The sequence below is a fragment of the Hippoglossus stenolepis genome, chromosome 2 (assembly GCF_022539355.2).
Source record: "Hippoglossus stenolepis isolate QCI-W04-F060 chromosome 2, HSTE1.2, whole genome shotgun sequence".
In the NCBI taxonomy this organism is placed as follows: Eukaryota; Metazoa; Chordata; class Actinopteri; order Pleuronectiformes; family Pleuronectidae; genus Hippoglossus; species Hippoglossus stenolepis.
In genome coordinates, this window is record NC_061484.1 from 25,229,343 (window position 1) to 25,294,921 (window position 65,579).

Genomic DNA, 65,579 nt, shown 5'->3' on the forward strand with positions numbered 1-65,579 from the left:
GTCCAAACATTAGAAAGAAGGGCGACTCACCAGTGCCCTGATGAGGTGTGGTATTGTAACAAAACAGCACCTGGGACAGACAAGAGGCCCAATCCCGTTTCTGTCATACTGGCAGGGTACGAAGGAGGTTATGAAGAGTTCTATTAAACCGCTCGCATTGGCCATTACCCGCAGGGTGGTATGGGGTAGTACGGGATTTTGTGACACCGTACAACGAGCAGAGCTGGTGAATCAAAGAACTCTCGAAGTTCCTTCCTTGGTCCGAGTGAAGGCGGGCCGGAACACCAAACTTATAAAACCACTCATGAACCAAGACCTGAGCCACAGTGGAGGCTCGTTGATCCCGTGTAGGGACAGCTACGGTAAACTTACTAAACACATCTGTCATTACCAGAACATTTTCAAACCCGTTCCGGGAAGGTTCCAACAGCGTGAAATCGATGGCCACGATCTCATTGGGTCGAGAGGCAAGCAGGTGGCCCATAAAACTATGTGGCACGTGGCCCGAGTCCTTAGCGACCTGGCAGCGCTCACACTCTTGGACCCAAGTCTTTATGTCTGAAGACATTCCTTGCCAATAGCAGCGCTGTCGGACCAATTCTGTAGTCCGCTCGATGCCCTGGTGGCCGTGCTCTTGGTGAAGCTGGTTCAAGGTCTCCTGCTTGAGAACTGCAGGCAAGATTAACTGGAGAGACTCCTCTCCCCCGTCGGAGCGGAAGACTCGGCGGAGAAGAACCCCATCTTTCTCCACTAGGCGGTCCCATTGGCGCAAAATCGCCATGACTGGCTTGGACAATTGTTGCCTTTCAGCCAAGGTAGGCGGCGCTTTCCGTCACCAAAACACAAACACATCTTTTAGAAAGGGATCATCCTGCTGCAAGGAATGAAGCTCAGATGTAGAGTGGGATGGAAGAGCTGAGACAAGGGACTGAGTTGCAGACATCACCGGATCTGGGTGTGGCCCTTGCTGAAAGCCTAGGGGGACTGAAGTGCCAGGCAAGACATGAGCAACTAAATGGGAGCCAGAAACATACTGCCGTGAGAGCGCATCAGCGTTCCTGTTGCTACGACCTGAACGATACTTGATGGCAAAGTCAAAGTCGGCCAACTGAGCAGCCCATCGTTGCTCTGTGGCCCCCAATTTAGCTGATTGGAGATAGCTCAACGGGTTGTTGTCGGTATAGACAAGGCACTTATGCCCCAACAAATACTCCCGGAACTTCTCCGTCATGGCCCACTTGAGTGCCAGGAATTCCAGCTTCATGGAACTATAGTTTGACATGTTGCGCTCGGTGGGCCGAAGGCCTCTGCTTGCATAGGCCACAGGTTTCACGCCATTGTCAGTCTGCTGTGAGAGGACAGCCCCAAGCCCACTATAGCTGGCGTCAATTTCTAAAATGAAAGGCCGCGAAAAGTCGGCATATATTAGCACTGGGGACGAGACCAACTTTGATTTCAAGGCCTCAAAGCTCGCCTCACACTGAGGTGTCCATGCAGCACCCAAAGTTTGGCCTGGCCCCTTCTTGGACTTGGTAACTGCCAGCTCGGCCACTAGTTTATGCAGCGGGCCAGCCAGCTTTGCAAAACCCTCTACAAAGCGTATTGTAGCTGGCGAAACCCAAAAGGAGCGCAGTTCCGATAGGTGACCGGGCGCTGCCAATTAGCCACAGCCTCGATTTTCTTGGGGTCTGTGGAGACTCCTGGCTTGTGATGACATGCCCCAAGTAACCAACCTCCCGTCGAAAGAATGCACACTTTTCGAGCTTTGCTTTTAGGCCTTCCTTTTGGAGCCGACCAAGCACTATTTCCAGCCTCTGCAGATGTTGTTCAACAGAGGAGGAAAAGACAATAATATCATCCAGATAAAGTAGCAAGGACTGACCCTGCTCGTTACCAAACATCCTCTGCATCAGACGCTGGAGAGTGCTGGGGGCATTACACAAGCCAAAAGGCATGCAATTGAACTCGAAAAGGCCAAATGGCGTACAGAATGCAGTTTTGGGTCGGTCCTGTTCTGCCATAGGGACCTGGTTGTAACCACTGGCCAGATCGAGGGTGGAAAACCAGCAAGCCCCAGAGAGTGCATCCAAGCTCTCCTCGATGTGAGGCAGAGGAAATGCATCCTTTCTGGTCTTACTGTTAAGGAGGCGATAATCCACGCACAAGCGCAGGTTCCCATCCTTTTTCCTTACCAATACTATGGGTGATGCATATGGACTACTGCTCTCCCTAATGACCCGGGACTCCAGCAGCTGATTAATGTGAACCTTCACTGCTTCGTACTCTGAGGGAGGGATACGCCGGTACCTCTGCCGGACAGGGACATCATCGAGCAGAGGTATGTCATGGGAGAGGAGGTTGGTGCAGCCCAAGTCGCCTTCATGGGTTGAAAAGACGGATTGATACTTGCGTATTAGAGAGTTTACACTGGCTTGCTCATTCTCAGTCAATTCAGACAGATCTAGTGACTCTAACCTATCTGACACCGAGGGGGCAACTGTATGGGAGGAGACAGTTGCCAAGGTTGACCTCTCCTCAGTTACACCTGCAGGCAGGCTGACAACCTGGGCGGCATTCAAGACGCCCAGAGTAGTCCATGGGTAAAGGAGAACCTCGGTGGTCCCAACATTGACCACTGGGACGTACACTGTACCCCGGACAACCTGTATAAGGCATGGTGAAACTAGCAACCCAGCTGGTAAACCTGACTCAGGGGGCTCAAACAGAGCACTTTGTCTAGTGAACTGTTCTGGACAGGTACTAGCAACCAGTTTCATCACCCTCCAGGTATGCGCACCGCTCGCTTGCCTCGGACTCTCACAATGCCAGTGTGGCCCCCTGGAGCCTGGGCGGCAGACTGATGGCACTGCTGCAAGGCCGCAATAATGGGACCAGGCGCCTGCGACACCGAAGGTGAATCAAAAAGAGAGGGCCCGAATGCGCCGAAGAGCTCTTGATAGCATTTGCGTATCACGTTCATCCCCAAGATGCCAGGGACAGAAGACACAAAACCAGGGGGGTTTTTGACAACAAGAATCCCACAACGGGGCATCACCTTGCCACATAGTTCCACATCAAGCTCCAAGTAGCCTATATATGGAATTGCTAGACCATTCGCTGCTCGCAGCTGTAGCCAATGACAAGACCGAAGGCGATCGTGGCCCCAAGGTTCAAACTGATCCAGAAAGAAGCTTTCAGTAACTGTGGACACCATGGAACCAGTGTCCACCAAGCATAAAGCAGTGACTCCTCCGATCAAGACAGTAATGTTTGGACAAGCAGCAATTAAGTCAGCTGTTACACCTTCCGGTGAGCCTGTAGACTCCCCAACTGTGCTGTGACTCTGCAGCTCAGTGGGCTTCAGTTTTCCGATTGGCGGGAGGAATGGGACGGTACGGTGGTGCGTGGGTTCGACCCAGCTACTGAATTAGCAAGGCGTCGAAACGAAGCCCGCTCACCATCACACTCCCGAGCAAAATGTCCAGGCTGCTGGCACCTTCTACAGATTAAAGGACCACCACGAAAAGTCTGACCTTGGGAGCGAGGGGCCTGCAGAGAGGCTACTGTCTGGGTGAGCTGGTTAAGCTGCTCCTGTTGACACTTCATAAGGTCCATCAACTCACTCAAACCTGGCCCCGGTGGAGTAACATGAGGGGTGGGTTGAAAGCGACCCTGCACTCCATATTGGAGACCATAAGCTGATGGCAAGGAGGAGCTACGCCCCCTATCACCCCCTGGAAGACCTTCCCTCTCCCACCTAATTGCCTCACCACGAAGCTCCAACAAGGTGACAGTAGGCTGGCGTCTGACTAGTTGCTTGAGTTCCCGGCGAAGGGAGCTGTCAAGAACATGCTCAGTGAACTGATCCCTGAGGAGGACATCTGAATTAGGCATCCCATCAGGTGCACACTGCTTAACCCGTGCCATTGAAGCCATGAGAGCTAAGGAAAACTCTTGCAACGTCTCTCCTTCGAGTTGGCGCCGAGAAAAGAAAGCCTGCTGTAAGGTCACATACGACTGAGCACAACCATATAGCTCCTTTAAGATGGCAAGAACCTGGACTGGGTCTCGCCGCTCCGCACTAGGGCGAAACTTAATCTCCTCCTTTGCCTCTCCCTCCAAATGATCAAACATAAAAAGGGCCTGGTCCACAGCAAAAAGATGACGAGCACGCACACATGCCTGTATCTCCTCTATCCACTCAGCTATTCCTATGCCTGCCTTGCCATTGTTGGGCCATGGTTTGTGTGAAACCACACTTCGGCCTACATGTGCCATCAAACCCTGAAGCCGCATGTTCCCCAGGACTCCGTCTCCCAGGGGCCATTAAAAACAAGAGCAAGGAACTCAGTCTCCCAGCAGGCAACAACTTCACACAGAGGGTGGAAAACCCCCAGGGACACAGGTTTCAACTCCCATTGGTCACTCTGGACCCCATGACCTGTGAGGTCACCGGGCCAATATAAGCCAGGTTCTCCAGCTTCTGCCTCGATCTCTTCCGCGCCATCCACGACCCACCGGAGAGAGCGGAACGAAGGAGTGCGAGCCAAACACGGCCGCCTCTAAATACGGGACGCCTGACGCCGCCTAATGACTGGTGCGCCATTAGAACAGGTAGAGCGCCCCGCAGCGGCAGGGAGGAGCGCGATCTGGCCACACAAGGAACAATTACACCCGCCCTCAATAGAGAGTTGAAAAAAAAAAATACCATCGATGGCTTTCTGTTTGCACATTGTCAGATTATGGTGTGATAACCACAGGTTCATTTTAAATTAAACTCACAACAAGGAATACCTCTGAGCTCTAAAATGTTGTTTGTATAATGTAAATATACACGTGCATAGTTGGGCATCTGTATGTGTCTGGTACCAGTTAAACAGTCCTGAATGTGTGAACAACAGATGTAAATCATTTTCTAAACACTTTCAAAAATGGATTACACTGAACCACAGGATCTGATATCTTTTCCCCAAACGTCAGCATTGACACACATATTTTGTATCCACGTCCCAAGTCTTGCCATTCATCATTTTTGTGTTTTGACAGCAAGACATGAGTGTGAACCAGGAACGCCAAAAGGAAAGCATCCTCTGAACATCTGTGAAGGAACTGAGAGGGTGACTTAGTTTTCTCTGGTTCGAAAGAAAATTACAGAAACAGCACATCTATGTTCATTCCAGAACATGCAACTTAATAAGTAATTTTCTTTCACACAACTTTCTTCACAACTTTCTTAAACCATCTTTTTCAAAACATGCATCTCTCCCTTTGTGTTTGAGTGCAGTGCAGTGTAAATCTTCTGATGCATATACATCTTCATACATGTTCTTAGTGACTGAATGTGCCTTATCCACTAGATCAGTGTTGATTGGATGTGACAACAGATGAACAGAGTCATTCATACGCATATAACAGTGAATCAGCATTACACTTAATGCACGTGTGTAAATCTGGTGGTGATCCAGATCAAATGCTCGACCACTATGACTCTTGATGGGGTGAACGTATAGAAATGCCCACAAGACACATTACATCTCTTCCCATCAAATTAATTGGACAACATGAGGATAGCAAAAATGAATACTTGAATTTTTCTCAGTGATGCCTCATATTATATTATATTATAATATCACCTCATTAAGGGAGTCGAATTTTTCAACCACGGTGTTTCCTAAATCCAACACAGATCTAAAACTCATTCGCCATTTTAGATGTGTCAAACATTTTTTGATGACTGAATGTGTTGCTCCTAAAACTACAAGGAATATAATCTCTTTCCTCAGCACTGTGAGTGTGTGCGTTGGCATATTAGCATATACATCTCATTGATATTTAACATATGTTCCTATCAGTAGTTTATCTTTTCTTCTCTAAAAAATATTTTACTTCTGTGATAAGTGTTTGTGTTGGTGTGGTGCATTCACCTCAGAGATGTGTGTGGTTTTCCTCACAGTCTCGCTCTCTGTTCAAAGTTGCTGGTTCCTCCTCTCCTCCATCCCCGCTCCGGGGTTCAATCAGCCTGGTTGCTGTTTCCTTGGACAATTTTTTTGCCCAATGTCCCTTCTCTCCACAGTGAAACAAATGTCCCGATCATCATTCCACACGCTGCCTCTCCTTCCTTGAAATCCTCTTCTTTGCGTCCGCGATGTACCTCTGAACATTGTCAGTGAGGCTTTATGCAGATCAGTCTCTCTTTCTTCTTTCTTCTTCTTCATGTTTAATACTATCTTTCGCATGAACTGCATGTGCTTTTATTAAGCTTCTTCCGAAGTCCCACTTGATGCCTGTAATGCTTTAACAGGCTGGCAACATCAGGTCACTTCCAACTATCGCGATTTGGACTGGATCCTGTCCCAGTCCATATTGCCCGCTTTGTCTGGTGCGAGAAGAGAGGAGTTGTGGGTCTGGAATGTTATTAGCTGAAAAAGGTTGTTGTGGAGCCTGGGCTCTGCCTGTTGAACACATCTTCTGGTGGAGCTTGGTGTTGTTTGGTTGTCGCCTTCGGCAGGGAAGAGTCGAGGTCGGAAACCTGCATTTTGAGACACTGAGACATTTGGTGTTATCTGTCCCTGCCAGTGTGTTGTTGGGACCAGGTTTTTGGGAGACCAAAGCCTGGCTCTATATGTGCAGCCAAAAGCCTGAAAGCCGCATGTCCCTCCAGGACCAGTCTCACAGGGGCCATCAACATCACACAGAGGTGTGAAACCCTCAGGGACAATACAGGTTTCAACTCCCATTGGTCACTCTGGACCCCATGACCTGTGAGGTCATCGGGCCAATATAAGGCCAGGTCTCCCTCTTCTGTCTCTTCTGTCTCTTCTGCCTTCCTACAATCTCTGCACAGGAGGGAAGGCTGTCGAGCCTCCAGCTCACATCTTCTCTCTCCCATCAGGGTGTTATCTTCAAAGTGGCCAGCAGCCATTTGGGAGCACATAGGGGGAAAAGGGTGTTATTCTTTGGCCAGCCGCCATCTTGAAAGCACGCTGACCACACAGACACACACATACCACATACTATCTTTGTTTAGTAAGTACACTGCTAGTAATTTGTGTTTTATAATTTTTATTATATTCATAATAAAATGTTTTTCTTTTTCACAAATGTTTTTTCATTAATGTTGCATAAGTGAATTTTGCCAACCTCTACACTGTCGAACTCCATATCCTTCAACTAGCTAACTATCTATATGGTGATTTTGGTTATAGTTATTAATTTAATTGTTAATAAGAGTTCCAAATTTGTAGTTAGAACCTTATGAGACTTAATCAATAAATTGGCTATCTTTTTTCCTTCCTTGGAAGGGTGGTGCCCGAGGTAACTTTAATCAATTGAAGTTATTATTTAATATTAATAATAAAATATCAATATTTAATATTTTTATTTTGATAACCAAATTTATTGAATGTCGGTGCACCATTTCATGGTATCACGCCTGATGCATTATGGCACAACAGTGTGTTTTCTGCCCTTGATGCAATTCTTCTAACCATTCCACATTCCTTCCTATCTGCCTCCGAAATGTAAGATTTACTTTTTCTGGCCTGACTTACTTTTCTTCTCCTAGCTTCAGTCTCAATATTTTAGCTGCCTTATACTAAAACTCCCCCAGTTGAAACCCACATTCTTTCATTCACACTTGTATCAGACTTAGTGCTGTGTCACCATAGTTCCTCCACATAAAGTTCATGTTAGATTATCAGATCATTCCATTATCCAAATCTTTAAATTGTTCTTTACTGTTACTTATACCCCATATTTGAAAAAATGATATGGTTAGCGGTTGTTCAATCAATCTCAAAACGCCATCGTAAGGAGCAAATAGGGAAACTTAGTAATATAAACATCCTCAAAATATTGTAATATCCCCTATATAATATGTAACCAATAGTAATTTTTACTTACTTGGTCTCTGGTAACTTCTCAATTTATCTCAAGCTTTTCTTTTTTTTTCTTTATTTAATACACATTCAAATATCCTGCCTTTTTTATGAACATGAATCATAGTGCCTTAAAGAAGTTCTCTACAGTTCTCTGCGCTTTTGGAGTCTTGTTTCAACAATGCAAATACAACTCAGTATTATGTCCTTTTCTGTGGTTGTGCTCTTAATAAACTCTTTAAGGTACTCACAGTCTAACTTCCAGGTTTCTCTAAACCTTGTCACAAATTCACGGGCTTTCAAACCGTCTGAGGATCCAAACCTCAGACCAACTCCTCCTTAACACTATGTTTGCTGATAAAAAATAATAAATAAAATACACTTGAAATCTCAGATCCTCACCAGATAGATCGTAGTGCTGAGACGATCCGGGCTTGGGTCTCGGTCCCCGTATCTCAACCACGCATTGGGAGGTTAAGGTTGGAAACTATTTTCCCAAGAAAGCCACTCAACCAGAGACACCGAGTCCAGATGCGCTCCAGACGGCGATCCCGCTTCTGACACCAAATTGTATGAAATCTGGAAATACAAGAGGCTGGAAACACCAAAGTTATCTACGTGTATTTTAATAGCTCTGCAGAAAGGATCAACACAGAGAGTCACAAGGATCTCAGAGTAAAGATGGAGAGCAGTCAAATGCAAGGATCTTATATAGAGGACAAAGCGTTGTCTCTGAACCAATCCAGACTGGTTCTGTAGGCGCAGGAGAGAGAGGAGGGAATCTAAACACAAACAACTGATTTACATGTGTTTCCTAAGGAGATAAGCAGACATACATTCCGTTCTTTTGGAGTGTAAATAAGGGCTAAAGGGAAGTCTGGCAGTTTTCAGGTCATAAACAGTTCTGGGGGACCATAAAACAGCTCAGGTCATAAAAGTCTTCAGACTGGTCTGCCAAAAGGTTACTCTTCAACTATAAAATAGGTTTCAACCACACTTAGTTAATTCTTCCAATACAAGGCTTGTGAAGAAATCAAGATTCACAGCGTGGTCGCTGCCCTTCTCCAATCAATGACGAAATTCCTCTCTCCTTCATAAAACAGAACGATTGGACGGAGAGAGAAGTTAAACGAATCACTGAGCAGATGTCGCCCTTATTGTTTAATAATTGTGTTTCACCTAATCATGAAATGCAACAACAGCACAATGAATGACAGAGTGTGTTACTCATGGAGGGGACTACAGATCTCCGAGAGGAATGATTTCTTTCGTTGATAAAAACTCGATGTCTCCTCTTCCCAGTCGTCCACGTTGCTGTCCAGCTCATCGGTGTCCACGCCTTGTAAAGACAAACATACAAACAGTCAGAGATTTTCCTACTTTAAATTAAGGACTGTAGAGGGAAGTGAAGGGGTGAGGATTATTAAAGTGAGAGGTCTCACCTCTATACACAAAGGATGATTGTACGTGGTAAGAATAATAAAAATCTGTTTTACATAACGGACAAAACGGTTGTTGTTTAGTGTTGCTCTGCTGCTACCTGTTTTGTCAACTGACAAATGCTAATTAAGTAGTTTCCATTGTTGTGTTGTTTTCGGATTTTTTCATTAGTAACGACAGTCAATCTTAAAAGTCGTGATAACGCGTCGATTTGACTGTAGGACGCCGAGTCGAGCTCACAGATCAAATATAATGTCCACAGTTACGTAAACAACGTTATACTCTTGTCAGACTGTGTTGGTATTGTTGTTGTTTTTACAGACAAAATATTTTCTACGTGGAACCACATTCAGCAGTTTGTCCAGTAGGGGGAGCTGTGAGACAGTAGCTGTTCCTGGTGGTGTGAAACTGTCGCTCCACAGGAAACAGAAAGTAACAGCTGCTGCAGTGTTTCTGCTGCTGTTTGATTTTAAAAGGTTTTACATGAAATAAAATAAGGGACAGATGTTGAACACTGCCCTCTAGTGGATTCTGAATTCTCAAATTCACAAATACAGCTTATCAAATGTGATGAGAGCTGCAGAACAAACCCTCAGAGGGACTCGATCAGACACTCTCCAGTGGAACTGCTAGTTCAGATCATGAAAATCAAAAAGGAACAGAAACCTACGCAGCAGATAAATATGCCCGCTCACTAAATATGTAAATACAATGAGGACGAGTGGATCATAATTTACAGAGATGAGCCGTAATAAAACAAACCAGGTATTCCACATTTACAATGTGACCTAACATCCTATAACACTGATGGACTGTAAATCAAACCAAAGTGAAGTCGATCTGTTGACATGTTGGACGCTCTTGAGTTCCTCCTCTCTCCTCCTCCTCTCTCTCTCTCATGCCCCATCAGTAAAGTCTGTTCAATGACTTTTGTTCAGTGAGTTCATGACACACAGTCAGTTTGTTTCACCTCCATCTCACATGTGGAAAAGAAAAGAACCAATAATCAGCTCATTGATGATGATCAGGATCAATACAGGTTATAAACCATCAGGGAACCTTATTTCTACATTGATTTAGAAAACAACAGCAACATTATTTCTTTCAAACACATTCATGTCAGTGTCATTGTAGAATTCTGTCTTTACAAAGTGAGAACTGAATATCTGTGGTGCAGGAAGGTCAGTGTTTGATTGACAGCTGATCTCTGTGCGGAGCAGAAACGTCACGACGACGAACTTTGAGCAACAAACATGGAGACAAAAGAAGTAAATGATAAAACACAGAATCGAAATCAATCAATCATTCAATGACAGAGTAGCCTATATTCACAAATATAATTTAGTCTCTATATAGGGTTTAACAAGGTGTGACACCTCGTTCTTAACCCTCAACAAGAGAAAGGTAACCATTAAAAACATTTTAACAGGTTAAAAGAACATAGAAACTTCAGAGAGCCACATGTGAGGGATCCCTCTCCCAGGACGGGATAGAAGTGCGATAGATGCTCGTAAAGGAGAACATCAGCAAGATAAGATTGATTAGAATAAACACTTTCTAGCATAATGGAAGGTCAATGAATTGATGGATTATTGTCAGTAATGGTCGAAAGTATCTGAGGAGAAATATTATATATCAAGTTCAGCCTTGTTATAATCATAGTCCATGTTCAGCTATTACCTCAATCAGGTCCACCACCACACTACTAGATGCCAACATCGATACAGGATCCGCCATTGATATCAGGATCAGCTAAAGGCTAGGACACACAGGATCTCCAGGTTTAAATCACTGCTTTTAATGACTCAAGTCTATTTGAGTTTACAGAACTCAGCTGTGGCTCCATCACGGCACAAAACCATGCACCCAGCATAGAGAGGCTGAGTGACTGTGGTTTGGACTCTGTGGAGGAGAGTCATGGTGCTGTGAGACGCTGTAGAAGGACAGAACACCTGCACTCTGATCCAGGTACACTCCTACTCTGGAGGACAGAGGACCTGACACTGAGTCCTGATGTTATAATAAAAGTAACAACTTTTTCATAACAATGTAACGAGCAAGATTTATCATTGTATCCAAAACATTCTTTTTGTGAGTACCCTGCTCTGCTGATATTCTTGTATGTGACTGCTTACATAAACTGGTCCTCTCACCTCCACCTCCACCTCTCCCAGTAACAACGTTCCAGTCAGACTCTACTCAGGACCTGCCAACAACCAGTGAATCTGTCTGGGTGATCAGAATAAGACTGTTCTTTACTCATTAATGTTACTTTTCTGTTTCCCTCAGATACAACAGATTCTTATTTACTGTGTTTGATCCAGTGTGATTTCTGTGAATATTTTAAGGAGTCAGCTCTGGTCTTGGGCCTGGTTGAGGCAGTAAAACATCCACTTGAGACACAATCTGTAAAATCTCTGTCTCTGTCTCACTCAGAATGTCCTGTAGTCGCACTTCTGACTCAGACACAGCTGCTGTCACGTCTCAAAGTACCAGAGGATTTGATCCTGACGTTGATGAGGTAGATTCACTGAGTGGTGAGACAGAGGGGTAGTTGTGTAGAAACTGGTTGTGATCCTCTAAAATTGAGAGCCGCTTCAGTTCATGGTCTTTCTCTTCAGCTCAGTGATCTCCTGTTCAGTCTCTCCTGAAGCTCTCTGACCTCGACTCACTTCAGTTTGCTGCTGGGATCTGATCTTGCTGCTTCACATCAGAGCTTCTTTCTTCAGCAGACAGATCAGCTCAGTGAAGATCTTCTCACTGTCCTCACCGTTTTATCAGCAGAGCCATTGACGGCTCCTCCCCTCCTGTTGAAGCAGCTCACATCTTTCTCTCTGTCCTGAGTCCCTGCTGGATTGTTTGTCTCCCCAGCTCCGAGCTTCCTCTGCCTCTCAGTCCTTTCTGCTGCAGCTGTAACTGTGTCGTGGTCTTTATGTTCATCCACAGAGCAGAGATAACAGATACACTGCTGATCAGCGGCAGAACATCTTCTTCATCACCTCATCGGACGAGAGCAGATGCTCTCCCGAGCTTCTTCGAGGGCTCCACCAGCTTGTGCTTCTTAAATGGAGGTGACTGAAAATGAGGCTGGAGGTGTTTTTCACAATAAGAGGCTAAACAAACCAAACAGGACTTGAGAGTTTTCAGTTTTCTCCCAGTGCAGAAATCACAGGCCACATCTTCAGGTCCAGCATAAAGATCAGCAGGGAGCAGCTTGAGTCCAGTCTTCTTCAGCTCCTCCACTAAATCAGCTAACATGGTGCTTTTCACCAGGACAGGCCTCGTGTGAAGGTCTGTCTACACTGAGGCAGCTGTAGCTTCCTCTCCTCCTTGTCCCAGTGGGTGTTATACAGTCAGACAGCAGAGCTGTGTCCACAGCCAGTAGTCACCGTGATCCCTTCAGTAGATCCAGACAGACTAACAGCAGAATCTTTCTCTGTCCAGTTGATTTTGCTGCGCCATTTCAGCTGGTGCCAGTGACTGTAGAATAGATTCACTTCCTCTTAACAGAAACAGATCTCTGCTCCTCCCTCTCTCCTTCATTTCCTGCAGTGACTCATCTCCAACAGTCCACACCTTGTTGTTCACTGGTCCTTACACGTACACACCTGTGAAGGGAGGAGACTCAGACATATTCTGACTGGGAGGAGCTGGTTGTGTTGTGGTTGGTTTTTGAGGATTTACTGCATTTCACAGCGGCCTGTTCATACCTGGTGTTAAGAGCTTTCAGTGAGAGGCAGAGTGTGTTATCCTTCATTCACAACATACAGTAACAATTAAAGTCAAATCAAATAGATGCATTTAATAATAATAAATCACATATTTATTTATAAAGCACATCTCAGAACAAATAAAGAAGAACTTGTAAAATTAACAAATACAAACTCACTCATAGAAGAATGAAAAACTAAAAAAGTAGACAGCTGAGATAACCTGTTCCTCTTTTCTTCACCAATCGTGGCACTGGATTCGATGTAACCATGGGCTTATGGCGGGGTCTATGAGTGGCGTTCATTCTGGGGTCGTTGTTTATGATCCTGCTCCTCCTCGTGTACTGGGACGACGTCAGGGGCTTCAGCCTCCACCCGCTGCAGGACCTCAAACACGGGTCGCCTCAGGCTGCATCTTGTCCTCTGACGACTGCCGGCCCGTCCCTCTCTCCCTCCACCGCCAGAGCCCAGACCAGTTCTTCCTCCACCGTCCCCACCAACGCTTTCAAGACAAAACTCAACCCTGAGAAGATGAGAGACAGACAGCATGGCACACACAGAGACAGACAGAGACATACACACACACAGACACACAAACACACTACTGTGATCGGTTGACTTATATAAAGACTCTATAGATCTCTATATAGGGTCCATGTTTTAAAGCAGGACGTCTGACGCTGGTGTGACAGTTTGTGACTCCCCATTGAACCAAATGGTTGCCATGGTGATGGAGAAGAAGGCGTCCGGCTGCAGTGAGACTGAGACCAGAGCGGCTGTGAGGAAGAAGAGGAAGAAGAGGAAGAAGAGGAAGAAGAGGAAGAAGAGGAAGAAGATGGTGACGAGGCTGACGGCAACTGGGACACGTTCCCTCACCCTGCAGATCAACGATGAACCTGAGAGGTGTGAGTGCACAAAGACCAACTGTTCCCTGTCTGGTGACTTTCTGCAGAACTGCTTTGTTTTCAAACAAAATTTAACTCAGCTTTTTTTTTTATTAAAGCAGAGTAAATGGTTTTTGAGGTAAATTTTAAAATCTATGAGAAAAGTTAAACATAACTTTGATCTTTATGCAGAAGAGAAAAGAGAGAACACTTTCAGAACTTAAACTTCAGAAACAACGACCTCTAGTGGCAGCTCAGTGTTGTGTTGGCAGTGGTGAGAACTTAGTGTGTTTTATGATGTGATTTGTTCTGAATGTGACTGGATCACACACATCCTAGATACAAACGGCATTTTGTCTTTTAAAATCACAGCAGGATCATAAAGTACCTTGGTTACCAGCTCCACATGAACATGAAGATCAGAATGCATCACACAGACGCAAGTTTAAAACTCCAATGAAAATTCCAAAGCCCCTAATCAAACCTAGATGTATTTCAAAGTTCAAATCTTTAAATATATTTCCACCAACGATGGGTGAAATATTTTTTCTTTCCACTCAAAACGCAAATATGCTTCACTCGAATCTAATGACTGTGAACGGTTGATAGAAAACTGTCTTTTAAAGGACTGGGGAATTAATTCCATAATAATAAACCATTCTGATCATAAAGCTGCATAATTACAACATTTTCCATTTCTAACATGAGCAAATGTTAAATCTTAAATTAGTCCAAACCTCCACCCATGTTAAAGAAGAGGAAATAAAATTCCTGGACCTGCTCTAAATCTATGGGTTCTTCACTTGGTCCTCATACCTCATCCCTTCACAAACACTTCATGGAAATCGGTAAAGCAGTTTAATAGTGATCCTGTAATGTAATAAAGAATCAAACACACAGACAGGAGCAGGTAGTAATGACTTTGAATGTTTATTTAAAGTTATTCCCACTGCACAACCTCTCCCTGTTGTCCACTAAGGGGTGCTGTGAGACAGTAGCTGTTCCTGGTGGTGTGAAACTGTCGCCCTCTACAGGAAACAGAAAGTAACAGCTGCTGCAGTGTTTCCGCTGCTGTTTGATTTTAAAGGTTTTACATGAAATAAAATAAGGGACAGATGTTAAACACTGACCTCTAGTGGATTCTGAATTCTCAAATTCACAAATACAGCTTATCAAAATGCGATGAGAGCTGCAGAACAAACCCTCAGAGGGACTCGATCAGACACTCTCCAGTGGAACTGCTAGTTCAGATCATGAAAATCAGCACAGTAACAGAACCCACAGGCAGAGATAAATATGCCCGCTCAATAAATATGTAAATACAATGAGGACGCAGGATCCAAACTTACAAAGATGAGCCGTGATAAAAACAAACCAGGTTCCACATTTACAATGTGACCTAACATCCCATAACACTGATGGACTGTAAATCAAACCAAAGTGAAGCTTCCATCTGTTGGACATAAGCTGACGCTGAGTTCATTTCATCAGTAAAGTTCAAGGTTCAATGACTCTTGTTCAGTGAGTTTCAGGACACACAATCAGTCGAGCCTACACTCTGACATCTCAAGGCGTGGGAAAAGAAGAATAATCAGCCTTATTGATGATGATCAGGATCAATACAGGTTATAAACATCAGGAACCTTTATTTCAATATTGATTTAGAAAACAACAGCAACATTATTTTTCACACACATTCATGTCAGTGTCATTGTAGAATTCTGTCTTTACAAAGTGAGAACTGAATATTGTCAGGGTGCGTAAAATGGCAAACGTGAACCCAAAAGCACTACACCAGAGCAGTCTTAGAATGAGCAAGAGTTCTTGTTTAATGGATAATCAGGGGTCAAAAGCCAGGCAGACAGTCAGAGAATGCAAACAAATCCAGGGAGCAGGCAAAACGGCAATCCAGGGTCCAGAAGGCAGGTCACAGCGGAGAGATCAGGCAGAACAATGAATCAAGGGGGATGAACCTGAAAGCCAAGAAAACACACTAGACGATCTGCCAGAGAACAGAGGAAATGAGCCGTATATACTGCGGATCAATGACTGATGGAAAGCAGGTGAGTTTGGGGTGGGCAGGTAGAGGCTGAATTTGAAATGACATGAGAATTAGCACATGCAAAAATAAGACAAGACAATGAAAATGTTATTAAGAGCTGACTGAAGTTGTGACTGTGGTTCATGGCTGTCAAATATTTCAAATACATAATCTGATGTGCACATAGTTTTACTACCAAAAGGACAAGGAAAAACTATTTTTCTTTATTGATTTAAATGAAGTGTCTGGGTTGAGCTCATTAGTCTTTAACCTTCTTTGATCCCAGTGTGAACGCCAAGAAATAAGGTCTAACACCTCATTGTTTCTTCACTTACAAGCTGCCGCCATGTTTGGATTCACCGAGCAACTCCCGCCTGCACAGTTTGTGACCAATGTTCCTTCAGAGTAACGTCAAGGTCACATGAATCCCACCTGTATCAGTTTTTTTCTGAACGAGCCTGAGTTTGCAGGATTACTCAAAAACATGGGAACATCTTCCTCCTTCTTCTTCTTTCTCCTCCTTCTCCTTCTTTCTCTCTCCTCCTTCTCCTTCTTCTCTCTTCTTCAGTTCGTTCCTCTTCTCCTTTCTCCTTCTTCTCTCTCTCCAGTTGCTCTTTCTTTCCTGCTTCTTCTCCTTCTTCTCCTTCTTAACCTCTTGTACTCATTGGTCTTCAAGGCGAATTCCTGAAAAGACAGAGACAACATAAGTTTCAGCATTTTCTTCTTCAAACTCAACACCTAAACAATTAATCCATATAATCCAAATCTAAAATGATCTGATGTAACGTAATCTGAAGCTCAATGTTCCGCTGAATCAGGAGTTTTACTTCTTCCTCCAGATCTTCCAATTTCCCCTTCCACTCGTTTTCCACTATCACGTTGTCCAGGACCTGGAGCTGAAGATCAACGCTCAGGAGAAGCTTTCTTCCTCCTTCGCTCATTGTCGTCTTTTACATCTTCGAGCTTCTTCTCCAACTTTCCTCTCTGGCTCTTTGCTGTGTCCATTAAGATTCTCAATTTTTAACCAAGTCCCTGGCCTGATACAGCTGAAAGGCAGTAGAGGCTATCTGCTTCCTCGAGTTGCGTTTCAGTAAAGTTAGCTGCTTCTTCAGAGCATTGCTTACTGCAGCTAGACCAGTGTTTCCTGCAGCCAGGTTTTCCAGAGTAGCTTTCACATGTCTTTTATAACTGTGTTTGCAGCATCCAGCTTCTTCTTCAGTACAATGTTTTCAACCAGAGCAACGTTATATACAGCCTGCCTCTTCAGAGCGGTGTTTTCTGCAGCCAGAGCTGCATTCTTAGCATCCAGCTGCCTCTTCAGAAAGATGTTTTCTGCAGCTAGAACAGCTGCTTCTGCCACCTGCTCCATCAGAGCTTTGTTCTTAGCAGCCAGCTTCCTCAGTGACTGAAGGACACAATAACCTATAACAGGTAAAAGGATAAACCAATCCCTAACTTCAGATATATTCAAAGAGACAGAGATTATTGATCAATTTTAGTCATTTACACACGCCTGCTTTTAAAGTCTGTAAAACTACAGTAAGTAAGATTAAGAATAGTGGCAGATAATTAGTTTTTGAAGATAAACTAAAATGTTTAACCTGAAATCTCTCCTGCTTAAAACCAAACTTACTTCTCTTGAGCAGTTGATGCTGTTGATGTTGATGAACGTAGGTGATCCAGTGCAACAAAGTGGTTGTAAAAGTATATTTGCTAGATCGCTTCACTGACGGTTGCTTATCACGGTTTAAGGACGGGTGAGAGAGAAGATTCGCAGCCGCCTCCTTGAAATGTTTTCCCTAAATGGAGTTATTAATTGGCTATGAGATCAAAGCCAATTATGTCTGGCTTTGATCTGACCTGGACGGAAACATCAGCACACTGTTGCTGCTCTGACAGCTGCTTAGTGGGAGATCTTGCCTGCTCATGTCCAGTAACACACACGCCAACAATCTCTACACACACACATACACACACACACACACACACACACACAAAGAAAACCCACACAGAAATAACACGTACATTACTCCAAGATATACACATCAACATGTGTACTGTGCTATGAGCCGAATATGTGTACACGCCTGAGTCACATAGGTTAAACCTGCAATAAAGTGATTTCTGCCACATGGGGGCAGAAACATTTCCTAAATATTTTTTATCTATGTAGACTGTAGAGGGAAGTGAAGGGTGAGGATTATTAAAGTGAGAGGTCTCACCTTCTATACACACAGGATGATTGTATGTGGCAAGAATAATAAAAAAATCTGTTTTTACATAACGTAAAAAACGTTTTTTGTTTAGTGTTGCTCTGCTGCGTTCTTGTTTTGTCAACTAACAAAACAAGTAATTAAGAAGTTTGCATTGTTGTGTTGTTTCTTCATATTTTTCATTAGTAACAACAGTCAATCTTTTAAAGTCGATAACGTGCCGACTTTGACTGTAGGATGTCAAGTCGAGCTAACAGATCAAATATAATGTCCATAGTTACGAAGAACTATATACTCTTGTCAGACTGTGCTGGTATTGTTGTTGTTTTTACAGACAAAATATTTTCTTACGTGAACCACATTCAGCAGTTTGTCCAGTAGGGGAGCTGTGAGACAGTAGCTGCGTTCCTGGTGGTGTGAATCTGTCGCTCTACAGGAAATGCAGTATGCAACAGCTACAGTGTTTCTGCTGCTGTTTGATTTTAAAGGTTTTACATGAAATAAAATAAGGGGACAGATGTTAAACACTGCTCTAGTGGATTCTGAATTCTCAAATTCACAAATACAGCTTATCAAATGCGATGAGAGAGCTGCAGAACAAACCCCTGTAGAGGGACTCGATCAGACACTCTCCAGTGGAACTGCGAACGGGATCATGAAAATCAAAGCAACAGAAACCTACGAGCAGCAGATAAATATGCCCGTCACTAAATATGTAAATACAATGAGGACGAGTGGATCTCACACTTTACAGAGATGAGCCGTGATAAAAACAAACCAGGTTCCACATTTACAATGTGACCTAACATCCTTACAACACTGATGGACTGTAAATCAAACCAGTGAAGTCGATCTGTTGGACATGTTGACGCTCTGAGTTCATTTCATCAGTAAAGTCTGTTCAGTGACTCTTGTTCAGTGAGTTCATGGACACACAGTCAGTTTGTTTCACTCCATCTCACATGTGGAAAAGAAAGAACGAATAATCAGCTCATTGATGATGACTGATCAATACAGGTTATAAAAACATCAGGGAACCTTATTTCTACATTACTCTAGAAAACAGCAACATTATTTCTTTTCAAAAACATTCATGTCAGTGTAATTGTAGAATTCTGTCTTTACAAAGTGAGAACTGAATATCTGTGGTGCAGGAAGGCTGTTTGATTGACAGCTGATCTCAAAAGCGGAGCAGAAACGCCACGCACGACGAACTTGAGCAACAAACATGGAGACAAAAGAAGGAAATGATAAAAACACAGAATCTCAATCAATCAATAAAATTCTTATTTGTATAGCCCATATTCACAAATACAATCTGTCTCATAGGGCTTTAACAAGGTGTGACATCCTCTGTTCTTAACCCTCAACAAGAGAAAGGAAAACGACGAAAAAACATTTAACAGGTTAAAAAGAACATAGAAAACCTCAGAGAGCCACATGAGGGATCCTCCTCCAGGACGGACTGAAGTGCAATAGATGCCTGCAAAGGAGAACATCAGGAAGATAAGATTGATTAGGAATAAACACTTTCTAGCATAATGAAGGTCAATGAGTTGATTGATTATTGTCAGTAATGGTCGAGTATCTGAGGAGAAATATTACATCAAGCAGTCTTGTTGTAATCATAGTCCACGGGCCGCTGTCACCTACATCGTGGTCCACCACCACTATCAGATGCCAACACATACAGATCCAATATTATCTGTGATCAGCCAGCCAGACACAGGATCCTCCAGGTTTAAATCACTGCTGCAGTCGACTCAAGTCTATTTCAGTTCACGAACTCAGCTGTGGATCCAGAATAATAACAAACCCAAACTCCAGCATAGAGAGGCTGAGGAATGTAGTCTTGGACTCTGTGAGAGAGTCATGGTGTCAGTACGCTGTAGAAGGACAGAACACCTGCACTGTGATCCAGGTACACTCCTACTCTGAGGACCAAGGACCTGGGACACCGGAGTCCTGATGCTGCTGTAATAAAAGATATAACTGTTTCTATAACAATGTAACGACCAAGATTTATCATTGAATCCAACACATATTTCAGACTTCTCTGCTCTGCTGATATTCTTGTATGTGACTGCTACACTAATCTGTCCCTTTCTCACCTCCACCTCCACCTCCTGGGTAACAACGCCCAGTCAGACTTTCTCTACTCAGGACCTGACGCCAAACAGTGAATCTGTCTGGGTGATCAGAATAAGACTGTTCTTTACTCACAATGTTACTTTTCTGTTTCCTCAGATAATAACAGAATCTTTTGTTTACTGTGTTTGGATCCAGTGATTTCAGAATATTTTAAGGAGTCAGCTCTGGTCTTGGGCTCTTGCTGTGGCAGTAAAACATCCACTTGAGACACAATCTGTAAAATCTCTGTCTCTGTCTCACTGTTGAATGTCCTGTAGTCGACCTCTGACTCCAGACACAGTTGCTGTCACGCCCTCAAAGTACCTCAGAGGACGGATCCTGATGCTGGATGAGTGTGTAGATCACTGTGTGGACAGTGAGGGGTAGTTGTGTAGAAACTGGTTGTGATCCTCTGTGTCTGAGAGCTGCTTCTCAGTTCATGGTCTTCCTCTTCAGCTCAGTGATCTCCTGCTCCAGTCTCTCCTGAAGCTCTCTGACTCGACCTACTTCAGTTTGCTGCTGGGATCTGATCTGCTGCTTCACATCAGAGTTTTTCTTCAGCAGACAGATCAGCACAGTGAAGATCTCTGATTGTCCTTCACTGCTTTATCAGCAGAGTCATTGACGGCCTCCTCCTCCCGTTGAAGCAGCTTCACATCTTTCTTCTGTCCTGGAGTCCCTGCTGGATTGTTTGTTCCTCAGCCCGAGCTCTCTGCCTCTCAGTCCTTTCTGCTGCAGCTGCACTGTGTCGTGGTCTTTATGTTCATCCACAGAGCAGAGATACCAGATACACTGCTGATCAGCAAGCAGAACATCTTCATCACCTCATCGTGACGAGAGCAGATGTTCTCCTGAGCTTCTCCGAGGGCTCCACCAGCCAGGTTTAAATGGAGGTGACTGCCGAAAATGAGGCTGGAGGTGTTTTTCACAATAAGAGGCTGAAATAACCAAACAGGACTTGAGAGCTTTCAGTTTTCTCCCAGTGCAGAAAATCACAGGCCACATCTTCAGGTCCAGCATAGCAGTGATCAGCAGGAGACAGCTGAGTCCAGTCTTCAGCTCCTCCACTAAATCAATAACATGGTGTTTTCTGCCTCAGGACAGGCCCTCGGTGTGAAGGTCTGTCTACACTGGAGGGCAGCTGTAGCTTCCTCATCCTCTTGTCCCAGTGGGTGTTAATACAGCTCAGACAGTAGCCGTGTCCACAGCCAGTAGTCACCGGATCGCTCAGTGGATCCAGACAGACGAACAGCAGACCTTTCTCTCTCCAGTTGATTTTCTTGCTGCGCCATTTCAGCTGGTGCCAGTGACTGTAGAATAGATTCACTTCTGAACAGAAACAGATTCTGCTCCTCCTCTCCTTCACTCCCTGCAGTGACTCATCTCCAAATAGTCCACACCTTGTTGTTCACTGGTCCTTACACGCACACACCTGTGAAGGAGGAGACTCAGACATATCTGACTGGAGGAGCTGAAGTAGTTGTGGTTATTTTGAGGATTTACTGCATTTCACAGCAGCCTGTTCATACTTTGGAAAAGCTAGAGGAGCTTTCAGTGAGAGGCAGAGTGTGTTATCCTTCATCTTGGCCAACATACAGTAACAATGAAAGTCAAATCAAATAGATGCATTTAATAATAATAAATCATATATTTATTTATAAAGCACATCTCAAAACAAATAAAGAAGAACTAGTAAAATTAACAAATACAAACTCACTCATAGAAGAATGAAAAACTAAAAAAGTAGACAGCAGAGATAACCTCTTCCTCTTTTCTTCACCAATCACGGCGCTGGATTCGATGTAACCATGGGCTTATGGCGGGGTCTATGAGTGGCGTTCATTCTGGGGTCGTTGTTTATGATCCTGCTCCTCCTCGTGTACTGGGACGACGTCAGGGGCTTCAGCCTCCACCCGCTGCAGGACCCTCAAACACGGGTCGCCTCAGGCTGCATCTTGTCCTCTGACGACTGCCGGTCTGTCCCTCTCTCTCCTCCACCGCCAGGAGCTCCAGACCAGCTCCTTCCTCCACAGTCCCTTGCTCAACGCTTTTCAAGACTAAACTCATCCCTGAGAAAGACGAGACAGACAGTAAGGCACACACAGAGACAGACAGAGACACACACACACACACACACACACACATTAATGTGATCGTTGACTTATAGAAAGACTCTATAGATCTCTCATAGGGTCCATGTTTTAAAGCAGGATGTCTGACGCTGGTGTGACAGTTTGTGACTCCCCATTGATGAACCAAATGGTTGCCATGGTGATGGAGAAGAAGGCGTCCGGCTGCAATGAGACTGAGACCAGAGCGGCTGTGAGGGAGAAGAGGAAGAAGATGGTGACGAGGCTGACGGCAACTGGGACACGTTCCCTCACCCTGCAGATCAACGATGAACCTGAGAGGTGTGAGTGCACAAAGACCAACTGTTCCTGTCTGGGGACTTTCAGAACTGCTTTGTTTTCAAACAAAATTTAACTCAGCTTTTTTTTTTTATTGAAACACAGTAAATGGTTTTTGAGTTATATTTTAAAATCTATGAGAAAAGTGAAACATAACTTTGATCTTTATGCAGAAGAGAAAAGAGAGAACACTTTCAGAACTTAAACTTCAGAAACAACGACCTCTAGTGGCAGCTCAGTGTTGTGTTGGCAGTGGTGAGAACTTAGTGTGTTTTATGATGTGATTTGTTCTGAATGTGACTGGATCACACACATCCTAGATACAAAACTATGTATTTTTGTCTTTTAAAATCACAGCAGGATCATAAAGTACCTTGGTTACCAGCTCCACATGAACATGAAGATCAGAATGCATCACACAGACGTGTTTAAAACCCAAATGAAAAAATCTAAAGCCCCTAATCAAACCTAGATGTATTTCAAAGTTCAAATCTTTAAATATATTTCCACCAACGATGGGTGAAATATTTTTTCTTTCCCACTTAAAACGCAAATATGCTTTCACTGATTCTAATGACTGTGAATGGTTGATAGAAAACTGTCTTTTAAAGGACTGGGGAATTAATTCCATAATAATAAACCATTCTGATCATAAAGCTGCATATAATTTATAACATTTTCCATTTTCAACATAAGCAAATGTTAAATCTTAAATTAGTCCAAACCTCCACCCATGTTAAAGAAGAGGAAAATAAAATTCCTGGACCTGCTCTAAATCTATGTATTCTTCACTTATCTCATACCTCATCCTTCACAAACACTTGGCGGAAATCGGTGTGCTGAGTTGATAGTGATCCTGTAATGTAATAAAGAATCAAACACGCAGACAGGAGCAGGTAGTGATGACTTTGAATGTTTATTTAAAGTTATTCCCATTGCACAACCTCTCCCTGTTGTCCACTAGGGGAGCTGTGAGACAGTAGCTGTTCCTGGTGGTGTGAAACTGTCGCCCTCTACAGGAAACAGAAAGTAACAGCTGCTGCAGTGTTTCTGATGCTGTTTGATTTTAAAGGTTTTACATGAAATAAAATATGGGACAGATGTTAAACACTGCTCCCTAGTGGATTCTGAATTAAATTCACAAATACAGTTTATCAAATGTGATGAGAGCTGCAGAACAAACCCTCAGGAGGGACTCGATCAGACACTCTCCAGTGGAACTGCTAGTTCAGATCATGGAAATAAAAAGAACAGAAACTCACGCAGTGGCAGATAAATATGCCCGTTCACCAAATATGTAAATACAATGAGGACGAGTGATTCAAACTAGCAGAGATGAGCCGTGATAAAAACAATCCAGGTTCCACATTTACAATGTGACCTAACATCCCATAACACTGGATGGACTGTAAATCAAACCAAAGTGAAGTCGATTCGTTGACATGTTGACGCTCTCTGAGTTCATTTCATCAGTAAAGTCTGTTCAATGACTCTGTTCAGTGAGTTCATGGACACACAGTCAGTTTGTTTCACTCCATCTCACAAGGGAAAAGAAAAGAGAACTGTAATAATCAGCTCATTGATGATGATCAGGATCAATACAGGTTATAAAATATCAGGGAACCTTATTTTACATTGATTTAGAAACAGCAACATTATTTCTTTCAAACACATTCATGTTTATGTCATTGTAGAATTCTGTCTCTTACAAAGTGAGAACTGAATATCTGAGGTGCAGGAAGGTCAGTGTTTGATTGACAGCTGATCTCTGTAAAGGAGCAGAAATCACACGACGATTTCCAACTTGAGCAACAAACATGGAGACAAAAGGGAGTAAATGATAAAAACACAGAATCTAAATCAATCAATCAATCAAATTTTATTTGTATAGCCCATATTCACAAATACAATCTGTCTCATAGGGTTTAACAAGGTGTGACATCCCCTCTGTTCTTAACCCTCAACAGAGAAAGGAAAACTACTAAAAAAACCTTTAACAGTTTAAAAGAACATAGAAAAACCTCAGAGAGCCACATGTGAGGGATCCCTCTCCCAGGACGGACAGAAGTGCAATAGATGCCTGGGTAAAAGGAGAACATCAGCAAGATAATATTGATTAGAATAAACACGTTGTAGCATAATGGAAGGTCAATGAATTGATGGATTATTGTCAGTAATGGTTTAGTATTTGAGGAGAAATATTGTATATCAAGCAGTCTTGTTGCAATCATAGTCCACAGTCAGCTGTCACCAATCGTGGGTCCACCACCACTATCAGGATGCCAACACGACAAGAAAGATCCGCCACAGCCACAGAGTTCAGCCAGCCGAAGGACACAGATCCAGGTTAAATCTACTGCTTTTGTACGACTCAAGTCTATTTGAGTTTATAGAACTCAGCTGTGGCTCCAGAATAATGATAAACCAAAACCCAGCATAGAGAGGCTGAGGAAGGGTCTGGACTCTGTGGAGGAGAGTCACAGTGTCAGAGACTTGTGAAGGACAGAACAACACTCTGCACTGTGATCCAGGTACACTTACTCTGAGGACAGAGGACCTGACACTGGAGTCCTGATGCTGCTGTATTAAAAGTTATAACTGTTTCCATAACACTGTAACGAATTAAGATTTATCATTGAATCCAACTACAGTCACTCTGAGTTTCCTGCTCTGTTGATATTCTTGTATGTGATCACACTAACTGCTCCTGTCACCCTCCACCTCCCAGTAACAACGTCCAGTCAGACTCTCTCTACTCAGAACCTGAGGCCAATCAGTGAATCTTGTCTAGTGATCAGAATAAGACTGTTCTTTACCTACTATGCTACTTTTCTGTTTCCCCTCAGATAATAACAGATGTTTGTTTGCTGTGTTTGATCCAATGTGATTTCCTGTGAATAGCTTCTAAGAAGTCAGCTCGACGGCTTGGCTGAGACAGTAAAACATCCACTTGAGACACAATCTGTAAAATTCTGTCTCTGTCTCACTCAGAATGTCCTGTAGTCGACCTCTGACCTGTGACACAGTTGCTGTCACGTCCTCAAAGTTCCTCAGAGGACTAGATCCTGATTCTGGATGAGTGTAGATCTTCACTGAGGCAGGACAGTGAGGTAGTTGTGTAGAAACTGGTTGTGATCCTCTGTGTCTGAGAGCTGCTTCAGTTCATGGTCTTTCCTCTCAGCTCAGTGATCTCCTGCTCCAGTCTCTCCTGGAAGCTCTCTGACTCGACTCACTTCAGTTTGCTCGTTGGGATCTGATCTGCTGCTCGGACATCAGAGCTTCTTTCTTCTCTATGGTGAGACGATCAGCTCAGTGAAGATCTTCTCACTGGGAATCCTTCACTGCTTTATCAGCAGAGCCATTGACGGCCTCCTCCTCCTGTTGAAGCAGCTCTTCACAACTTTCTCTCTGTCCTGGGAATCCTGTTGGATTGTTTGTCTCCTCAGCCCGAAGCCTCTGCCTCTCAGTCCTTTCTGCTGCAGCTGACACTGTGTCGGTCTTTATGTTCATCCACAGAGCAGAGATAACAGATACACTGCTGATCAGTGCGGCAGAACACTACCACCTCATTGCACGAGCAGATGTGTTCCTCCTGAGCTTCTCCGAGGGCTCCACCAGCTTGTGCTTCTTAAATGGGAGGTGACTTATAATGAGGCTGGAGGTGTTTTTCACAATAAGAGGCTAAACAAACCAAACAGGACTTGAGAGTTTTCAGTTTTCTCTCCCAGTGCAGAAATCACAGGCCATCTTCAGGTCCAGCATAGCAGTGATCAGCAGGAGCAGCTTGGAGTCCAGTCTTCTTCAGCTCCTCCACTAAATCAGCTAACATGGTGTTTTTCACCAGGACAGGCCTCGGTGTGAAGGTTCTGCCCACACTGAGGGCAGCTGTAGCTTCCTCTCTCTCATCCCCATTGCTCCAGGGAGTTAATACAGCCATACAGTAGCTGTGTCCACAGCCAGTAGTCACTGATCCTTTCAGCGGTTCCAGACAGATCAACAGCAGAATCTTCTCTGTCCAGTTCATTTTCTTGCTGCGCCATTTCTCAGCTGGTGTCAGTGACTGTAGAATAGATTCACTTCCTCTTACTGAGAAACAGATCTCTGATCCCCTCTCTCTCCTTCTCTTACTGCAGTGACTCATCTCCCACAGTCCACACCTGATGGTTCTGCATTGGTCCTACACTCTATACACCTGTGAAGGGAGGAGACAAAGAAATATCCTGACTGGGAGGAGCTGGTTGTGTTGTTGGTTTTTTTGCTCATTGTGGGAACTGTTGGGTTTGATTATTTACTCTGTATCACAATTTTGACCGAGTCATAATGTTTAGTTAATAAAATTTAGTTTCTCTTTATTTTACATGGTAAGTCATGTTTTGACTGAGTATTTCATCACCATGGTCATTTCTACTTCATTCACCACACAGACATTATCTTTATATCTTTTCTAACATTCATTTACCTCAATAAAACAAATGACACTGTTTGTTTCTATCATCATAAAGTGCCGCCTCCGTATGAATGAGTCCAAACATCAAAAATCAAAGTTCAAGTGGGATCATATTTTTTAGTGCAGGGTTGTAACCTTACATTACACTTGGTGTTTTTCTGTCTCTGAGCACTCACTGTATATCTCCTCCTATTCCTCACTTGACTCTGTCATGAAAACCTAAACATCCATCATGGAACCAAGACCCTGGAGCTGCAGCTTAACGAATATATATAACAGCAGTGAGCCGGTGGGGAAACGATGGGGCAGCTGCTGTCTCCACAACAGAAGGACCAGGCAGCTGAAAGTTACAGCCACACCACATTAACACCACCACCCCCCCACAGAGAACCAGGAGAATCTACATGTGAAGAAATGACTGATGTGGTTTATATCTTGTTAAAGTCTAATGTTGCAGGTTCAGATACATTCATGTACATTCTGTACCTTTTCCACTAAGTTGTTTATAGATAAGGATTAGCTGACTGGTGTTTTCTTACACTAGGTGTGTTCAGGTTAATGAGGAAGAAGATCTCTGCAGCCTTTAGTGTCCGACCTCACTTTTCCATTAGTGATCAACTATGAACCTGAGAGGTGTGAGTGCACAAAGACCAACTGTTCCCTGACCGGTCACTTTCTGAAGAACTGCTTCGTTTTCATACAAAATTTAACTCAGCTTTTTTTAATTAAAACAGAGTAAATGGTTTTTGAGTTAGATTTTAAAATCTATGAGAAAAGTGAAACATAACTTTCACCTTTATGCAGAAGAGAAAAGAGAGAACACTTTCAGACCTTAAACTTCAGATACAACGACCTCTAGTGGCAGCTCAGTGTTGTGTTGGCAGTTGTGAGAACTTAATGTGTTTATGAGATGTGATTTGTTCTGAATGTGACTGGATCACACACATCCTAGATATAAAACAATGTATGTGTTTAAAATCACAGCAGAATCATAAAGTACCTTGGTTACCAGCTCCACATGAACATGAAGACCAGAATGCATCACACAGACTTGTTTAAACCCCAAATAAAAAAATCTTAAGCCCCTAATCAAACCTAGATTTATATCAAATTAAAAATTGTGATGGAAATCTGGAAAATACAAGAGGCTGGTAACACCAAAGTTATCTACGTGTATTTTAATAGGGGCTTTCTGCAGAAAGGATCAACACAGAGAGTCACAAGGATCTCAGAGTGAAGATGGAGAACAGTCCAATACAAGGATCTTATATAGGAGGACTAAGTCTGCCTCTCTGAACCAATCCAGACTGGTTCTGTAGGCGAGGAGAGAGAGAGAATCTAAACACAAACAACTGATTTACATGTGTTTCCTAAAGAGATAAGCAGACATGCATTCCGTTCTTTGGAGAGTAAATAAGTGGTTAAAGGGTCTGGCAGTTTCAGTCAGGTCATAAACAGTTCAGACCAAAACAGCTCAGGTCATAAAAGTCTTTAGACAGGTCTGCAAAACTTACACTCAACTACAAAATAGTTTTCAACCACACTTAATTAATTTTTCCAATACATTTCCCTCCTTTTGTCATTTATGACAACACAAGAGAACTACTGTAAAAATCAAATACATCAATTCACAAGGATTCAAAATGCATCATCATCAGCACTGTAGAAGAAAGCAAACTGCTGTGAAAACAACTAATACAGTTGATGGGAGGAAAAGTACAGTTCCTCTAAGGCCACACAGGCCTGGCTGTATTCACTGTGTGTACAGTGGGTGGATGGTCTGGTCCTGGAACTCTCTTGCAGTGCCTGGAATCCACGTTGTCATTTCAGCGCCCTCGTCTGCTGTGTGTGTTGTTAGCATGTTCTGGTACGGTCCTGTAAGTTGGAGTTCCTGTAAGTGAGCCGTGGGGGTGGTTGAGTCGACCTGAAAGAGAATGTGTGAAGCAGGTAGTGGCTGGCGAGCAGTTGCTCTTGCTGTTGCACCCGCTCCGGCATTACCCTGTGATACTGGGTCATTATTAAAAGTGTGAGCATCACATTTACATACTGCAACCTGTTTGGGGAGGAGGATAGCATCAAGCATCAGAGACACTAGAGCATGATATACAATTGGTTTGTCTCTGTTTCCAAATCGTGCAAAATGATGTACTACACCACATGCATATCTACTGTCTATGTAGATATTGACCCTTTTCCCTTCAGTCAATTTGCATGCTTCAATGAGAGCAGTGAGCTCTGCTGCTTGTGCAGACAGAGAAGCAGGGAGTGGTCATGCAATCAATGTATCACGTGCTGTTACCACAGAGAAACCAACTTGATTTGCTCCTTCTTGTCTGAATTGCAGATGCTGATCCATCCACAAACAGTTCAAAGTCTGGATTCTGCAAAGGTGTTTCCTGTAAGTCTGGTCTGGGAAACAAACTTCAGCTATTGTTACTACACAGTTGTGTTGTTCACCATCTCCTTCTGTTAGAAGAAGAGTAGCTGGGTTTAGAACATTACATCTTTTCACAGTGATGTTAAGCATTCCCAACAGAATAGCATGTTATAGATAGCATCATAGACACAGCATTTGGGATCAGCAGGGTGAGTGGGGAGTATCCTACTAAATCCTTGGATACCATGACAGTCTTATCTGAAGCTGCTACAGCTCTAAGACAAGTAAGGAGGCCTGCAGCAACAGGATCAAGTTTTGCTGAGAAAAATGCCACAGGTCTCTGTTTGCCCCCATGGTCTGGGAGTAGCACTGATGTCATGTAGCCCCCCTTCTCATCAACTGCCTGTGTGAAAGGTGGGACAGGGTTCAGTAGTCCTAAGGTCGGGGTCGTTTGTAAGGTCAGTTTCAAGTCAGTGAAAGCTTTCTCTGCGTCATCAGTCCATGTCACCTCACTATATGCTTGTAGGCCTTGCCCGTGTGCGATTGCGCTGAGGGCTCCTCGAGGACAGCATAGTTAGGAATAAATGATCTGCAATAAGAGCACATTCCCAGGAATGACATCACTTGTTTCTTTGTGACAGGTTTTGGAATATTTTGAATTGCTAATACTCTCTTAGGGGAGAGGGATTTGCCCTCTGCTGTGATCACATGCCCTAAAAATGAAACTTGTTCTTTTGCAATTTTTTCAGGTTTGCTTTGTGGCCTTCTGCAGCTAAATGTTAAGAGAGCTAAGAGAGCCACAGTATCATTTTCACATTGTTCTTTAGTTGGAGCACAAATCATTAAATCGTCAACATATCGTAAAAGTGCACTTCCTGGTGTTATCTCTAATGATCTTAAGCTTTCTTTTAGTGCCTGGTTGTAAATGGTCGGTGATTCACAATAGCCCTGACACAGGCGTGTGAATGTATAACTTTCTCTGTTGAACTCAAATGCAAACCAGTATTGGGTGTCTTTATCAATTCGAACGCTGAAAAATGCATTTGCCAGATCAACAACAGGGAACCATTTACTATCCGCGGAACTTGGGAAAGGATTGTATAAGGATTTCGAACAGACAGAGCGCATTGTTGTACTGGCGCGTTGACAACTTACAAATCTTGGATGAATTCGCAAATCATCAGGTTGTGTTTTATCAAAAATATTCTTCCCGGAAAAATTGAAGTGTGCACTAGTGAATCCTTGCGAATGTAGCGGGGTGGGAAAGCGGGGATAGTGATAGGTTGCCACAACGCCACCTGGGAAATTTCACCTCCAGGAAATAACTCAACTATTGTAAGTGCAGCAGCACAGGTTCGTTTAAATCACGGGGCAAGAGACGTGTTTAACTAATAAACAAAGAACTTTAATATAACCAAATAAATGCATAAATCAACAAACAAACTGAAAACAAACAGAACACCAATTAACAGGCAATACAACGCTTGACATGAGCAACACAGGGACAGGGCTGGGACTTACCGCGGCGACGACAACCAAAGAAAAAGGGGAAGGATTAATAAACTCGCCACCCGTGACACAGCAAACCAACAAAACGGGTTGTGAAGAAAACCCCGCCACCAGGAATTGGGTCGCCGCCTCAGGCCCACAGCACCTGACCAACAATAAAAGAATAATTAAAACATGTCCGCGTGGAAACAACAAAACAAAACAGAACAACAAACAACGAAATACCAACCAATATAAACAGTATTTAAAAGGTTGCTAAAAAACTAGGCGTCCCTTTGTGGTGATCACTCCACGCGCCGTGAAGGTGTAGCGTGGAGAGCCACAGTGCACGAGACAATACTCCAAGAACACACAGAATTGGTCCTGAGCCCGGGCAGTCTCCAACTGTGGAGCCGTGCTCCTATCAGCTGCCACAGTTCATTAAAAGTGTGAGTTAGGATAGTGCAATTTCCGGTAAAGCCAAAACAGCAGGTCCGTCTGAGACGTGGTGGCCAATGACGGCAGAAGGAGCAGGGCCTCTAGGAGGGCGAAATAAACAAATTTAATAATTTATGACAACAACTGAATTGGGTGAATAATGGGGCCATACGCACCACCCTGCAAGCCAAGGCACCGTCACAGCAACCCGGAGGGTGGGAGTCTCCCCCAGCCGTAGATGAGTCCAGCTGTTGCATGACATAAACAGTCAGCTTGGGTAAGAGAAGCAAGAAACGGCAGACAACGTTACTTACAAAGCAGACCCGCAACTGCACCCCGAAGGTCCCCCGGCGGAGCGATCCCCCGCCAGCAGTCAGTCACGCTGCGTACGAGGGGAAAATTAGAGGAGGCGCTGGCTGTTGCACAACCACGCCGCGGCTACAGAGGTAGCTCTTCCCGCTATCCACGACCCACCGGAGAGGAGGCGGAAGCGGAAGGAGTGCGAGCCAAACACGGCCGCCTCCTTAAATACAGGACGCCTGACGTCGCCCTAATGACTGGTGCGCCGACTAGAACAGGTAGAGCGCCCGCCCAGCGGCAGAGAGCGCGCATCTGGCTACACAAGGAACAATTACACCTGCCCTCAATAGAGTTGAAAACTGGTGTAATACCATCGATGGCTTTCTGTTTCAGTGGACATTGTCAGATTATGGTGTGATAACCACAGGTTCCAGTATTTTAAATTAAACCCACATCATATGAATACCTCTGAGCCCTTAAAATGTTGTTTTTGTATAATGTAAATACATGTGCATATTGGGCATCTGTATGTGTGTCTGGTACCAGTTAAACAGTCCTGAATGTGTGAACAACAGATGTAAATCATTTTCTAAACACTTTCAAAAATGGATTACACTGAACCACAGGATCTGATATCTTTCCCCAAACGTCCCAGCATTGACATTTTTGTATCCACGGTCCCAAAAGTCTTGCCATTCATCATTTTTGTGTTTTGACAGCAAGACATGTGAGTGTGAACCCAGGAACGTCAAAAGGAAGCATCTCTGAACATCTGTGAAGGAACTGAGAGGTGACTTATTTTTCTGGTTGAGTAAAATTACAGAAGCAAGCACATCTATGTTCATTCCAGAACAATACAACTTAGGCGTTAAATTCTCTTTCACACAACTTTCTTCACAACTTTCTCTAAACCATCTTTTTCAAAACATGCATCTCTCCCTTTGTGTTTGAGTGCAGTGCAGTGTAAATCTTTCTGGATGCATATACATCTTCATACATGTTCTTAGTGTGACTGAATGTACCTTATCCACTAGATCAGTGTTGATTGATGTGACAACAGATGAACAGAGCTTCCATTCATACGCATATAACAGTGAATCAGCATTACACTTAATGCACGTGTAAATCTGTGGTGGATCCAGATCAGCCGTTCGGACCACTATGACTCCTGATGGGGTGGAAACGATAGAAATGCCCACAAGACACATTACATCTCTTCCCATCAAATTAATTGGACAACATGAGGATAGCAAAAATGAATACTTAGATTTTTTCAGTGATGCCTCATATTATATTATATTATAATATCACACTCATATTAAAGGAATTCGTAGATTTTTTTCAACCACGGTGCTTCCCTGGAATCTAACACAGATCTAACAAATCATTCGCTCATTTTGGATGTGTGTCAAACATATCACTCTTGATGACTGAAATGTGTTTAACCTAAAACTACAAAGGAATATAATCTCTTTCCCTAGCACTGTGAGTGTGTATTGCGTTGGCATATTAGCATATACATCTCATTGATATTTAACATATGTTCCTATCAGTAGTTTATCTTTCTTCTCTAAAAAAATATTTTTACTTCTGTGGTAAGTATTTGTGTTGGTGGTGCATTTCACCACTCTAGATGTGTGTAGTTTTCCTCACAGTCTCGTTCTCTGTTCAAAGTTGCTGGTTCCTCCCTCTCCTCATCCGCCTCGGTTCAATCAGCCTGGTTGCTGTTTCCTTGGACAATTTTTTTTTTGCTGTGTCCCTTCTCTCCCGCAGTGAAAACAAATGTCGATCATCATTCCACACGCGTCTCCCCTCCTTCCTTGAAATCCTCTTCTTTGCGTCCGCGATGCACCTCTGAACATTGTCAGTGAAGGGCTTTATGCAGAATCAGTCCTATCTTTTCTTCTTCTTCTTCTTCATGTTTTAATTATCTTCTTCGCATGAACTGCATGTGTGCTTTTATTAAGCTTCTTCCAGTCCCTTGATGCCTGTGCGTTTTAACAGGCCACAGCATCAGGTCATTCAATATAAGTTTAGTCTGGATCTGTCCACGTGCCCATGCCATTGTCTGGATGAGAAGGAAGGATTGTGGGTCCTGGAATGGTATTAGCTGGAAAAAGGTTGTTGTGGAGCCTGGGCTCTGCCTGTTGAACATCTTCTGGTGGAGCTTGGTGTTGTTCTGGTTGTCGTCTTCTCGGCAGGGGAAGAGTCGAGGTGAAAACCTGCATTTTGAGACACTGAGACATTTGGTGTTATCTGTCCCTGCCAGTGTGTTGTTGGGACCAGGTTTTGGAATAGCTCTGCCTATATGTGCAGCCAAAAGCTGAAGCCGCATGTCCCTCAGGACTCAGTCTCACAGGGGCCATCAACATCACACAGAGGTGTGAAACCCCCAGGGACACAGGTTTCAACTCCCATTGGTCACTCTGGACCCCATGACCTGTGAGGTCATCGGGCCAATATAAGGCAGAGTCTCCCCTCTTCTGTCTCTTCTAATACTCTTCTGCCTCTTCCTACAATCCTTCCACAGGAAGGCTGTCGAACCTCAGCTCATCTTCTCTTCCCATCAGGGTGTTATCTTCAAAGTGGCCAGCAGCCATTTGGGAGCACATAGGGGAAAGGTGTTATTTCTTTGGCCAGCCGCCATCGAAGCACGCTGACTCACACAGACACACACATACTCACATACCTATCTTTGTTTAGTAAGTACACCGTTAGTAATTTGTGTTTATACTTTATTATATTCATAATAAATGTTTTCTTTCTAAAATGTTTTTCATTAATGTTGCATAAGTGAATTTTGCCAACCTCTACACTGTCGAGAACTCCATATCCTTCAACTTAGCTAACTATCTATATAGTGATTTTGGTTATAGTTATTAATTTAATTGTTAATAGAGTTCCAAATTTGTAGTTAGAACCTTTATGAGACTTAATCAATAAATTGGCTATCTTTTCCCCTTCCTTTGAAGAGGGTGATGCCCCAGGTAACTTTAATCAATTGAAGTTATTATTTAATATTAATAATAAAATATCAATATTTAATATTTTATATTTTGATAGCAAATTTATTGAATGCCGAAAGGCACACCATTTCATGGTATCACGTCTGATGCATTATGGCATAACAGTGTGTTTCTGTCCCTTTGATGCAATTCTTTAACCACATTCCACATTCCTTCCTATCTGCCTGAGAATGTCAGATTTACTTTTCTGGCCTGACTCTACTTTTCTTTCTCCTCCGCTTCAGTCTCAGCTGTTTTGCTGCCTTATACTAAAACTCCCCCAGTTGGAAACCCACATTCTTTCATTCACACTTGTATCAGACTTAGTGCTGTGTCACCATAGTTCCCTCCACATAAAGTTCATGTGGGATTACTCAGATCAGTTCCATTATCCAAATCTTTAAATTGTTCTTTACTGTTACTTATACCCCCTTATTTTAAAAATGATGTTAAGTTTAGTTATTTTAAGTCTTCAATCAATCTCAACGCTATCGTAAGGAGCCAAATAGAAACTTAGTAATATAAGCATCCTCAAAATGTTGTAATATCCCCTATATAATATAACCAATAGTAATTTCCTTTTACTTACTTGGTCTCTGGTAACTTCTCAATTTATCTCTCGTTTTCTTCTTTTTTTTCTTTATTTAATACGTTAAAATATCACCTTTTTCTGAACATGAATCATAGTGCCTTAAGAAGTTCTCTACAGTTCTCTGCGCTTTTGGAGTCTTGTTTCAACAATGCAAATACAACTCAGTATTATGTCCTTTTCTGTGGATTTATGCTCTTAACAAAACTCTTTAAGGTACCTCGTCAGTCTAACTTCCAGGTTTCTTCTAAACCTTGGTTACAAATTCTACGGGGCTTTCAACCGTCTGGAGGATCAATCCCCTTAGACCAACTTCTCCTTAACACTATGTTTGCTGATAAAAAAATAATAAATAAAAATACACTTAAATCTCAGATCCTCACCAGATAGATCGTAGTGCTGAGACGATCGAGCTTGGGTCTCGGTCCCACCATCTCAACCGTCCTACTGGGGAGGTTAAGGTTGGAAACTATTTTCAAGAAAACACTCAGCAAGCTAGACACGAGTCCAGATCTCGTCCAGGCGTGCTGATCCTTCTGACACCAAATTGTGATGGAAATCTGGAAATACAGAGGCTGGAAACGCAAAGTTATCACATTGTATTTTAATAGGGGCTTTCTGCAGAAAAGGATCAACACAGAGAGTCACAAGGATCTCAGAGTGAAGATGGAGAGCAGTCAAATGCAAGGATCTTATAGGAGGACAAAGGCTGTCTCTCTGAACCAATCCAGACTGGTTCTGTAGATGCAGGAGAGAGGAATCTAAACACAAACAACTGATTTACATGTGTTTCCTAAGGAGATAACCAGACATACATTCCGTTCTTTGGAGTGTAAATAAGTGGCTAAAGGAGTCTGGCAGTTTCAGGTCATAAACAGTTCAGACCATAAAACAGCTCAGGTCATAAAGTCTTCAGACTGGTCATGGATTACTCTTCAACTATAAAATAGGTTTCAAACCACACTTAGTTAATTTTTTTTTCCAATACAAGGCTTGTGAAGAAACCTCAAGATTCTAGCGTGGTCGTCGTCCTTCTCCAATCAATGAAGCGCAGTTCCTCTCTCCTCTTTCCACACAAAAACAGAGCGACTGGGACGGAGAGAAGTTAAATCAATTCACTGAGCAGATGTAAGTCTCTATTGTTTAATAATTGTGTTTCAATGAATCATGAAATGCAACATAGCACAATGAATGACAGAGTGTGTTACCTGCGGAGGGACACAGATCTCCGAGAGAATGATTTCTTCGTTGATAAAAAACTTCGATAGTCTCCTCTTCCCAGTGTCCACGTTACTGTCCAGCTCATCGAGTCCATGTAAAGACAAAAATACAAACAGTCAGAGATTTTCCTACTTTAACTTAAGGACTGTGGGGAAATGAAGGGTAAGGGATTATTAAGTGAGAGGGTCTCACCTTCTATACACACAGGATGATTGTACGTGGCAAGAATAATAAAAAAGAATCAGTTTTACATATGGCTTAAAAACGGTTGTTGTTTAGTGTTGCTCTGCTCGTCTGTTTTGTCCAACTGACAAATGCTAATTACTAGTTGCATTTTTGTGTTGTTTGGGATTTTTCATTAAGTAACAACAGTCAATCTTAAAAGTCGTATAATGTACCGACTTGACTGTAGGGCGTCGAGTCGACTACAAGATCAAATATAATGTCCACAGTAACGTAAAGAACGTTATACTCTTGTCAGACTGTGTTGGTATTGTTGTTGTTTTTACAGACAAAATATTTTCTTACGTGAACCACATTCATTAGTTGTCCAGTAGAGTGGCTGTGAGACAGTAGCTGTTCCTGGTGGTGTGAAACATTGCCCTCCACAGAAACAGAAAGTAACAGCTGCTGCAGTGTTTCTGCTGCTGTTTGATTCCTACAAGGTTTACATGTGAAATAAAATAAGGGACAGATGTTAAACACTGCCCTCTAGTGGATTCTGAATTCTCAAATTCACAAATACAGCTTATCAAATGTGATGAGAGCTGCGGGAGCAAACCCTCAGAGGGACTCGATCAGGACACTCTCCAGTGGAACTGCTAGTTCAGATCATGGAAATAAAAGAACAGAAAAACCACGCAGCAGCAGATAAATATACCCGTTCACTAAATATGTAAATACAATGAGGACAGTGGATTCAAACTTTACAAAGATGAGCCGTGATAAAAACAAACCCCAGGTTCCACATTTACAATGTGACCTAACATCCCATAACACTGATGGACTGTAAATCAAACCAAAGTGAAGTCGATCTGTTGGACATGTTGACGCTCTGAGTTCATTTCATCCCAGTAAAGTCTGTTCAATGACTCTTGTTCAGTGAGTTCATGGACACACAATCAGTTTGTTTCACCTCCATCTCACATGTGGAAAAGAAAAGAACCAATAATCAGCTCATTGATGATGATCAGGATCAATACAGGTTATAAAACATCAGGGAACCTTATTTCTACATTGATTTAGAAAACAACAGCAACATTATTTCTTTCAAACACATTCATGTCAGTGTAATTGTAGAATTCTGTCTTTACAAAGTGAGAACTGAATATCTGTGGTGCAGGAAGGTCAGTGTTTGATTGACAGCTGATCTCTGTGCGGAGCAGAAACGTCACGACGACGAACTTTGAGCAACAAACATGGAGACAAAAAGAAGTAAATGATAAAAACACAGAATCTAAATCATTGCTTTTAATGACTCAGGTCTATTTGAGTTAACAGAACAGGCTGTGTCTCCCAGGGAATAATAACCAACCCAAGCTGCAGCATAGAGGCTGAGTGAATGTGGTCTGGACTCTGTGGAGGAGGAGAGTCATGGTGTCAGGGGCAGCTGTAGAAGGACAGAACACCTGCACTGTGATCCAGGTACACTCCTACTCTGGAGGACCAAGGACCTGACAATGGAGTGTTGATCCTGTTGTAATAAAATATATAACTGTTTCCATAACAATGTAACGACCAAGATTTATTATTGTATCCAAATCTACATTCACCTGAGTTTCCTGCTCTGCTGATATTCTTGTGTCGCTGCTACACAAACTCCTCCTATCACCTGCACCTCCATCCCCACCTCCCAGTAACAACGTCCAGTCAGACTCTCTCTACTCAGGACCTGAGACCGACAAGTGATCTGTCTGGGTGATTAGAATAAGACTGTTCTTCTCTCATTAATGTTACTTTCTGTTTCCGCAGATAATAACAGATCTTTGTTTACTGTGTTTGGATCCAGTGTGATTTCCTGTGAACTATCTTGAAGTCAGCTCTGGTGTGGGCTCTGGTTGTAGCAGTAAACATCCACTCTCGAGACACAATCTGTAGAAATCTCTGTCCCTGTCTCCTCAGAATGTCCTGTAGTCGACCTCACGGCCTGGGACACAGCTGCTGTCACGTCCTCAAAGTACCTCAGAGGGCGGGATCCACAGTGCTGGATGAGTGTGTGAGTTCACTGAGTGGTGACAGTGAGGGGTAGTTGTGTAGAAACTGGTTGTGATCCTCTGTCACAAAGGCTGCTTCAGTTCATGGTCTTTCCTCTTCAGCTCAGTGATCTCCTGCTCAGTCTCTCCTGAAGCTCTCTGGCTCGACTCACTTCAGTTTGCTGCTGGGATCTGATCTGCTGCTTCACATCAGAGCTTCTTTTCTCCAGCAAACGGATCATCAGTAGAAGATCTTCTCACTGTCGTTCCTGCTTTATCAGCAGAGCCATTGACGGTCTCCTCTTCCTGTTGAAACAGCTTCACATCTTTCTCTCTGTCCCTGGAGTCCCTGCTGGATTGTTTGTCTCCTCAGCTTGACTCTCTCTGCCTCTCAGTCCTTTCTGCTGCAGCTGTAGCATGTCGTGGTCTTTGTAACATCCACAGAGCAGAGATAACAGATACACTGCTGATCAGTGCGGCAGAACATCTTCATCACCTCGCTCGTGGCCCGAGCAGATGTTCTCCTGGGCTTCTCGAAACCACTAGCTTAGTAGCTTCTTAAATGGAGGTGACTGAAAATGAGGCTGGAGGTGTTTTTCACAATAAGAAGCTAAACAAACCAAACAGGACTTGAGAGCTTTCAGTTTTCTCCCAGTGCAGAAATCACAGGCCACATCTTCCAGGTCCAGCACTTAGCAGTGATCAGCAGGAGCAGCTTGGAGTCAGTCTACTTCATCCCTCAGTGAATCCCAGCTAACATGGTGTTTTTCACCAGGACAGACCTCGGTGTGAGAGGTCTGTCTACACTGAGAGGCAGCTGTAGCTCCCTCTCTCTCCCATTGTCCCAGTGGGTGTTAATACAGCTCATACAGTAGCTGTGTCCACAGCCAGTAGTCACGGATCCTTCAGTGGATCCAGACAGATCGAACAACAGAATCTTTCTCTCTCAGTTGATTTTCTTGCTGCGCCATTTCACCCTGGTGTCATTGACTGTAGAATAGTTTCACTTCCTCTGAACGGAAACAGATCTCTGCTCCTCCCTCTCTCCTTCACTTCCTGCAGTGACTCATCTCCCACAGTCCACACCTTGTTGTTCACTGGTCCTTACACTGACACATCTGTGAAGGGAGGAGACACAGAAATATCCTGACTGGGAGGTCATTCACAACATACAGTAACAATGAAAGTCAAATCAAATAGATGCATTTAATAATAATAAATCATATATTTATTTATAAAGCACATCTCAAAACAAATAAAGAAGAACTAGTAAAATTAACAAATACAAACTCACTCATAGAAGAATGAAAAACTAAAAAAGTAGACAGCAGAGATAACCTCTTCCTCTTTTCTTCACCAATCACGGCGCTGGATTCGATGTAACCATGGGCTTATGGCGGGGTCTATGAAATTTAGCGTTCATTCTGGGAGTCGTTGTTGATGATCCTGCTCCTCTCGTGTACTGGGACGACGTCAGGGGCTTCAGCCTCCACCGCTGCAGGACCCCAGACACGGGTCGCCTCAGGCTGCATCTTGTCCTCTGACGACTGCCGGCCCGTCCCTCTCTCTCCCTCCACCGCCCAGGCAGACCAGTTCTTCCTCCGTCCCCGGCAACAAGACAAAACTCATCCCTGAGAAGACGACAGACAGACAGTAAGGCACACACAGAGACAGACAGAGACACACACACACACACACACACACACACACACACACACACACATTACTGTGATGGTTGACTTATATAAAGACTCTATAGATCTCTATACAGGGTCCAAGTTTTAAAGCAGGACGTCTGACGCTGGTGTGACAGTTTTTGACTCCCCATTGATGAACCAAATGGTTGCCATGGTGATGGAGAAGAAGGCGTCCAGCTGCAATGAGACTGAGACCAGAGCGGTCGTGAGGAAGAAGAGGAAGAAGAGGAAGAAGAGGAAGAAGATGGTGACGAGGCTGACGGCAACTGGGACACGTTCCCTCACCCTGCAGATCAACGATGAACCTGAGATGTGAGTGCACAAGGACCAACTGTTCCCTGTCTGGTGACTTTCTGCAGAACTGCTTTGTTTTCAAACAAAATTTAACTCAGCTTTTTTTTTATTGAAACACAGTAAATGGTTTTTGAGTTGGATTTTAAAATCTATGAGAAAAGTGAAACATAACTTTGATCTTTATGCAAAAGAGAAAAGAGAGAACACTTTCAGAACTTAAACTTCAGAAACAACGACCTCTAGTGGCAGCTCAGTGTTGTGTTGGCAGTTGTGAGAACTTAATGTGTTTTATGATGTGATTTGTTCTGAATGTGACTGGATCACACACATCCTAGATATAAAACTATGTATTTTTGTGTTTTAAAATCACAGCAGGATCATAAAGTACCTTGGTTACCAGCTCCACATGAACATGAAGGTCAGAATGCATCACACTGACGTGTTTAAAACCCAAATGAAAAAATGTAAAGCCCCTAATCAAACCTAGATGTATTTCAAATTTAAAATCTTTAAATATATTTCCAACAACGATGGGTGAAATATTTTTTCTTTCCCACTTAAAACGCAAATATGCTTTCACTGATGCTTATGATTGTGAACGGTTGATAGAAAACTGTCTTTTAAAGGACTGGGGAATTAATCCATAATAATAAACCATTCTGATCATAAAGCTGCATAATTACATCATTATCCATTTGTTAACATGAGAAAATCTTAAATCTTAAGTGGTCAAACCTCCCGCCCATGTTAAGAGGAAATCAAATTCCTGGACCTGCTCTGGAAATCTATGTGTTCTTCACTTGGTCCTCATACCTCATCCTTCACAAACACTTCATGAAATCGGTGACAGTTTAGCAAGTGATCCTGTAATGTAATAAAGAATCAAACACGCAGACAGGAGCAGGTAGTGATGACTATGAATGTTTATTTAAAGTTATTCCCACTGCACAACCTCTCCCTGTGTGAAAGCCCAGTCTGAAAGGAGGAGGATACAGGCCACTATAGCGCCACATCAACACTTTTATTAACAAGGCTTCTTGTTTAGCCACAACACCTCCGCCCCACACCGGTACGGCCCCCTGTGCTGCCCTGTGGTGACACACTAGCATGGTGAGGCTGGTTCAGAAACAACCCAGAGGACGAAGAAGGTCCAATAAGAGACGCGGCCGAGATTCGGGTGGGTGACTCCAATTAATGAATAGAAAAGAGGACGCTGTCTTACTAAATATCAAGTTCCACGGAGAAAGAAAGGGGGCGGATGATGGTGAGAGACAAAGAGAAAGTATTCAGTAGAAAGAATCCTCTCCTGTCCCTCGACGTGGCTGCCGATCTGCGAGGCGGGCTTTGATGATGTCGCAAACGTTGAAGGTTGAGGCTTGTGAAGAAACCTCAAGATTCACAGCGTGGTCGTCGTCCTTCTCCAATCAATGACGAAGTTCCTCTCTCCTCTTTCCACACAAAAACGGAATGACTGGGACGGAGAGAGAAGTTAAATCAATTCACTGAGCAGATGTCGTCCTGTATTGTTTAATAATTGTGTTTCAATTAATCATGAAATGCAGCGACAGCACAATGAATGACTGAGTTGGTCCACTTTCTAAATATCATTGTTAAAACTTGCTGCAGATTTTTTTTTTGTTATCAGACACAAAAAACTGAAAATGTAAACATGGTCAGAAACAACTTTGGGTAAATGAGAAAATAGGATGTTTGTAAAAAGGACCAGTCGGACACACAACTGACTGCAGATAACACAGTGACACTATGTATTAAACATTGTTCGTTAAATCACAGTTGTGTTAGAGGCCTTCGAACAATGTGTGTGTACAGAGTGTTGGAGTGTTACCTGCGGAGGACTACAGATCTCCGAGAGGGAATGATTTCTTCGTTGATAAAAAGCTTCGATAGTCTCCTCTTCCCAGTGAAGTCACGTTGCTGTCCCAGCTCATCGGTGTCCACGCCTTGTAAAGACAAAACATACAAACAGTCAGAGATTTTCCTACTTTAACTTAAGGACTGTAGAGGAAATTGAAGGGTGAGGATTATTAAAAGTGAGAGGTCTCACCTTCATACAGGATGATTATGCGATGGCAAGAATAATAAAAAAATCAGTTTTTACATAACGTACAAAACGGTTGTTGTTTAGTGTTGCTCTGCTGCGTCTGTTTTGACAACTGACAAATGCTAATTGATGATGATCAGGATCAATACAGGTTATAAAACATCAGGGAACCTTATTTCTACATTGATTTAGAAAACAGCAACATTATTTCTTTCAAACACCTTCATGTCAGTGTAATTGTAGAATTCTGTCTTTACAGAGTGAGAACTGAATATTGTCAGGGTGCGCAAAATGGCAAACGTGAACCCAAAAGCACGACACTAGAGCAGTCTTAGGAATAGCAAGAGTTCTTGTTTAATGGATGATCAGGGGTCAAAAGCCAGGCAGACAGTCAGAGAAAGCAAACAAATCCGATGAGAGCAGGCAAAACAGGAATCCAGGGTCCAGAGAGGCAGGTCAGAGTGGAGATCAGGCAGAACAATGAATCAAGGGATAAACCTGGAAAGCCAAGAAAAACACACTAGGCGATCTGCCAGAGAACAGAGGAAATGAGCCGGTATATATACTGGGTGACTAATGACTGATGGAAGCAGGTGAGTCTGGGGGTGGGGCAGGTGGAAGTGGCTGAATTCTGAAATGGCTTGAGAATTAGTACATGCAAAAAAATAAGATAAGACAATGAAAATGTTAAGAGCTGACTGAAGTTGTGAGTGTGGTTCATGGCTGTCAAATATTTCATCACATAATCTGATGTGCACATGTTTTACCACCAAAGGACAAGGAAAACTATTTTCTTTTATTGACAGTTAAAATGAAGTGTCTGTGTTAGACTCATTAGTCTTTAACCTTCTTTGGATCCCAGTGTGACGCTGTAAGAAATAAGGTCTAACACCTCATTGTTTCTTCACTTACAAGCTGCTGCCATGTTTGATTCTGAGCAACTCCGCCTGCACAGTTTTGCTGACCAATGTTCCTCTAGAGCGCGTCAAGGTCACATAGATCCCACCTGTATCAGTTTTCTAGACGTAGCCTGAGTTTGCAGGATTACTCAAAAACATGGGAACATCTTCCTCCTTCTTCTTCTTCTCTCTCCTCCTTCTCTTCTTCTCTCTCCTCCTTCTCCTTCTTCTCTCTTCTTCAGTTCGTTCCTCTTCTCCTTCTCCTTCTTCTCTCTCTCAGTTGCTCTTTCTTTTCCTGCTTCTTCTTCTCCTTCTTCTCCTTCTTAACCTTCTTTTGTACTCATTGGTCTTCAAGGCGAATTCCTGAAAGAACAAACAACATAAGTTTCAGCATTTCTTCTTCAAAGTCTCCAACACGAAACAAATCAATCCATATAATTCAAATCTAAAATGATCTGATGTAGCATTACCTGACTCAATGTTCCGCTGAATCAGGTTTACTTCTTCCTCCAGATCTTCCAATTTCCCCTTCCTCGTTTTCCACTATCCGTTGTCCAGGACCTGGAGCTGAAGATCAACGCTCAGGGGAGAGATTTTCTTCCTCCTTACGCTGTTATCGTCTTTAGATCTTCGAGCTTCTTCTCCAACTCTTCCTCTCTGGCTCTTGCTGTGTCCACAGACTTCTCAATTTTAACCAAGTCCTCTCTGGCCTGATACAGCTGAAGGCAGTAGAGGCTATCTGCTTCCTCGGGTTGCGTTCTCGGCAGTTAGCTGCTTCTTCAGAGCATTGCTTACTGCAGCTAGACCAGTGTTTCCTGCAGCCAGGTTTTCCAGAGTAGCTTTCTCTGCCACATGCTCCTTTATAACTGTGTTTGCAGCATCAGCTTCTTCTTCAGTACAATGTTTTCTTCAACCAGAGCAACGTTATATACAGCCTGCCTCTTCAGAGCGGTGTTTTCTGCAACCAGGCTGCATTCTTAACATCAACTGCCTCTTCAGAAAGATGCTGCAGCTAGAACAGGCGTTCTCTGCCTGCTCCATCAGAGCTTTGTTCTTAGCAGCCAGCTTCCTCAGTGACTGGAAGACACAAATAAACCTATAACAGGTAAAGGACAGTCCCCATCCCTTCAGATATATTCAAAGAGACAGAGATTATTGATCAATTTTAGTCATTTACACCGTCTGCTTTAAAGTCTGTAAAACTACAGTAAAGTAAGATGAAGAAATAAAAGACAATTGTGTTTGAAGATAAAACTAAAAACAGTTTAACCTGAAATCTCTCTCCTGCTTAAAAACCAAACTTACTTCCTCTCTTGAGCAGTTGATGCTGTTGATGTTGGATGAACGCAGGTGATCCAGTGCAACAAAGTGGTTGTAAAGTATATTTGCTAGATGGGTGTCTACTGGCGGTTGCTTATCACGGTTTAAGGACGTGGTGAAGAAAGATTCTTGATGCAGCCGTCTCCTTGAAATGTTTCTCCTTAAATGTGAGTTAATTGGCTATGAGATCAAAGCCAATTGGTGTCTGGCTTTGATCTGACCTGGACGGAAACATCAAAGCACACTGTTGCTGCTCTGACAGCTGTAGTGGGAGATTCTGCCTGCTCATGCTCAGTAACACACACGCCAACAATCTCTGACACACACACACACACATACACACACACACACACACAAAAGAAACCCACAGGAATGCACGTACACTAAGATATACACATCAACATGTGTACTGTACATGACGAATATGTGTACACGTCTGGAAGTCAAGTTATAGGTTAAACCTGCAATAAGTGATTTCCTGGCCACATGGGGGCAGTAGAGCATTTCCTAAATATTTTATCATGTAGACTGTAGAGGAAGTGAAGGGTGAGGATTATTAAAAGTGAGAGGTCAAACCTTCTATACACACAGGATGATTGTACGTGGCAAGAATAATAAAAATCTGTTTTTACATAACGTAAAAAATGTTTTTGTTTAGTGTTGCTCTGCTTTCGTCTGTTTGTCAACTAACAAATGCTAATTGCAGAGTTTGCATTGTTGTGTTGTTTGATTTTTCATTAGTAACAGCAGTCAATCTTAAAAGTCGTATAACGTGCCGACTTGACTGTGGGGCGTCGAGAGTCGAGCTAACAGATCAAATATAATGTCCACATTGCGTGAAGCGTTATACTCTTGTCAGCCTGTGTTGGTATTGTTATTTGTTTTACAGACAAAATATTTTCTTACGTGAACCACATTCAGCAGTTTGTCAGAAGGGGGCTGTGAGACAGTAGCTGTTCTGGTGGTGTGAATCTGTGGCCTCCACAGAAACAGAAAGTAACAGCACTGCTACAGTATTTCTGCTGCTGTTTTGATTTTAAGGTTTTTACATGAAATAAAATATGCGACAGATGTTAAACACTGCCCTCTCTAGTGGATTCTGAATTCTCAAATTCACAAATACAGCTTATCAAATGTGATAGGGAGCTGCAGAACAAACCCTCAGAGGACTTCGATCAGGACACTCTCCAGTGGAACTGCTAGTTCAGATCATGGAAATCAAAAAGAACGAAGCCTACGCAGCAGCAGATAAATATGCCCGTTCACTAAATATGCTTAAATACAATGAGGGCGAGAGTGGATTCAAACTTTACAGAGGCGAGCCGTAATAAAAACAAACCAGGTTCCACATTTTACAATGTGACCTAACATTCCATAACACTGATGGACTATAAATCAAACCAAAGTGATCGATCTGTTAGTTATGTTGACGCTCTGAGTTCATTTCATCAGTAAAGTCTGTTCAGTGACTCTTGTTCAATGAGTTCATGGACACACAGTCAGTTGTTTCACCTCCATCTCACATGTGGAAAAGAAAAGAACCAATAATCAGCTCATTGATGATGATCAGGATCAATACAGGTTATAAAACATCCAGGGAACCTTATTTCTACATTGATTTAGAAAACAACAGCAACATTATTTCTTTCACACACATTCATGTCCAGTGTAATTGTAGGGTGTCTTTACAAAGTGAGCTTGAATATCTGTGGTGCAGGAAGGTCAGTGTTTGATTGACAGCTGATCTCTGTGCGGGCAAGCGTCCTGACGGCGAGACTTTGAGCAACAAACATGGAACAAAGAAGTAAATGATAAAAAACACAGAATCTAAATCAATCAATCAATCAAATTTTATTTGTATAGCCCGTATTCACAAATACAATCTGTCTCATAGGGCTTTAACAAGGTGTGACATCCTCTGTTCTTAACCCTCAACAAGAGAAAGGAAAAACTACTAAAAAAACATTTTAATAAGTTAAAAAAGAACATAGAAACCTCAGAAGAGCCACATGTGAGGATCCTCTCCAGGACGACTGAAGTGCAATAGATGCCTCGTGTAAGGAGAACATCAGCAAGATAAGATTGATTAGAATAAACACTTTCTAGCATAATGGAAGGTCAATGAGTTGATGGATTATTGTCAGTAATGGTTGAAATTATCGAGGAGAAATATTCCATATATCAAACAGTCTTGTTGTAATCATAGTCCACGGTCAGCTGCCACCTCAATCGTGGTCCACCACCACTGTCAGATGCCAACACAATACAGGATCCGCCATTATTATCAGGATCAGCCAGCTAGACACAGGATCCTCAGGTTTTAAATCACTGCTTTTAATGACTCAAAGTCTGTTGAGTTCACGGAACTCAGCTGTGGATCCAGAATAACCAACCACGCTCCAGCATAGAGAGGCTGAGTGAATGTGGTCTGGACTCTGTGGAGGAGAGTCATGGTGTCAGAGACGCTGTAGAAGGACAGAACACCTGCACTGTGATCCAGGTACCTCCTACTCTGGAGGACAGAGGACCTGACACTGGAGTGTTGGTGCTGTTATAAAAAAAAAGTCTGCTAACTGTCTCCATTACACTGTAAAGACCAAGATTTATCATTGACTCAAATCTACATTCATCTGAGTTTCCTGCTCTGCTGATATTCTTGTATGTGACTGCACAAACTCCTCCTATCACCTCCACCTCCATCTCCACCTCCCAGTAACAACGTCAGTCAGACTCTACTCGGACCTGAGGCCAAACAGTGAATCTGTCTGGGTGATTAGAGAATAAAACTATTCTCTACTCATATCTGTTACTTTTTCTGTTTCCCTCAGATAATAACAGATGTTTATTCTGTGTTTGGATCCAGTTTGATTTCTGTGAATATTTAAGAGCTCTGGTGCAGGCTCTGGTTGTGGCAGTAAAACATCCACTTAGGACACAATCTGTAAAATCTTTGTCCCTGTCTCCTCAGAATGTCTGTAGTCGACCTCTGACCTGTGACACAGCTGCTGTCACGTCCTCAAAATTACCTCAGAGGGACGGATCCTGATGCTGGATGAGTGTGTGGAATTCACTTACAGTGGTGACAGTGAGGGGTGGTTATTGTAGGAACTGGTTGTGATCCTCTGTGTCTGAGAGCTGCTTCAGTTCATAGTCTTTCCTCTTCAGCTCAGTGATCTCCTGCTCAGTCTCTCCTGAAGCTCTCTGACTCGACTCACTTCAGTTTGCTGCTGGGATCTGATCTGCTGCTTCACATCAGAGCTTCTTTTCTTCAGCAGACCGGATCAGCTCAGTGAAGATCTTCTCACTGTGTCCTTCACTGCTTTATCAGCAGAGGCCATTGGCGGCCTCCTCCTCCTGTTGAAGCAGCTTCATCTTTCTCTCTGTCCTGGACTCCCTGCTGGATTGTTTGTCTCCTCAGCTGAGCTCTCTCTGCCTCTCAGTCCTTTCTGCTGCAGCTGTAGCACATGTCGTGGTCTTTATGTTCATCCACAGAGCAGAGATAACAGATACACTGCTGATCAGTGCGGCAGGAACATCTTCATCCTCATCATGACGAGAGCAGATGTTCTCCTGGAGCTTCTCCGAGGCTCCACCAGCTTGTGCTTCTTAAATGGAGGTGACTGAAAATGAGGCTGGAGTGTTTTTCACAATAAGACACCAAACAAACCAAACAGGACTTGAGAGCTTTCAGTTTTCTCCCAGTGCAGCAATCACAGGCCACATCTTCCAGGTCCAGCATAGCAGTGATCAGCAGGAGCAGCTTGGAGTCAGTCTTCAGCTCCTCCACTAAATCAGCTAACATGGTGTTTTCACCAGGACGAGGCCTCGGTGTGAAGGTCTGTCTACACGAAGGGCAGCTGTGACTCCCTCTCTCATCCTCATTGTCCCAGTGGGTGTTAATACAGCTCATACAGTAGCTGTGTCCACAGCCAGTAGTCACCCCGGATCAGTAGATCCAGACAAATCGAACAGCAGAATCTTTCTCTCTCAGTTGATTTTCTTGCTGCGCCATTTCAGCTGGTGTCAGTGACTGTAGAATAGTTTCACTTCCTCTGAAAAACAGATCTCTGCTCCTCCCTCTCTCCTTCACTCCCTGCAGTGACTCATCTCCCACAGTTCAGGGCTTGTTGTTCACTGGTCCTTACACGTACACATCTGTGAAGGGAGGAGACAAAGAAATATTCTGACTGGGAGGAGCTGGTTGTGTTGTTGGTTTTTCAGGATTTACTGCATTTCACAGCGGCCTGTTCATACCTGGTGTTAAGAGGAGCTTTCAGTGAGAGGCAGAGTGTGTTATCCTTCATTCACAACATACAGTAACAATGAAAGTCAAATCAAATAGATGCATTTCATAATAATAAATCACATCTTTATTTATAAAGCACATCTCAAAACAAAGACCAACTGTTCCCTGTCTGGTGACTTTCTGCAGAACTGCTTTGTTTTCATACAAAATTTTGTTTAGCTTTTTTAAATAATAGCAGAGTAAATGGTTTTTGAGTTAGATTTTAAAATCTATGAGAAAAGTGAAACATAACTTTTACCTTCATGCAGAAGAGAATGCTTCCAGACCTTAAACTTCAGAAACATCGACCTCTATTGGCAGTCAGTGTTGTGTTGGCAGTGGTGAGGACTTTAATGTGTTTATGAGATGTGATTTGTTCTGAATGTGACTGGATCTCACACATCCTAGATAAAACTATATATTCTTGCCATGTGTTTAAAATCACAGCAGGATCATAAAGAGTACCTTGGTTACCAGCTCCACATGAACATGAGAATCAGAATACATCACACAGACGTGTTTTAAACCCAAACTGAAAAAAACTAAAGACCCAATCAAACCTAGATGTATTTCAAATTTAAAATCTTTAAATATATTTCCACCAATGATGGAGTGGAAATATTTTTTTCTTTCCCCACTCCAAAAAGCAAATATGCTTTCACTGATGCTAATGACTGTGAGCGGTTGATAGAAAACTGTCTTAATTCCAGCAATAATAAACCATTCATTCTGATCATAAAGATGCATAATTACATTATCATCCATTTGTTAAAATAAGAAAATGTTAAATCTAAGTGTAGTCCAAACCCACCCATGTTAAGAAATAAAATTCCTGGACCTGCTCTAAATCATAGGTTCTTCACTTGGTCCCTCATACCTCATACCTTCACAAACATTTCATGTAAAATCGGTAAAGCAGTTTAATAGTAATCCTGTAATGTAATAAAGAATCAAACACGCAGACGGAGCAGGTAGTAATGACTTTGAATGTTTATTTAAAAGTTATTCCCCACTGCACAAAATAAAATGGGTAAATGAGAAAATAAGGATGTTTGTAAAAAGGACCAGTCCGGACACACAACTGACTGCAGATAACACAGTGACACTATACTTATTAAACATTGTTCCATTAATCACAGTTGTGTGTTGAAGCCTTCAGACAATGTGCATGTACAGAGTGTGTTGGAGTGTTACCTGCAGGGAGAGGGGACTACAGATCTCCGAGAGGAATGATTTCTTAGATTGATAAAAAGCTTCGATAGTCTCCTCTTCCCAGTCGTCCACGTTGCTGTCAGCTCGCCGGTGTCCACGCCTTGTAAGACAAAACATACAAACAGTCAGAGATTTTCCTACTTTAAATTAAGGACTGTAGAGGGAAGTGAAGGGTGAGGATTATTAAAGTGAGAGGTCTCACCTTCTATACACACAGGATGATTGTACGTGGCAAGAATAATAAAAAAATCTGTTTTTACATAACGTACAAAACGGTTATTGTTTAGTGTTGCTCTGCTGCGTCTGTTTTGACAACTGACAAATGCTAATTGCGAGTTTCCATTGTTGTGTTGTTTCGGATTTTTTCATTAGTAACGACAGTCAATCTTAAAAGTCGTATATAGTGCCGACTTGACTGTAGGGCCGTCAGTCGAGCTCACAGATCAAATATAATGTCCTGATTGCGTAAACAACGTTATACTCTTGTCAGACTGTGTTGGTATTGTTGTTGTTTTACAGACAAAATATTTTCTTCGTGAACCACATTCAGCAGTTTGTCCAGTAGGGGAGCTGTGAGACAGTAGCTGTTCCTGGTGGTGTGAAACTGTCGCCCTCCACAGGAAACAGAAAGTAACTTGGCTACTTGCAGTGTTTCTGCTGCTGTTTGATTTTAAAGGTTTACATGGAATAAAATATGGGACAGATGTTAAACACTGCCCTCTGAGTGGATTCTGAATTCTCAAATTCACAAATACAGCTTATCAAATGTGATGAGAGCAGAACAAACCCTCAGAGGGACTCGATCAGGACACTCTCCAGTGGAACTGCTAGTTCAGATCATGAAAATCCAAAAAGAACAGAAACCTACGCAGCAGCAGATAAATATGCCCCGTTCACTAAATATGTAAATACAATGAGGGCGAGTGGATTCACAATTTACAGAGATAGGCAATAATAAAAACAAACCAGGTTCACATTTACAATGTGACCTAACATCCCATAACACTGATGGACTATAATCAAACCAAAGTGAAGTCGATCTGTTGGACATGTTGACGCTCTGATTCATTCATCAGTAAGTCTGTTCAATGACTCTTGTTCAGTGAGTTCATGGACACACAGTCAGTTTGTTTCACCTCCATCTCACATGTGGAAAAGAAAAGAACCAATAATCAGCTCATTGATGATGATCAGGATCAATACAGGTTATAAAACATCAGGGAACCTTATTTCTACATTGATTTAGAAAACAACAGCAACATTATTTCTTTCAAACACATTCATGTCAGTGTCATTGTAGAATTCTGTCTTTACAAAGTGAGAACTGAATATCTGTGGTGCAGGAAGGTCAGTGTTTGATTGACAGCTGATCTCTGTGCGGAGCAGAAACGTCACGACGACGAACTTTGAGCAACAAACATGGAGACAAAAGAAGTAAATGATAAAAACACAGAATCTAAATCAATCAATCAATCAAATTTTATTTGTATAGCCCATATTCACAAATACAATCTGTCTCATAGGGCTTTAACAAGGTGTGACATCCTCTGTTCTTAACCCTCAACAAGAGAAAGGAAAAACTACTAAAAAAAACATTTTAACAGTTTAAAAAGAACATAGAAACCTCAGAGAGCCACATGTGAGGGATCCCTCTCCCAGGACGGACTGAAGTGCAATAGATGCCTCGTGTAAAGGAGAACATCAGCAAGATAAGATTGATTAGAATAAACACTTTCTAGCATAATGGAAGGTCAATGAATTGATGGATTATTGTCAGTAATGGTCGAGTATCTGAGGAGAAATATTATATATCAAGCAGTCTTGTTGTAATCATAGTCCATGTTCAGCTGCCACCTACATCGTGGTCCACCACCACTATCAGATGCCAACACGATACAGGATCCGCCATTATTATCAGGATCAGCCAGCTAGACACAGGATCCGCCAGGTTTAAATCACTGCTTTTAATGACTCGAGTCTATTTGAGTTTACAGAACTCAGCTGTGGCTCCATCACAACAAACCATAACTCCAGCATAGAGAGGCTGAGTGACTGTGGCCTGGACTCTGTGGAGGAGAGTCATGGTGTCAGAGACGCTGTAGAAGGACAGAACACCTGCACTCTGATCCAGGTACACTCCTACTCTGGAGGACAGAGGACCTGACACTAGAGTGTTGATGCTGTTATAATAAAAGTAATAACTTTTTTCATAACAATGTAACGAGCAAGATTTATCATTGTATCCAAAAAAACATTCTTGTGAGTACCCTGCTCTGCTGATATTCTTGTATGTGACTGCTACATAAACTGGTCCTCTCACCTTCACCTCCACCTCCCAGTAACAACGTCCAGTCAGACTCTCTCTACTCAGGACCTGCCAACAACCAGTGAATCTGTCTGGGTGATCAGAATAAGACTGTTCTTCTCTCATTACTGTTACTTTTCTGTTTCCCTCAGATAATAACAGATGTTTGTGTGCTGTGTTTGGATCCAGTGTGATTTCCTGTGAATAGTTTAAGAAGTCAGCTCTGGTCTTGAGCTCTGGTTGTAGCAGTAAAACATTCACTTGAGACACAATCTGTAAAATCTTTTTCTCACTCAGAATGTCCTGTAGTCGACCTCTGACCTGTGACACAGCTGCTGTCACGTCCTCAAAGTACCTCAGAGGACGGATCCTGATGCTGGATGAGTGTGTAGATTCACTGAGTGGTGACAGTGAGGGGTAGTTGTGTAGAAACTGGTTGTGATCCTCTGTGTCTGAGAGCTGCTTCAGTTCATGGTCTTTCCTCTTCAGCTCAGTGATCTCCTGCTCCAGTCTCTCCTGAAGCTCTCTGACTCGACTCACTTCAGTTTGCTGCTTGGATCTGATCTGCTTCTTCACATCAGAGCTTCTTTTCTCCAGCAGACGGATCAGCTCAGTGAAGATCTTCTCACTGTCCTTCACTGCTTTATCAGCAGAGCCATTGACGGTCTCCTCCTCCTGTTGAAGCAGCTTCACATCTTTCTCTCTGTCCTGGAGTCCCTGCTGGATTGTTTGTCTCCTCAGCCCGAGCTCTCTCTGCCTCTCAGTCCTTTCTGCTGCAGCTGACACTGTGTCGTGGTCTTTATGTTCATCCACAGAGCAGAGATAACAGATACACTGCTGATCAGTGCGGCAGAACATCTTCATCACCTCATCGTGACGAGAGCAGATGTTCTCCTGGAGCTTCTCCGAGGGCTCCACCAGCTTGTGCTTCTTAAATGGAGGTGACTGAAAATGAGGCTGGAGGTGTTTTTCACAATAAGAGGCTAAACAAACCAAACAGGACTTGAGAGCTTTCAGTTTTCTCCCAGTGCAGAAATCACAGGCCACATCTTCAGGTCCAGCATAGCAGTGATCAGCAGGAGCAGCTTGGAGTCCAGTCTTCTTCAGCTCCTCCACTAAATCAGCTAACATGGTGTTTTCCCCAGGACAGGCCTCGGTGTGAAGGTCTGTCTACACTGAGGGCAGCTGTAGCTTCCTCTCTCCTCCCCTTTGTCCCAGTGGGTGTTAATACAGCTCAGACAGTAGCTGTGTCCACAGCCAGTAGTCACCGGATCCTTCAGTGGATCCAGACAGATCGAACAACAGAATCTTTCTCTGTCCAGTTGATTTTCTTGCTGCGCCATTTCAGCTGGTGTCAGTGACTGTAGAATAGTTTCACTTCCTCTGAACAGAAACAGATCTCTGCTCCTCCCTCTCTCCTTCACTCCCTGCAGTGACTCATCTCCAACAGTTCAGGGCTTGTTGTTCACTGGTCCTTACACTGACACATCTGTGAAGGAGACACAGAAATATCCTGACTGGGAGGAGCTGGTTATGAGTTTGTATCTGTGTTATCACATTTCAAAGTGAATAGTTGCACTGGGAACTGTCACATTCAGCTCACAACAGCACAGGTTGTAATATTCACATTCTTCAAAGTTTCCAGAAAAGTTAACGAATCTTTTCAGTGGAATAAAAAACAACTTACAAAGGGCTTCACAAATGAAAAACACAAGTAAAAATACATTAAAACACACGTATGAAAGAGTCAAAGTATAAAAACACTACAGGTGACAGAAATGTAATCATGAACACACTTTAAAAACTAGTGTTGTGCAATAGTAGGTAGACTTGATGTTGGTATTTAGTTAACATGGATCATTTGACACGTGTGTAAAAACATAATGAGCGTGTTTACAGCTAGCGCGGCGCCTGGTTTCTGGACTCTCAGACTCCCTAAGTGTTATTACAATATGTTACTTGTTAGTTATCTCTTCCTGAGAATGCTCTTTGGCCTGTTAGATGGAGAGGTTCCCATCTTCAAGTAGGAAGCATGTTTGAACTAGATGCCCCTATGTATGATGTCATTTTATCTCTCAAGTTTTGAAGTGACAAAAGCAGTTCCCTATGAATGCTTGTCGGCACAGCTCAGACTTCTGCATTGGCCGAGAACGTCTCCGGGTATACCCTAGGTACCGTCCTGACCTGTAACTTCTGTGTAATAAACCTTATTATACAAGCAAGAACAGTGTCCGCGGAGATTCCTTCATCATCATCTTCAACATCACTGCTGCTTAAAATATACGACAAATTTGGCGTCCACACCGAACTCTGGACGTGCTGTGGCCTGCGGCATCTCCAAGACCTTCACACACGGTGAGCATTTCTCACTTGACTGGATGCTGGTTCATTCATTGAAGCTGTTGTGTGTCTGCTGTCTGGTCACACGTAAAGAACCTTTTCTTTTTTTGTGGACATGTCATGTTGTGTTGATGTTTGAAGTGAGTTCACGTACTAAATTTGATTTTATTTGCGTATTATATGCGCAAATAAAGGATTATTATAAGAGAAGATAAAAAGTGAAGAAAAGGAAATAACATAAATACAAGAGATGTATTGTATGTGTGAGAATAACTTCATTGTAACGATAAGGTGAGCTAAATAACAGTAATGCTGAAGTGTGAATTGGGCCCTCAACTGTGCGGTAAGACATGTGTAGATTAGTCACTGCGTGACAGTTGGCTTTGACATAGTCAGGGAATTGAGTTAAAAAGAGAAAATTGGGATAATCCTGGATCAAATTTGAATAAATAAATGTAAACAGTGATAAGGGACAGAGTAATGAGAAAATAGGATCAAAGAGATGATCAGGGAAAAGGCGCGCCCAGAATCTGGATATAGAAGCCCTCAGGAAGGCTGTTAGAATGGGCCATAGAAACCTCACCACAGGTCCAGTTTAATAAACTGGAGATTGTGAATTTAAAAAAATTCGATTGTATGTTCTCACTCTAGAACATTTGTTGTGAACAGTGTTTGGTGCAGCCTCTCATCGAATATTTACATCTCATAGGTAGCAAAATTTAAAAAGAATAAGAAGAAAAGTGCGCGGCAAAAAAGCATGCTATATGAATGTATGGTATGAATGAGTTGTTTTGGGAATATAAGATGAGTGCTGTTTGTGTTTTGGGTTGAATTTGCAGTGTTTTCATTGTGTGGCAATGTGTGTGCGTTCATGAACAGGGGAGACATCTCCCAGCCGTACCCTGGTGTGTGTGACACGTGGTCTCTGTGTTCCAGCTGTGTGTGACAAACTGCAGCCGGGGATTGGTCTATGTGGTTTAGGTTAATAAATAAGATTTTATGATTGAATAAACATATATAGGTTGTGGTTGATAACGGGAAATTTGATAACTTATGAGGAAAGATATTTTGCTTTCTGTATTAAATAAAACAATGAGCCTCTTCAGAGGACGTAATGAATTATGTGGGTCTAGTTTTCCCTCCCTCCCTCGCCCCCACCTTCCCCATGTTTCTTCGGATCTCTCTCCTCAGCTCCCCTGAGAGAGAGACCGCCTGTGTGAAAAGAATTCAGAAAAGAGGAGAAAGGGGTTGTAAATTTTCTAAAACATGAGTACAGCGACATGAGGAAGACTTTCATGCTCTCACCTCTGTGATTAACACCCTCCTGTGAGACGCAGGGGCAGAGTCACAAAGTTTTAAAACCAATTCTTTAATGGGGTTTAGTTTAAGCTAAAAAGACAGTTTGTTTGTTTGTTTGTGGGGCAGCGAGATTGTGCAGACAGTATTAGAAATAATATTGTTTGTTTGATTCAGCTTAGATTGGATATGTTTGTAGTTCTAAAAATTCTTTAACGTAAAACTTTTTGTTTCATTTGGTTTTTCATTAAATTCTACAATGCTTAGTTAGGGTTTAATTTGGGAACAATTGGATTTAATTTGATATTTTGGACTTTAATACTGGATAATGATAATTTTGATGAAGGAGATAGTTAGATTTAGTTTTAAGGTTATACTTGAGAGGAAATTGGTTGCATTGACTAGAGAATGCACATATGCTGGTGATGAGAGTGTGAACATCTACACTGCGGCTGGTATAAATAAGAATAACATATCTGTTTTTCCTTACTGGGACTGACACATGTGCTGTGTGCAGGCAGAGAGTCATACAGATATATATTGGTTTATGAAAGGACTGTTGAGTTATTAATACAACCGTGAATAAATAATAAACTGTGAGAACTTTAAAGATATTATTGAAATTGAAATAAACTAAATGATATATTGATGATGCATGGTATGGGATTATTACTGGTATTTAAAGGGAGAAAAACATCTATTGACCTAAATGCTGGCGAATACTTGTGTACAAATGTGTGCAAATCATACTGAATGACTTATGATGCTGTTCAAAGGACCTAATGGGTTCACTTAGGATACTAAATCATTGCCTGTTTCTTTTCCCTTATCCATTTTCCGGTGAAGGTGGGAATTGAGGCCGGTGCATTACACAGATTGAGGCTTGCTGGCGTCTGCGTGTGCTGCTCCTGTCTCCAGTCTGATCAAGGCGGTACAGTTTATCAAAAATAAATAAATAAATAAATAAATAAATAAATAAATAAATAAATAAATAGAAGCAGCAATGGACTGACCAGTTAATGCATTTAATTAATTAATGTAATATGATTGTTTGGTCTAAACTCTGCTGTCAGTTGCAGATGTAAGTTTTATTGTTTGTGCGTGGCTTATTCTGATCTGTGCTGTGTTGGAGATTCCTGTGTGCACATTTGGTGACAGTCAGTCACTTGTGGGAGTGCGTTTGTCAAATATTATAGCGGACTTTGGGTTGTGCTATTACATCAATGAGCTTTTGATTCCTTTGGAGTTGGCAGATCAATTTCATTTTTATTATTGGCTGTGGTGTCTTAATGGTTTTAATACATGAATTGATTAATTTGTTAGTTGGTTGATTGATTGATTGATTGATTGAGTGCTTGATTGATTTGTTGATTGATTAATTTGTTAATTGACTGATTTGTTAATTGTTTAATTGATTGATTGGTTAATTTGTTGATTGATTGAAAAAAAATCTTAATCTTAAAAAAGTTTTAATCTTAGCAATTACTTTTTAATTTACAATAAGGGAACATAAGGAAGCCGTTACAATGTGGAAAAAGGGCACTAAAAGTCCAAAAGTAACTACTCCTGTTGATGTAGTACAGAAGAATAATCCTTTAGTTAAAGGCATCGCAAACATTGCAAGATATCGGAAAAATGGCGCAAATTCTGGCCTGAAATTAGTGACCAACCATGGCCAGTAGAGGGCTCTTAGCACGAATCTTAATTATAATAATGGAGGTACTTGTGTCCACATACAAGGCAGAGAAGGAAAGATGGAAAATGAGGAAGGTGGACGAGAAAGATGGAAAATGAGAAGGTAGACAAGGAAAGGATGGAAAATGAGAAGGTGGACAAGGAAAAGATGGAAAAATGAGAAGGTAGACAAGGAAAGGATGGAAAATGAGAAGGTGGAGAAAGGATGGAAAGAGAGGAGATGTTATAATGACAGTGAGAATGGAGACAACGATGAAGATTTGGAGACCAGGACTCCTTCATCTTCAAGAAGGTTTTGTCCTCGACATCAGTACTGAAATAAAGAGGACTTCACCGGAGGACTTTAAGAGAGGTCGAAAGAGTATGGACGATGCTCTATGACTTAAGGGAAAAACTAGTAATCCAGAAGACAAAGAACACTGGTGAACCAGTTAGAGTTGCAGATACGGAAGGAAGAGCTGCAGAAAGAGAGCATGAAAAATGCATTGCGCTCAAGAAAACAGTTGACACTCAAAGAAGATGTTGATGGTCATCGAGGCAGAGTTTGGAGGTATAAGAAAGCCTTGGCAGAGTACAGATATGTCAAACATACTTGAGAAATTTCTATAACTTCAAAGATGGAGCATTATTGGTTTGCAAGTTGGAAAAGTTATGGTGGGGAGAACAACCTGCCACTGGAATATTAGAACTCTTGGCTAATCTCCATGGAGTCCATGCTATGGGAGAGATTCTACAAGCTGGACTTAATCGATATGTAGAACTGCTGTGAATGATTTAGAGCTGTTTTCTGCAAATAAGTCGGCGTGGAGAGCGCTGAAAGAGACATTTCGACAAATGTACATCCTGACAGCATTTTTGTTGAACCACTGGGACAGGAAAAGACCAAGACTGTGTCGGAGCTCATCAAAGTGTGGAGAAGCTATCACAGGAAATAACCAATTTGAATCAAATGGAACAGTCAATTTTGCGAGCAGAATACAGAGGTTGCCCCTATCGGTGGAGGTGAGAATGAGGCAAACCGCAGAGGTGGTTGGTCTTGGAAGCATGGCAAAGGGGTGTCTATACGGATCATATAGCCCATCAAGTGGTGCTGTATAGGAAAAGACATGACCAGAAAAAGATCAGGACCAAGAGACCCTCAGAAAACTCAATCAAATACAACTGAGTGGATAATAAGAAGATGGAGAAAAGCAGGCTCTGGTTATGCAGAATCAGGCTCCACTAAATCAGCCATTACCACAACTTCACCCAATGAGACAGGTTCAGCTCCAGCTCGTTCCAGCCATCATCGGTGGCTCCAGTTGTCTCCTACCCACAGCCAGCCTTTGGTCAAGCGCAGAGAATTGGAGAGGAAGGGATCGAAGTACGGAAGAGGAAGAGGAGGATAGTTTTAATCCAAATTTTCAACGCGTTCAGAAGAATGTTATAATTGTGGACGAATTAAGGCCACTTTTGCCCGTGAGTGCAACAACTGAGGAACTTCAGAGGGAATTTCAGAGGAAACTCAGAGGAAACTTCAGAGGAGGATTCAGGGGCCAATCCAGAGACACCCAGGGGACCGGTGAACCCTTACAGGAGCCGGAGCCAGGATTCTAGAGATGCCCTGAGGCTTCGAAGGGGGTGTCAGCTGATAGTGTCAGGGCGGAGAGAGATCCAACAATAGAGGTGAAAATAAATAATCGACCATTGGAAGTAATGGTGGATAGCGGAGCTGCTACCTGTATTCAGCCTGAAGATGCTATACATCTCCCATGTAGGTCAATTGATTCGGACAATGGGTTTGAGAGTGAAACAGCTGATTCCTCACAGAACCAATTGAGCTCAGTTATAAAAATCGGAAGATTACAATACCCATATTGGTATCAGAACATACACCTATTGCACTTTTTTGGGAAGAGATGCTTGTGTAGATTGAAGTGTACAATAAGTTTACACCAGACAGCTGTTGTTGGTGGAAAGTGCTAAAATGATATTTTTCACCAATCATTGATGACAACGAGGAGACTGAAGCTTCTTCAGTATTTTGGATGGGAAGTCTTATTGCAGATTTTTGGAGCCATTTAAATTGTGGGAGAAAGTTTATCATTGCCAATATGCCTGATCACGAAACTCCAGAGTATCCATTACACTGCACGCTCAAGTATTTCAATAATGATGCCCAACCAAACACAGAGGAATGGTGAGTCGTCAGCAAAGCAAGTTCAACTCAGTTCGGGTTGTATAATTTTGGGACCACAAGGAGCAGCTGAAGATACACACAGAGATGACTATTTGGATAAAGAGAGTTTGATATCGAGAAGAGTGTGCCACATGTGACCTTGTTGGTGTGTGAAGAATATAAGCAAACATGGAGAAATAATGGCAGAAGCAGAGAAGCTGTTTTATACCGGTAAGGCAATCTTGCCATCTGGAGGAGTGAGGATCAGAGATTCATTAAGATCATGATCTCTGCTCAAGGACAAGAAAGCCACAAACTGTGCGGATGACACATGAGTCAATTTGCAGTGCTAAGATGGACTCAGACTTAATGAGAGAAAGAATGTTCTGCGACAAGTTCCAGAATGTTTGTGGTCTCGGCATAGTACTGATATTGGACTTGTGGAGTCAGCCCAACCAGTGAGAGCTGAACTCCGACCAGAGGTCAAACCTCCTTAGAAGAACCAGTATCCACTGAGGAAGAGGCAATCCGAGGAATTGAACCACAGATTGAAGGACTTTTGAGAAAGCAGGTGTTTTGAAGATGTCACAGAATCCCAGAGTAACACGCCTTTGTTGCCTGTAAAAGCCCAGATGATTCATATCGCTTGGTACATGATTTGAGAGCGGTGAATGAAGTGATAGCTGATTTTCCAGCAAGTGCCGGATCCACATACTGTTAGCCCAAATTCCTCAGATACGACACATTTCACAGTGTTAGATTTATGTGGTGCGTTTTCAGTGTTCATAGTATAGAAAGTCAAGGCTTATTTGGGTTCACGTACAATGGACATTTTATGAGTATAAGTAACAGTAGAATAACAATTTAAAGATTTGGATAAACTGATCTGAGTAGTCCTAATATGAACTTCATGCGAAGGAACTATGAGTGACACAGCACTAAGCCAAGTACAAGTGTGAAAGAATGTGCAGGTTTCCAACTGGGGGAAGTTTTAGTATAAGACAACAAACAGCTGAGACTGAAACTAGAGGAGAAAAGAAAAAAGTAAGTCAGGCCAGAAATGTAAATCTTACATTTCAGGCAGATAGGAAGGTATGTGGAATGTGGTGGAAAGATAGCTCCATGGTAAGGTTCTAGTTCTGTTAGGAACATCACCATTAAGAAGTATGCGTTAATTAATGACAAGGAGACTGAAGGTTGAGGGAGATTGTGGTCTTTATGTATATAGGCCTCAACAGGAAGATCAAGGTGATTATAGTGTTCTTTTTATGATCCACGTTTTGGGAGTGAGCGGTCTGAGTTGGGATTTAGAAGTTAGAAGTATAGTGTCTCTAGTGATAATAGGTGAGAATAAGAATATAGACCTCCAGATGTTGGAAACAAGAGAATTGACGACGATGACATCAACTCTCCCCCAGACGAAAGCTGGGAAAAATGGAAGGGAAATCTACCCTTTTAGTGTTAAAAGTTATTGAAGGTATAAATGTACGCATTTAACTACAGTGGCGCCTCAGATGATTTCTATAACGCCACCTCCCTTTGAACATCTGAGTGATCAGAGTTAAGTTAGGAGGAACAGCTTACCTTCCTTGTCGATGTGGAAGGTGGAATGTTGGTAGTAACATTCCTCCCAAGTGGGAAAAATAGTCGTGGTGAAGATGTGTTGTTGACAAGACCTGAAGTTGATATTGTGCCTCGTGATCAAAGGAAGTATGTTTTGTATAATGACATGAGGTGGTTGAAATTAAAGATGATTGTTCACTTGTCTGCGTGGGATTACATGGGAAGACCAAGGGAATACATGTGTACTTATTTAGAACCGGAGTTTAAATTTGTTCCATATCAAAGTATTGGATAAAAGGTCATATAACTCGTAAGTGACACTCATGATAAAAGATTTGAGTCCTATTGGAGTTTTCACGGTTACTAAAGGGGTTCAGGAACAATTTACCACAGTAATCACCAATGCTGAATATTTTACACACAGATAGAAGCTTATTACTTTAGCTCCAAAAACAACTAAGAGTAAGATGACAATGATTTGTGTTAATCAATAATCTTATCAATGTTGGATTGGACAAGTTCTTCCACCATATTATTACTATACATCAGCTCAGCTACTACTCTAGCTACTGACTTTGAAGGGGATGAATACTACAACAGTGGCGACATCTTTGGCGATCTACGACATTTGTAAATGTGTAGACATCTGACATGACCCACCTTTGACATTTAAGGATGTGGTTAATGTAGCAAGTAATGTTAAGTAGAGCCTAGGAGTGAACAGTAGTAATGAGATTGTTGAAGTTAGAGAACAGATGATGGAAGAATGATGCGAATTCATCTGTGACAGCTCCAGAGGACTATTTCGAGCGTAGATAATTACTTTTGACTCTGATCGGACACCCAGAACATGCTGACTGATCAATACCATACATTACAAAGAGAGAAACTAAATGGAAGGCGTTTGGGTTTGATCCTTCAGTATTACAAATTGCAGACCCATGGGCAGAGGCTAGGAACTTATGGTTCAACAATTAACGCATTCCGTAAGGTCGGTTCACAGGTGGAATGGTCCATGTGTGGTAAAGATTCCATCGCGAACTCATGGCCTTCAATTTTAGAAACTGTGCAGACCCACTAACCGCTATATGCCAGCGTTATGCACTATACGTGGCTGTTGTATCAGCAGCAGTCAGCAGAAGATATAGTGATGGCTTGGTCAGTACATCTGTTTAGGCCTAGATCTACTTGTTCTTGGTTGGGAATTCTGCATATGTAAATTTACTTGATCAGCATGAAAATATCAAAACGGCGGTCCCTGATATAATGGAAGTGATGAGCATCAGTGAGAGCTACCAGCTGTTTTTGTTCAAATAGCTCATGATGGACCGGGAATGTTTATGGGGATATCAGATTGTGACGAATATATGATGGACTTGAGTAAGCGTGGACATAAGATGAGTAATGATTCGTATGAAGTAACTTTTTATGTACCACATCAGAGACAGAATATAACTAAGAGAGTGCAGATCCAAAGTTTGCCTGGGAATGTGACTATAGGGAATTTCAAGGATATTTGGTGGGTTTGTGGTGATAAGGCATATATTTCTACCGTATGGGTGGACAGGATGCTGTTATATGGCAACGCGTTGAAACTCCCATATGAGGTTTTACTATGCAGAAGAGAGGGCCAGATGAGGTCCAATCTAATGTCGTTTCTGGAAGTAGGAAGAAGCGGGAGATGGCACACAGTTTAACAATTTGGAATCGTACCATTGGAGAATAAGTCTAGCAGAGAAGTGGGCTATAGGATTGTTCCATGGTATGGGGTGAAACATTCTTGGCAGATCACATTGATAATATTACCTATACCCTACAGGGTTTGAATATTTGTCAAATACTGAGAAAACCACAGACTGACGTTGCTAAAACATGACATGGCTCTAGACTATATTTTGGCCAAACAGGTGGCTATGTGTGGCTTTGAACTTAACTGGGAATGCTTGCTATACTTTGATTCCTGATAGTTCTGATAATATGACTAGTGTTATAGATGCATTGAAGCTTATAAGGGATGCGTTTGGCCTGTCGGAAAACGCTGGATGGTCTACAATCTTGGTTGCAAGACAAATTAGGGCCAGTAGGAGCAGTGTTAGTTCAGGTTTTGGCAGCACTTGTTCTAGCGTTGAGTGTGATGTTTTGTTTTGTCGCTGTTGTTGACCTTTGCGAGAAGGTTATGATATTGAGATGGGTTTAGGTTGTGATGCGGTGATCAAACTCCAGATGCCATTATTATTTGGTGCTGACACGGACCTTGATGAGAACTGACGTGATAAGAGACAGGTCTTATATCATTTTGAATATCTGATGTTATTATAATCTTAACAGTTACCTCTGTTATTGCTTGAATTATTTTGTAGTTTCTTCTTATATTAGAGGTGTGTGTGTACAGGGAAATGGACAATATGACTTATAATTTCATTACTGATAGAGTGTTAATCTATATTTGATGTTTAATTTGTATCTGTTTTGTATGCAAAGGATACTGGTTTTCTTTTCTTTCATTCTAGAACATATTGAGGAAGACCACTGTGAGGGTGGTTGATTGTTCAGGGACTCCGATGTGTTGAATGGATTCAGACACTTCAAACAGAACAATACGAATGGACTGAAGGACTCTGAACAGGGCGAAGTATGATACAATATCCAGATTCAACCGTCATCGATACAACTGAGAATCAATGCTGCTGAGAAACTACAGTGTTATACATTCTTATGTTTTCTCTTATATATTATGAGTAATATTAAAATGAACTATATTCTCTGTGTGTTAATTGCTAGGAAAATTATGTTTTCTGTTATTGGGTAATATACTGGGACCTCAGATGTTTTCTTTTTCTTGGTGTTTAGGGATAGAGGAGCTAGGCAGGAAAAGGTCCGTTGGAAGGTGCGATGGGTCGACCAGCCTGACTTTGGACATTTGTTTTGTTTTGATTTGCTGAGGTTCCATATGTATTTGCTTAAGTCATTTCCTTACACAATTTGCTAAAATTCCTAATTTCATTGGTATGGAGTACTATGTAATTCGCCTAGGCAGAGGGCCGTGAGAGAATTTTCCGTCTAGTTTGTTTGATGGATATTTCAGGAAAGATAGCTGCCTGATGGGTTTTTCACTCTCACTTTTACGCTCCATACAGTTGCTTTATTAATACAATTATGTTACAGGACGGATTGTTATTTTTGTCATGATTATACACTTGTATGTTTTATTCTTTGTTCTTCGAGACTTTGTGAAGTCTCGAAGGAAAATATGTGGTGTATTTAGTTAACATGGATCATTTTGACACGTGTGGCAAAACATAATGACGTGTTTACAGCTAGCGAAGCGCCTGGTTTCTGGACTCTCAGACTCCTAAGTGTTATTACAATATATGTTACTTGTTAGTTATCTCTTCCTGAGAATGCTCTGACCTGTTAGATGGAGAAGGTTCCCATCTTCAAGTAGAAGCATGTTTCGAACTAGATGCCCCTATGTATGATGTCATTTTATCTCAAGTTTTGGCGTAAACAAGTTCCCTACTCATGAATGCTTGTATCCGGCACAGCGACTCAGACTTCTGCATTGGCCGAGAACGTCTCGGGTATACCTAGGTACCCGTCCTGACCTGTAACTTCTGTGTAATAAAGACATATTATACAAAGCAAGAACAGTGTCATGGAATTCCTTCATCTCATCTTCAACATCACTGCTGC

General features: G+C 42.4%; 1 protein-coding gene, 1 long non-coding RNA gene and 2 pseudogenes across 2 annotated transcripts; all 4 read right to left on the reverse strand.

The window, feature by feature from the left end:
• Positions 1–9,100: 9,100 nt before the first annotated feature.
• LOC124854566 lies at positions 9,101–29,145 on the reverse strand (annotated as a pseudogene).
• A 2,042-nt stretch (positions 29,146–31,187) lies between these two features.
• Positions 31,188–31,849, reverse strand: LOC124855023. Its single transcript, XR_007034960.1, has 3 exons — positions 31,768–31,849; positions 31,630–31,701; positions 31,188–31,554 (listed from the first exon to the last, which is right to left on the reverse strand). It is a non-coding gene; the product is annotated as an uncharacterized LOC124855023 (long non-coding RNA).
• A 16,279-nt stretch (positions 31,850–48,128) lies between these two features.
• Positions 48,129–48,750, reverse strand: LOC124851218 (annotated as a pseudogene).
• Positions 48,751–52,318: 3,568 nt separating this feature from the next.
• LOC124851217 (tripartite motif-containing protein 16-like) lies at positions 52,319–54,177 on the reverse strand. The gene is given in 3 exon segments (XM_047338251.1): positions 52,319–52,691; positions 52,773–53,976; positions 53,979–54,177. Coding segments are annotated over 3 exon segments (1,587 nt in total). The 3' UTR covers positions 52,319–52,507.
• Positions 54,178–65,579: the final 11,402 nt, after the last annotated feature.